This window comes from Ictidomys tridecemlineatus, chromosome 2 (genome assembly GCF_052094955.1).
Source record: "Ictidomys tridecemlineatus isolate mIctTri1 chromosome 2, mIctTri1.hap1, whole genome shotgun sequence".
Classification (NCBI taxonomy): domain Eukaryota; kingdom Metazoa; phylum Chordata; class Mammalia; order Rodentia; family Sciuridae; genus Ictidomys; species Ictidomys tridecemlineatus.
In genome coordinates this window covers 144861707-144918696 of record NC_135478.1, presented here as the reverse complement: position 1 = coordinate 144918696, position 56990 = coordinate 144861707, and the positions used below count along the sequence as shown (strand labels likewise).

The 56990-nt window shown below is 51.6% G+C and overlaps 1 protein-coding gene and 1 non-coding gene across 5 annotated transcripts; one reads left to right on the top strand and one right to left on the bottom strand.

The window, feature by feature from the left end:
* Positions 1-9552: 9552 nt before the first annotated feature.
* Crhr2 (corticotropin releasing hormone receptor 2) lies at positions 9553-55974 on the bottom strand. 4 transcript variants are annotated; one of them, XM_021722260.3, is made up of 13 exons: positions 55769-55974; positions 44177-44270; positions 38493-38618; positions 26920-27005; positions 25379-25488; positions 24901-25018; positions 23292-23445; positions 22588-22648; positions 19951-20023; positions 13580-13665; positions 13229-13364; positions 12763-12804; positions 9553-11088 (listed from the first exon to the last, which is right to left on the bottom strand). In XM_021722260.3, the coding sequence occupies exons 1-13, from the start codon at positions 55850-55852 to the stop codon at positions 10948-10950; spliced, it is 1311 nt and encodes a 436-aa protein (XP_021577935.1). In that variant the 5' UTR covers positions 55853-55974; the 3' UTR covers positions 9553-10947. The 4 variants fall into 4 exon arrangements, with proteins under 4 accessions (XP_021577935.1, XP_040147748.1, XP_005319222.1 ...); XM_040291814.2 differs by having other exon boundaries at positions 25379-25485; XM_005319165.5 differs by lacking the exons at positions 44177-44270; positions 55769-55974 and adding an exon at positions 38778-39104.
* On the top strand, positions 53804-53876 carry Trnaa-ugc (transfer RNA alanine (anticodon UGC)). Its single transcript has one exon. It is a non-coding gene; the product is annotated as a tRNA-Ala (tRNA).
* Positions 55975-56990: the final 1016 nt, after the last annotated feature.

Sequence of the window (56990 nt, the reverse complement as noted above, 5' to 3'; positions counted from 1 at the left end):
TGTTTTTGGCATTTGGCCAACACTAAAATGAAATTTAGTTGAAGATTCGGTAAGTGAATGCGTGAATGATATTGCTACTCCTCAAAATTCCCCTCTTGTTGCCTGTTCAATCAGTCTTGGTTATTGGGCTGCCCGTAAGTGGTAATCATGTTAAGACTATGTGGGTGGAATTAATTTCTTCTCCAGAACTTCAGATGTGATTTGAGGGCTTTGCCAGGGTTGGCCTTTGGCCTAACCCTGCTCCCTAAGGGTCTCTTTCTGAGCTAGTGTCATGGTCCTCTCATCTGGTTAGTTTATTATCTTCCTTGAATGTTGAAGGACACACCTTTTTAAACCTGTTAACCTCCTTAAAAGATGTTAGTTAGGTCTGTTTTTTCAACCTTGGCTCTGTGATAACTAACTTGAGCTTCTGTAATCCCAGCAGCTCAGAGGCTGAGGCGAGAGGATCACAAGTTCAAAACCAACATCAGCAACTTAACGAGGCCCTAAGCAACTTAGCAAGACCCTGTCTCAAAGTTTAAAAAAATATATACAAAAGGACTGGGGATGTGGCTCAGTGATTAAGAGCCCTTGAGTTCAATCCCTGGTACCAAAAAAAAAAAATCACCTGAGCTTTAAAAAATACTTGTGCCTGGGCTCCACCTCTACCCATGTCTCTCTGGGTGGATCCAAAGCATCTTTTTTTGTTTGTTTGTTTTTAAGTCCCTTAGGAGAGCCACTACTACCATTGTACTAAGGAACTTTCTTGCCGTGGGAAATGCTGGAATTTTCTCTCCTGGCAGAGGTCTTTGAGACTGCAAATTTATAAGAACCTTCTATCCAGTGAGACAGTAAAGCAGAGGGGGTGGGGATGATAAGCAGTGGGATTTCCCTGACTATTAGGGAGTCATGTTCTTGCTGGATGGGGTTTGTGGGGCTGAAGAGCAGAGAGGTACCCTGAGCTTCATGCTGCAAATAAAGCTAGCTGGACTCTAGTCCTGCCTTTCCTGTGTCCAGCTGGGGCGGCTACTCTTCATTCTCCATTCCCAAATGCTAGGCCAGGAGGAGGAGCCCTGTTCTCTTTGGGAGCCCAAGTGCTCTGCCCTACTTTTCTACCACCTAGAACCTAAAGCAGAAGGGAGCTTTGTAGCGTTATCTCAGCCAGTGCCAGCATTTGTTAGGTCTTAAACTCAACCACCAAAATAATTGCGCAAAAGCAGTTATGCTAACTAAAACAATTTAGACTGATTAAAACCTTTTTTGGCTCATCCAAACTCACTGTTCGGCATCTGAGTGTGAGTTAATTTACAGATTAAGTAGAATGAAATCATGAATAAGGAAAAAACTCAAAAGATTTAAAACATTAAGAAAAATTGAGCCCACACTTGCCATTTTCTGGAAAGGAATTGTGAAACAAGCTTGCCAACGACACACTCCTTCCCTGCTGCATCCAGGCCCTCAGCTCCCTCTGCACCCTGCATCCAGAATCAGGCTGCTTCTCCCCACCTTCTCCACCATCACCCTGGGCCCAGCCACCATCGTCACCCATCTGGTTTATTGTGAAAGACTTGTCTGTCTCCCGGCTTGTGCCCTTGCCCCTTGAAAATCAATCTTCCACACAGCAGTGAGTGAGGTAATCCCATTCTCCCCCCAAATTCGGCGGCTTTTATTTCAAAAATAACACCTCCAGGTTCTGCCCCTCTCCTAGACCCCACAAGGCTCACACAGTCCTCCTTCCTGCTGCTCCAGCACCACCACCCATCATTCCCTCATAACTGCTGATTCTTCGGGACCTCAAGGTTCACTGGGTGAGGCCTCCCCAGAGTTGGACCGTAAGTTTCCACAGAGCCCTGAATTTTCCCTCCCTCCATACACACCATGAAATGGGCTGCTTATCTCCTTCCTTTTCTTCTCTAGCACCTAACACTTCATAGCATATGGGATGTCTTTTTAAAACAGAATGTAAGTTGTGATGGATGCCATGGCGCACACCTGTAATCCCAGTGGTTTGGGAGGCTGAGGCAATAGGATCACGAGTTCAAAGCCAGCCTCAGCCAAAGCAAGATGCTAAGTAACTCAGTGAGACTCTGACTCTCAATAAAATACAAAGTGGGTCTGGGGATGTGGCTTAGTGAGCTAGTGCCTCTAAGTTCAATTCCTGGTACACCCCCCTCCAGAAAAAAAACAAAAAAGTGTAAGTTTCATGAGGACTGAGATTTAGGTCTGTTTTGTGGCTCATGTGACTTTATGAAAGAGATTTCTCCTGCAGGGCTGCTCCCCTACTTTAATGTCAGAGTTGGCTTAATTCTAAATACTCCCCCACACACATACTCCTGTGCATACACAATCCAACCCTGGGCTAAAAACCCAGTTCCCCACTTAGCAAAAGACCTGCGGCCACTGAATGGTTAGGTACCAAGGCAAGTTCTCAACACTTGGTGTAGTGGAGCCCTTTTTAAAGGAAACAAAAACTCAACCACCCCACCACCTCTCTCCACCAGGGTACATCAACGATCTTTGTCCCAGTAGCACTGCCACCTCATTCCTTAGGTATAAAGACCTTAACATTCAAGTCTGCCTTTTGATGGACACTGTGAAAAAAACGTTTTATAACTAGTAAACTATTTTTTAAGGTCATCCTAAAAGTGAAACTACAAAATTAATTTTTTTTAATGTACCTGGAATAGAACTTAGGGACATTTAACCACTGAGCCTCATCCCCAGCCCTACTGTATATTTTATTTAGAGACAGGATCTTACTGAGTTGCTTTGCGCCTCACTGGCTTTGAACTTGAGATCCTCCTGCCTCAGCCTCCTGAGCCGCTGGGATTACAGGAGTGTGCCACTGTGTCTGGCTAAATTTAAAAATCTTTATAAAACTCGTAGACTCTGAAGAGGTTCTAGGTGAAATAACTAAGACTTAAAGAGTTCCAGGGGCAAGAGTTCCGGGGTTGGGTGAGGCACCCAGAAGATAGCTGATTCCTGGTTATTGGGGCTAGTAGTTCAGGGCTGCACCAGAGGTGGCCCTGTCCCAAGCCCTTCACAGGGTGGTGGGGATTTAACATACAATGAGTGTGGCCAGGAGGAGTGCTTGGCCTGGCCTGGAAGGTGAGGCCATCTAGTGTAGTGGTGCCCCCGGGGAGATGAGCACAGTGGGAGACAGCCTAGGGAGCCACTTCTGCGCCTGTCACAGTGGAGTCCACACCTCCTGAGTGCCGCTGCAGGTCTGGGATGGGACTCAGAAACCTGCTTGAAGTTCCTTACTGCTTCTCAAACAGCAAGGCTTGAACACCAGCAAATTAGGAAATTCTTATTAGCCAAAAGAGAGCATTTAAATATTCTCTTGAGGCCAGAGACTTTTAAACTTGGGTCCATGGTTTCTTGGAGGATGTCTGTAGAAATGGCATGCACTATTTTATGTAAGTCTGTATTTTTCTGGCTTCTGGCCATGGGAGGACCTCTTCCTCCAGACCTCTCCTTTATAGGAGTCCCAGTAGCACTACCACCTCATTCCTTAGGTATAATGACCTTAACATTCAAGTCTGCAATTTAGGGTTGGGAGGAGGGGTCACCCAGAGTCTGTTTCAATTTGAGGGATGAGATGGATTTGGAAGACACCAGGGCTGGGGTTGCTCATTTGGTTAGGAACTGGGGGAACAATCTCCATAGAGAACATTCTGGAAATTCCCAACTGGGCAAGTGGAAACATGGATTCTTATAAAAAGTATATTGGATTGAGAAGGAAAAATAAAAGGAATAGAGGCCACTGCAGAGGTGCTCATGCCCCCCCCCCACTGACCTTCCCCCGCAAACTGGAACTTGAGTTGTAAAAAAGAATGATGAGTCTGCACTTTTTCTGCCTTCCGGGGTCCAAGGGTATCTCCCTGGAGATTCATGATGCCAGGTTGTTTATTGAGGGTGGACCTCTGGGAACCAGAGGGGACCTTACTCAGCGCCCTGCAGAGATAATTAAGAAGCACAATTAATTACTTTGTTGCATTCACAGCAGAGGCTGAAGGACAGTTTTCTTCCCGGTTGAGAATCGTTAGTTCCTCCCTCCTTTGCTTCCTCAGTTGCACAATCAGAAGATATTAAGATGGGACTTGGCCTCAGAAGGTTCCTTCTACTTTAATTATCATCCCAAAGTGCAGTAGCTAACATTCAGAATTTCCTTTGGATATGGCCTCCATTTTCATTTATTCAAACAGCATTTGTGACCCTTACCGTGGGCTCAGATAAATGTGGGGTTTAGGTAGGATGGTCATAAAATGTGTCATGCAAATCAGGACACCTGAGAGTAAAAGGCGTGCTAGTACCTGCACCAGGACCACAGATATAAACCCAGGCTAGCTGGAGCCACCCATGTCTGGTCCCACCTTTAAGAACTGTGAGGGACAGCATGTATCCTTTGCCCACAGGAAGTCGGGCTCCAACCAGGCCTGGGGCTCCTCAGGTGAGGTTGGTCTGGGGACACCTGCAGGGGAGTCTGGAGGGTAGGTGGAGGTTCTCATGCTCCCAGATTGTTGTGTGTGTGAAGTGAAGAAGAGGGGACACTGGCAACCCAGTGGAGTGGAGGGTGGGGAGGGCGTGGGGGCCAGGTATGGAGCCCGACAATGCGTTTTCCCGCATGCGGAGCTAGTAGTCTGTCTTTCTGACTAGCACTAGAGTCCAGCTTATGGGTTCGTCTAGGTCTGGGTGGGACAATAGGAAGGCCAGTTTATTCAAAGAGCGTATCTAGAGTTCCAGTGGGGGTAGAGCTTTTGCTGTGGGCATAAATGATGGCATGTGTCCCCAGGAATAATTCCCAGCCTGGTATTGGAGCTTGAAAAGATTGCTAGAGAAGCCCTCAGAGGGTCCAGGTCTGCTTGGCGCTGTTAGGAAAGCTCCCTGTAAAGAGCCATTTGGCAGAAGTTCCTGGTGGATCCCAAGGCCACCCAGATGATGGGCTCTCCCATCAAACTACAGCCTCTGAGGGCAGGGCCTTAAGGCTTGACTGAAGAAACCCAGAGCAGGGTAGGTGCATGCTTGTAATCCCAGGGACTCCGGGGGCTGAGGCAGAAGGATTGCAAGTTCTGGCCAGCCTGGGCCTGGTTAACAAGACCCTGTCTCAGTGGTAGAATGGTAGAGTTATAGTGGGTTCAATAATCCCCAGTACCCAGAAAATTAAAGAAATTTTAAAAAAAAAGAAAAGAAAAGAAAAGAAAGAAAGAAAGAAAATAAAGGAAAAGGAATTCCCAGCAGGAAATCTGAAGGAAACTCATCTCTGCTGAGCGCAGGGCAGCAATGTCAGCCCGCCTTCCGCCCATTCCACCTGCTACACCTGCTAATTAACATCTCTAAGTGGCACAGCCCCCTCTGGAGATTTAGTGGTGTCTTAGGGGCAGAGCCTGGAAACCCTCCTAGGCATATTGATGAGTAAATTTACATGTTTTAAACATGTCTCCTCCTCTCCTGCTACCCTTAGATGTTTCCAAAAAGGTCTCACCTTCACACTCTGCAGTACACAAGCGTGAGTGTATAATGTAGTGGGAAGAAGAGACAGGGCTGGTGTCCTTGTGTGCTGCCTCCCACACAGATGGCAATTGGAACTGGCGAAGGGCTTGAGAAACTTGCAGAGTACTAGCTGCCACTGAGCCTGGAAAGACCAACTTCCAAAACCTGTAGCCACCACCACCGTGTTGGCTGCAAGGCAGGTCCAGCAGCCCCCTCAGGAGGCTCTGTGGCTGGAGGGGTCTGGCTTCTTTAGTTCTCTCCTGCACTCCTTCCCCTCAGCCACCAGTTCCACCACGGCATACCTCTTAACCACAGGACTCTCCTGCAGCTGGCTGAAATGTCACTCAAGGACAGGATTCTCCCCAGTGCCTCAGGGACCTGCAGCTGCTCTCAGGTGCCCCATGACATGTGAATGGATGGCCTGAGCATGCCCTTCACCAGTCCCTGCACCTGTCCCTCCTGGGACAGCCCCTCCAGCACCTCCTTGCACCTGCTCTCCACCTGCCTGTGGGCCCTGAAGATGCTCAAGATGCAAGAGCAGTCTGTGTGGTGTCCAGGAGCCCCAGGGCCTGGGAGGTAAGTGGTGGGAAGTGGGAGGGCAGTGGAGGACAGTGGAGGGCAGTGGAGGGCAGTACAGGCTGTTGTGCCCAGGAGCCCCATCTGGCTTAGCCGCCTTGGGTGAGGGCCAGGCAACTCAGACAAAGCAGAGGTCCAAGGACAGGTGCAGGCTGCTGTCTCTGCCTGCACTGTGTCATGTGGAAGTGGACACCAGAGTCTCACCCAGTAAGAGCAGAGGCCCAGGTCTCTTTCCTGTTTTCACTTCGTGCTGGTTTCTGAGCCATTTCTTCCCAAGGTTTCTGAGTGTCTTGAAAGAGTGACCTGCCCTATGCCCATCATTTCCATTGCTGGACCACATGGATGCCAAATTAATGGACAGTGAATGACAGATGGCTGTGTGTCCATCTGTCTTGGGGTTGATTTGCATGTTTCTGGGAGTCTCCATGCTTTCATTTCATGCACACAGCTCACAGTCACCTGGGCCTTCCTCTGCAGCCGCAGGAGTGTTTGCCTCCACACCAGAGAGCTGGGTGTGTCCATCTCTATGCAGCCTGCATGTTGGGGTCACTTTCTGTCAATGTCTTGGATCCATCTTACATCCATCTTCTATGATGCTGGCCAGCCATCCTCCATAGAGAACCAGGGCTCTTCTGGCCTAAAGTAGCACCTCCTTCATGGACCCTCCAGGCTCACCTTCCAGTTCTGGCCCCACAGATGCTCATCACTCACCACTCCTGAAGCCATATCTGTGATTTAGTGGCTAACCCAGCAGACACTTTTTGGCCCCACTTTGATGATTGGGGCTGGGGTCAGGGCTCTGTGTGTGTCACTGGGCATGGGACTTGGCTGGAGTGAGGAAGCCTCTCATGAATGCAAGTCTTCCCCAGCTTCCTAAACCTGGGTGTGTGGAAGGGTTAACCAAGGAGTCCAAGGGCCCTCAGGGTCTGGTTGCTGGAAGTTCCATGCTACAAAGGAGCGTCTGCTAATGAGGCTACTTTCCAGGAAGGCCATTCAGCAAGTGACTGCCAGCTCCGAAGCAGACACTAATGAGAACTGGCGTGGCTGCAAGGAGCAGACCCCTAATGAGGATAACCAGTGGGGACCCAGTGAGATGGCCTAATGGCTCCCATGAATATCAAGGGCAGAGCTCTGTGGGGGCTGTGACCAGGAGTCCAGGTAACAAGGGGGTGCCGTGCTAGGGTGGAATCTCTACCCAACCAGAAAGAGCGCAGGACAGAAACTGCTAGAAAAAAGTCTGGAAAATTTAATGCTCTTCATGGTGATGGACTGGGCAGGTCTAGCCTCCTAGCAGAGATCACGACAGGAGGGATAACAAGCCAATGACTGTGTTGAGGAGCACTGATGAGTGACAGGGGATTGGCACTGAGGCTGACAGTGTCTACTCTGATGAGCATCCAGCTCAGTCTCTTCTTCTGAACAGAGCTTTCCAAGCAGCCTTTTGGGCTGAACCATTTGCACCTCTTTTCAAGAGCATCTGTGATGCTAATAGATGTGGTCATCACTGCACCTCAGGGGAGTCGAGGAGTCTGTCCAAGAGGTGCTTGAGCTCTGTGTCCTGAGAAAGCAAGGTGGGCACCCTAGCTACCTCTCCCACCTGACAAGAGAAGCAGGGCTTGTGCCCAGCCTGTCTTACATTAAAACCCTTCACCAGTCGCCCCCAGCCAACACAACCTGAGACACCAGGGTGCGTGGTGAGACACTGAAAGAGCCGGGACCAGGGAAACAAAGGCCACTGTAAGCCTGATCATTTCATGGTTTTTTTTTTTTTTTTCAGTCAAATGTAAAAAGGACTTAAGTGGTCGACTGAGAGATCATTTTTGCTGACAAGCTGACATGCAATTGGGGCAAACATCTCAGAAAGATTATAGAAAATGGAGTGGCATTGCTATAGTGTCTGCTTATTTATTTGAAAAGCCTCCTCAGCACACATAGCTAGCAAAAATGAAAAACAGAAAAAAAAATGATCTTGAGTTCTAATTCATTCTTGCAGTAAAATTATCCATAGAATCATGAGCAATTGAACTATGGATTTCATTAAGGTGTGTTTTCAATAAATGTTTCTTTTTAGGCTTAACAGTTACTTATAAAAATGTTCAGTAATTAATGTTGCCCTAATCAATTGTTAGTACATTTTATATATACAAAAAAAGTTGTAATAGTTATTCTAGAATACTTTCAAAAACAGAACATTTGATCACAGGAGATTAAGTACTTTATCTTCAATTCAAAAACATATTTTGTGGCAGATAAGTTTGAGAATGTGAGCTACAAGACTTTCGATCATCTGAGAGCAATGGTACAGCCCATAATCCCCACTGCCTTGGAGGCTAAGGCAAGAGGATCACAAGTTCCAGGCTAGCCTTTCATTATTATTTTAAATTTTATTTTGAGACAAGACCCTGTCTCAAAATAAAATTTAAAATAATAATGAAAAGAAGGTATAAAAGAAAGAAAGAAGTAAGGAAAAGAAGGAATGAAGAAGGATGAAAGAAAGGGCTTCAAGATGTAGCTCGATGGCAGAATCCTTGCTTAGCATGTATGAGTAATGCAAAAAAGAAAGGATTGTTATCCCAGCAGCTCAGGAGGCGGAGGCAGGAGGATCAAGAGTTCAAAGCCAGCCTCAGCAACTTAGTGAGACCCTGTCTGTAGAACATAGGCTGGAGATGTGGCTTAGTGGTTAACAGTACTTTCAACCATGAAAAGTATTGTATCACTATAAAATTCTGTAGGAGCAGTAGGATGAAGATATGAGATATAGAAGAAATAATGCAGACTGGGTGGTGGCTCAGTGGTAGAGCGCTTGCCTAGCATATGTGAGACACTGGGTTTGAACCTCAGCACCACATAAAAATAAACTTATTTTAAATCATTTAAATATACTTATTTAAATATATTTATTATAAATCAGGGAGGGCTGGGGTTATAGCTCAGTGGCAGAGCGCTTGCCTAGCACATGTGCAGCACTGAGTTCGATCCTCAGCACCACATATACATAAACAAAATAAAGGTATGCTGTTCATCTACAACCACAAAAAAATTTAAAAATAAAGGGGGGGGGAATAATGTAATTTTTTATCTTTTTTTGTGACACTGGGGATTGAACCCAGGGTCTCACATGCCCTGGGTAAATACTGTATCACTGGGCTACCCTACCAGCCCTTTGTGACCTATCTCCTTTAGTCAACGAATAGCCAGGATTACAGGTGTGTCACTGTCTCAGGCTGACATCTGTCGCCAGCCATCTGTCCCACTGCAGCCAACCAATTTCCACTTGTTAATGAAGAGCTGGTTCAACTTTCTTTTTTAATGACAGATGAGTTAAAGTTAGAGTTAATGATAGATGGGTGTTAAGTCACTGTGTTGTTAGGTTCCATTTATTGTATTATAAAGTGTTGTGGTAGTTTGATTTTAAAATGTAAATATTTACCAGATGCCAGAAATCACATCCTTTGGATGTTTGAAAACTTACTAAATGCCAAATTAAGAATGTACAAGATGGGATACATACTTTTTCAAAATTTATTTTTGTGAGGGTACCTAGAGCAAAAGCTCTTTCATACCAATGGCTCGGCAACTTTTCCCTCCCCTTGATGTCTGCCACCCTCCCAGAGTGGCCCAGGGATGGAGGCCAACCTGGAAACTGTCCTGTGGGCTGTCACTCATGGGGTCTGAGGGGCCGTGGCCACCCTTCCTTGTGGATTCCAGAACCCTTGCCCTTGGACTGGCCCTGCTATGGTGGCCGAGTTGTGTACCTCCTCTTTCTGAATTGGGGCTGGGGACAGATGTCAGCCTGAGAGAGTGACAGGGAAGGATTGGACCTGTAGGCACTTTGACCATGAAGACACCACTCCCACCACAGGCCAGAGAGGCAGGACTACCTGGCCCAGGGCCAGCATCTCCACTACTGAGGGTGGGCATGGCTGTGCCCTGCAGACTCAGCCCCCATCCTTGACCACACCACCTCTCCCATGCCTTCTCATTTGACCTGAAGGAGGCCATTTTCACAGAGTCACGGTTTATTTCACAGAGAGTAGAAATGTTGTATCAGGGGAGGCTGAAGCCCAGTCTGAGAAGGGGCTGGGGGATTAGTTCCAACCACCAAAGACACAACTTTGGTTTTGACTCTCTCCACCCTGCTCTTTTCCTCCTGCCTCCTACACTCCTGTTCCCCATTCTGTCCTCCACTGTGTGTCTGGTTGGCCTTTGCGCATGGCTGCCCTGGTTGCCTATCCCTCTCACCTGCCCCTCCACCCTCAACAATGAGATGAGAAAAGGTCTCTCCAGGGGGGACATCAGGCTCAGAAGCTTCCTAAAGCCCCAGGGGCAGGGCGGCTGGGGAGGGAGTAGATGATAGCATGGATAGGGGCAGGGCAAAGGGGAGGCTTTCCTAGTTGACAGCCCCTGGGATGGGGCCAGGTGAATTGATCTTTAACTCCTCCGACAGCAGAGGGCACCCCTGAGTGTGGCGGCAGAGGGCGGCGAGTAGAGGCAGCCCATCAACCAGCTGCGGGTACCATGAGTGGGGTAACCAGCTGTGTGACTTGGGTGCAGACCCTTGCCTTCTCTGAGCCTCAGTTTCTTCATCTGTGAATGGAGCTACAGTGTGGATCCTGCAAGAGAGGCTGGTGGGCAAATGTTGAATGACATCTGATCCGCTCTTCTCTTCTTTCTTCTCCCTCCTGTGGGAGGCTTGTGGCTTCAGAGGCCCTGGTCCCTTGGAGCCTCTTCTGCGGCTGCACCCTCTCTTTCCTGCCCGGCTGGAGGGCTGGCCTCTTCCCTCCCTTCTCCTATGCCACCAGTGCCTGCACGGCCAGAGGGTCCAGGGAAGAAGACAGAGGAGGGTGGGGAAGCTGCCTCGAGGGTGGAGGAGTGATGGACAGGTGGGTGACAGAGGAGTCACACGGCAGCTGTCTGCTTGATGCTATGGAAACTGATCCTTGTGGGTGACGTGGGAATGGACATGGCCCGGGCCACAGGCACTCGGAGAGAGTGATGGTCCTGCCAGCGGTGCCATCTCTTCCTCACAGCTGAGCGCACCTGCAGGGAGAGGAGACTCAGTGGCCCACCAGGCTGCCATGTCCCCTACCCCTTGCCCCTTCACAGAGCTGTTAAAGAGGGGGGCAAAACTGAGGTCCTTCCCTGACCCCATTGCCTCCTTGCTGCAGGCTCTCTCTGGGGACTCCCCTGTAACTCTTCTGGAGGAGCCTGGTTCCCACACTTCCTTTGTTCCACATTACCCTTCTGAAGTGTCCAGTTTCCTTTGGACACTCTGCCACCCCACACTCCTGCTCCCCACACTCCTGCTCCCTGGCGACTGGAAGGGCTGGGGCTGGGGCTCAGTGGTAGAGCGCTCGCCTAGCATTGTGAGGCACTGGGTTCACTCCTCAGCAACACATAAAAATAAATACATAAAATAAAGGTACTGTGTTCATCTATAACAAAAAAAAAATGCAACCAGAGGCTTTGTAGATCAGCCCCTTCAGCCCCCTGGGGCTCTATTCCCTCAGGCCTGGGAGGTAACCCTAGTGCACAAGTCCCTGGCTCCCTTCTCCTTAGGAAGGACTGTCACTCCCTCCTCTGCACCCCTCACCTTCCCTGTGCAGCACAAACTGCCCAAAACAGAAAGAGAACACCTCCATCACCTCCATTTATTTTTAAGCCTGGTGGGACCTGTTCTCGTTTGTACTGTAAGGGAAGAATTCTGTCAAATGGATCATCTCTTGCATTCTAGTCCAGCACGTGGCTGGAACAGAATCGATGTTACATAAATATCCATTGTTACGTGGGCACCGTGCCACAAGCTTGAAATCCTAGAGATTCAGGAGGCTGAGACAGGAGGCTCTTCTGTTTAAGGCTGGCCTCAGAAATTTAGTGAGACCCTGTCTCAAAAAAAAAAAAAAAAAAGGTGGGGCTGTAACTCAGTGGTAGAGTGCCCCTGAGTTCAATCTAGTACCAACAAACAAAAACGTCAGTTGCTTGCTTCAGCAGCTCCTTTCCCCCAGCCCTCCGGACTGTAGAGCCAGAGTGGTCTCTGGCCTGGAGCTGGGTTTCTAGCCTTCACTGCAGCAGCTCTGCATCCAGGCCCATCTTTAATGGACAGGCACAGCCTACATAGGTGCCCATCATTCACTGCAGTTGAAGGCCACGTGGCCTCAGGAGGGCGCTTGTGTCCATCTGGGGTATCTGGAAGCTCTCAGGCCTTAGAGTGTGTCTGCAAATCCTCACCCACCACTGCCTGGGTTTGCATCTCCCTGGTGACTCACTTGGATTCTGGATCTCCTTAGCTAGCCAGGTTTTACCTGCTGCCAGGCACCCCCAGAGTCTACCCAGGTCATGTGTTCTTTTCTGTGGAGGGTGAAGGTTATGTGCTGGTCTCTTTTCATCTGAGTCCATAAAGAAGTGATTGCATAGCAAAGCCTCACCTCTTTCTGGAAGCTTCCTGTCACCACCTTTGCTTTGGCATCGGTCTCCCATGAAACCCTGCAGCCTGGGCTCCCTACTCACCTGGCTCCCCAAGGGCATGTATGGGGCCCTGGCATGCTATTCTGGCCCTACAGGAGGAGTCCCTTTCCCCTCCTTCCTCCAGGGCAGAACCGAGCAGAGCCAAGGACCAGGCCTTCCTAAAAGGCTGGGCAGCTTGACTGAAAACACCCCAAAGTGGAGTCTGAGGACCCCGAGAGCCCAGGCTACCCAGAGGGTCCCACTTCGTACCTCTCCATTGAAGAAGCAGTAGAAGACAGACACGAAGAAACCCTAGGAAGGAAGGCGGGAGTGGTCAGGACCTGGCGAAGAGGCACTCTGCCTGGAGGATGGGGTGGGGGACAGGTTGGGGGGGCACCGACCCAGGACCCCAGGGGACAGAGCTGGAGGGGCTGCAGCCCTCCAGGTACAGTATACCAGGTCCAGGCTGAGTGAGGGGTGCTCTCTGGCCCAGAGCTGGGTTTCTAGCCTCCTCAACATTTTGTGGCCCGTCCCAGGGTGTCAGGGTTGGAGCCACCCTGAATCCTCAGAGGAATGAGGAATGCTGGGATGCCTGAGCCCTGAGGCAGAGATAATGAGTAAGGCCAGGACTCAGGTCCAAGCTGGCGCCTGGGGCCAGGCGGGTTCTGAGTGTGCGCGCCAATCCCTGTCTCTGAGCATCCAGGTCAGGAGAGCTCCCTGCGGCCGGGGTGCCCACCTGGAAGGACTGCAGGAAGGAGTTGAAGTAGATGAACACAATCTGTGACAGGTCGTCCTCACCAGGATTGACGAAGAAGAGCATGTAGGTGATGCCCAGCAGAGGCAGGAGGACCAGGGTGGCCTTCACTGCCTTCCTGGGGGTGAGAGGGTGATGAGAGTCCTGAGTCCGCGCTGTAGGCAGGACCCCACTCAGACAGAAGATGGGGCCGCTCTGCCCCCCATGCTGCTTCTGGGAGACTGGGCAACTCCCTGGGTGAGCACAGAGGGCTCTGCATGGAGCAGGGGGATGGCCCAGATGACCTCTTCATTTCCCCCCTGCCAGGGTCAAGACACCCAGGTATTCACATACCTGTACTGAATCGTCTCTGATGTGGTAGAGGCTCGTAATTTTGTCATTAGGATTCTGACAATGTTGAACAAAAATACAAAATTGATCTGGAAGGAAGAAGGCAGAGAGAGAGAAACAAAGGACCCTGAGTGGGGGCTGAGCTGAGAGGCTCCATCTCCCCCTGGCACCTGCTGAACCCCTGCCTCCTCCCAGGCACACACCCCTGTCGCCCAGCACCTGCCCAGGTCCCGTAGCCTTTGCTTCTCCCTGGACAGGACAAGGAGGAGCCTCATGGGCCTGTTCTTTGCCCCAAGCCCCAAGGGAGGAGCATCTAAAGGTGGTGAGCCAGAGAACAGCAGCTGCTCCTCTGGGGACACTTCAGAAAGCTCCCAGCTCCTGCCCCACTCAGGAACCCCACAACAGTCAGGCCTTGCAGTCTGCTTCAGTCCTTGCCTCTCTTGGCCACAGGGTCCCCACTTGTTGACTGGGGGTCTCTGAGTCCCTTGCACTGTCACTGTTCCAGGCTGGCCTGAAGTCTTATCAGCCCTCCTGGGCGGGGGTGCACTGGCCGGATGAAGCGATTCATAACTCTGTGGCCCAGTAGAGGACTGATCTGTCACCACCCTGCACCCTGATCTGCAGAGCCTTCTTGGCAACCCCAGGTGAGGAAGATGAATGAGCTGCCCGGCAGACTCCGAGGCTTCTGGAAGGGCCTCATTCATCTTCATTTTTAGCCCTCCCTCAGCATCAGAGCTACGCCAACCTCTGGCTCCAACTGGCCCACTGGGCTCCTGAGTCAGCTTCCTGCCACGTGAGTCTCCTGTTGGCTGCTCCCCGGGGCTGTGTACTGTCCCTCTGTGTGTTCTGCTGTGGGTGAATAGGTCTGTTCGCTCTGTGCTTGCGTGTGTTTGTCTCAGAGTGTGCCTATGTATGTGGGGACACGGGTGCCCCCGTGTTTCTCTTCATCTGACTCCAGGTGCCAGCAGGTAGGAACAAGTGTGAGCAGCCCCAACCTTGGACCCTTCAGAAAATGCTCCCAGGCCAGAGGGAGATGCATATCAGCCCCACCCACCACGTGTATGCAGAGTCTCCATCAGGACCATCCATTGCTTCTTGGGCTGGGTCCTTCTAATCTCCCTAGAGTTCAGATCCCACGGGAAGACACCATGGGACTGTTAACTCTGTGGCCTCAAAGTGTTCCCTAAGTTGGAGGGTGGCTCAGGGACAGGAGGGTTAGACCTTCCCTCAGTCCTGGCCAGCTGTTCTCATATCAGTGTGTGGCCTGGTGAGCCCTGGGGAAGGGATCTTGGGGAGGCCTTCCACGAAGGTGCCCATGGCCGGCTGCCTGCTTTTGCCTAAGGAGCACCTAACTTCCAGCTCCTAGGTTTCTGACCCATTCCCTTGGATAATGGGGCATATGTCACCTTAACAGACAGGTCATTCCTATGTGATACAAAGAAGTTGTTCTTTTATGATTCTTCCTGACTTCTCTAGAATAGACTGTTGGGATCAAAATATATTCTCATTTTTATCGCATTTCCTTGCATTAAATAGTATTGGACTCACTAACTTCATTATCCATACACTCTGGTCCATCCATCTGTTCATTCGTCTGTCTATCCAGTCATTTAGTCAACGAGTGGTCACTGAGTACCTCTTTCCTACAGGGTCCTATTCCTTGTACTGAGGCAAGGGCAGGGCAGAGGTCTAGTGTGGAGCCTCTGGGAGGCAGGACCTGGCCCCTCCTCTCGATAGGCAGGCAGTCAGTGAAGCTGGCCCCAACCCTTCTCACCCAGGTACATGCAACCTGAGTCCTTCTTTCCTCATGAGCTCGTTCCTCAGCCTCCCCCTTTGCAATATCTGCATCAGCCTTCTTCCCTCTCTAGGAAGCCCTCTGACCCCAGCCCCTGCCCAGCTCTCTTGATATCCATTTTTGGATGCCATCTTGCCCTACCTCCACCCCAAAAGAAAACTATTCTAGCTCTTCAGTGAGCACCAACAATTGCATCCTAACTTTGTTTAGCTTGGATCCAGTATGATTTGATCATGATTTAATTCAGTAAACCAACCCACCACCTGCGAGGTTCTGTGCTGGGCACCAGCAGGGAGAGAGAGTCATATCAGGAAGTAGATAGGTAGACATGGCTCCTGTGGCATCGGGCTTGTGGACTAGCTGGGGGTGGGAGAGGGTGGGGTGCATCTTTCCTAAAGGCTCTGAAAAGCCTGGAGAAGTGGCCCATGAGCTGAGAAGTGAAGGCAAGGCAGTGTTAGCCAGTGAAGGCGGGGAGAGCATTCCAGGAAGACAAGGCCAGGAGAGAGCAGCCCGGGGTGGGAGGAGCCAGGACCCTCAATGGGGGCCAGTGTGGCTGCAGGTGCTGCTCTGCTGCAGTGGTCAAGAGACCAGCGCAGGAAGGGAGGTGGAATCACCTGGGAGCCAGACAGGAAAGGCTACCGTCTTTGGCAGTGAGTCCCTCCCTGGAGGGCCTCCTACCCAACATGCAGTGTTGAACCACAGCAGCGGTGGGGTGCGGGTGAGACCAGCCACCAGAAGAAGCTTCCCCCGAGAAGCTCTACTTTGCACAAACTGCCATCTATCCTGACTCTGCCTTGGTGGGTCAGCCCCGACTGGCACCTCTGTTGTCCCTGGGGGACCCACCTGTGCTCCCATGAGGCTCAGTGGGGGTGTGTGCTGGGCTTAGCAGTTGGTGTTGATCATCAGGCTGCCATGTGATCTTCTGATTGGGGGCCTGGACATTTTAGTCCCTATCCTCCTGAGCCAGGACAGGCCTGCAGAGGCCTAGCACTCACTAATGTAGGCCTAACACCATTCAAGGTACTCTGCCAAGCGCTGCATGACTATTCCTCAATGAGTAACTTTTATAGACAAGTACAATCATTAACTCCAAGATGCATGAACTGAGGTTCAGAAGGCTAAATAATTCAGCTCTGCCACAGTACTAGCAGGGGATGCTGTCAGGATTTGAGCAGAGGCAATAGGCTTTGGTGGCCTTCTCCTTATACCTACGTCACCGCAAGAAAATGTAGGGCTAAACAGAAGGAACCAGAGACAAGGCGCTGGTACTGCCAGGCTCTGGGACAGGGAATTTCTAATAGGTCCCCACTACAGATCCGAGCTCAGGAAGGCCCTGGGGGTCATTGGCACAGGGTCTTGAACCCCTGGCTCAGGTGCTGGCAGGAGCTGAGGCAGAGCCCCAAGGGCAGCAGTAGGTGTCTGGAGCCCACTAGTCCTCACAGTGATCCTGTGTGGCAGGAACTAGCATGCCTGTGTTACAAGTGGGGATCTGAGGCACCAAGAAGAGATCCCTCTGGATCACATCACAACCTCCAGGGGTGCTCCTGCCCACCTACCACCACCAAGGGCAGATACAGCTTACTGGTGTCTGAGCCACTGCTGGAAGGTGAAGGCACTGTCAAGTCGCCATGCTTGCAGGAACCCCTCTTTGTTCTAAACCTCTGTGTGCAGAGGCAGGGAGGGAGGAAGGCAAAGAGGGAGGAAGGAGGCAGACACATAGACCCGGTGCCTTGGCTCATCTGTCCTTATGTGGTTTCAGGCTCAATTCCTGCTGTCTTTAAACCCAGGTCAGGAGAGGAGGGCCCAGGGCTTGGGCAAGTCCTCTGCTTGATTCCGTCCTGGTCTCCTGACTTCCTGTGGCTCTGTACCACCTCTCAGGCCTCCCTGCTCACGCTTGCCAAGCTCACAACTCCCTGTATCAGGCATTCACCAGGAACACACCTGTCTGCCCCCTGTGGCTCTGCAGAGCCTGGTGAATGATTGCAGGGAGTCCCTCAGGATGGAACTTGGAATGCCTCATTAGTCTAGTTCCCCGTCAGTGTTATAGGCCTCAGGAGACTGGTCCTCATTGATGTCTCGAGTTTTGCCTTCCTATTGGAATTTTCTAAGCAGGTGGGACCTGGCTGATCCGTGGAGAAATCCCAGACAATCAACTTCCCTTCTCAGCAATTTGACTATGCCTGGGATCCAGGGTGTACACTGCAAAAATACCCGGGTGCTTGTTACAAATACAGATAGCCAGTGGCAGGTTGGACCTGGAGTCTGCATTTGGGACAGGGGCAGCAGGGGTGCAGGTGGGAAGTGAGCTGAGCTAGGAGCCATAAGCCACCATCCATGCAGAGCCCAGGCATCAACCAGAACGAACCAGTTGTACCACACACTGTAGAAGGCTAGCCTGGACTCTTGGTCACTTGCAGGGGTCAGTACCTAGTTTGAGGCTTTCTCTAGTGTCATAGGAGATAACTCAGAATGAAAACAGGATGGCCTGGAAATGTGGAGTTTTAGCCGGGCACAATGGCGCATGCCTGTAATCCCAATGGCTCTGGAGACTGAGACAGGAGGATCATGAATTCAAAGCCAGCATCAGCAACAGAGCAAGGCACTAAACAATTCAGTGAGACCCTGTCTGTAAATAAAATATGAAAAAGGGCTGGGGATGTGGCTCAGTGCTTAAGTGCCCCTGTGTTCAATCTCTGGTACCAAAACAACAACAACAAAAAAGAAATGCGAGGTGGGGTGTTAATTTCCCAGGGGGAACCTCCATTGAATGAACACTGTTCCAATTTGCATTTATGTGTCCTTAGGCAAGTTGCTTAACCTCTCTGAGCTTCTGCTTCCTCATCTGTCCAGTCAGGATAAGCCACTGTCTTGAGAGTCAGCATGCATGGAATACTCATGGAAGGCTTTATGCCCTGGACTGACCTGATGAATGCCACATCCCTTTCCCATGACAACAACCAGCCAGAGTCAGGCTTCCTGCAAATCAAACACCCAATTCACTTCCCAGAACCCAGAAATAAATGAGTGTGTCTTAGCAGCAGAAATGTAGCCAGTGAAGAGGCAGGAATGCCAGGCATATCTCCAACCAAGAGACAGCAGGCAGGAGGTGCATGACAAGAGGACAGACCTGCCCCAGCCGCACATAACTCTACCAGCTACGGGTGCAGACTTTGGGCAAATCATTCCACCTCTCTGTGATTTTGCCTATAAAAAGGGGAGCCTAATTCCTACTTCTCTCCTGCATCAAGGATGTGAGGAATGGAGGTTGTGCAGACAGGGCTCAGCTTGGAACCTAGAAGCACCCATCGGTGGGCAAGAAGCCACAGAAGGGGGCGTGTTTAGGGAGGCAGGGAGCTGGGTCTTGACACAGCTCACTTCCCTTTGCTTGTGTTTCCTTGTTACCTGGCCAATAGTCCTACAGCAGGGCACTACCATTGGCCCCGGTCCAGACCAGCCTTTCTTGGCTGGGTCCCAGTTCATCAAAAGCTCTATCTCTGCGCAATGGGTCCTCAGCAGCTGGCAGGGAGGAAACAGATCTTGTGGGGTTTCCATTCACACTGAGGGGTGAGTGACTCACGGCATCACTGCATCTGGGAGTCCAAGGACCATCCCCGCCCCCCACTTCTGACAAGGACTGGCTTCCGCCTCTGACGTGAGTGAAGCCCTGACGGTGGAATTTCAGGCAGTGGGTGAGAAAACTTCCTAGTCATCATCAGTTGACAGACATCAAGGACAATCCAAAGGAGGGGTCCAATGAATCCCGGAAGTCATAACAAGGAGGAGAGTAAGGAAATAGAGATAAACAGTAATCGTCTCCATGGTAGACAAAAGAAAACCCCACTGGGCACCTGCTGTGTACGAGAGGGTGCAGTGGCCCTTTAAGGAAGCCAGTACATACCAGAGCCTGAAATTATCGAGCCTGAAATAAGTCTTACGTAAATGCCAATTTCTTATGGGGCTTTTTTATATGTTTTTTTTAAATGTATGATATATAATGGGTCCTTTTTGCTGCAGCAGCCTCTGCTTAAACTCTATCTTAATTAAAGCTCGTTGTGGATTAAAGATGTGGTGGCAATTATACCTGAGATGCGAATACATTGGCAGAGGGCGGGGAGCTGGACAAGGAACAATTGCTCATTATGCTGCATTTGGGATCTGCTGCTCCATGTTGGGGTGGTGGGCGGCACCCCAGAGGGGGTGGCTGGGGGCAGAGAAGAATGCAGGTCTGGGCTGAACAGAAGCTGCACACCCTACTCTTGCCCCCAGCTGCCTGCTCACCTGGCTGTCTCAGCATTGTACCCGGCAAGGGGAAGTCAGATGGGGGGAAGGTACTAGAACTCCACCAACCAGTCCCCGCCTCCACCCAGAGAAAGAGCTTGAGGTCCAGAGAGGAGCAGAGGGCTCCCCAGAGCCTGAAGAAGGGAGAATTGGGTGGTTCTGGGAAGTGCCGTGGTGCGTAGCAGGTACAGGGTTGCCAGGGGCTGCCCAGGTGACATCTTTCCATGCATTTCTGCTTGAGTGGATCCTCTGCTGCCCTCCCAGTGCCCCAGCCCCATCCCAGTTCCCACCGAGGACCTACCAGGAGCACGAGGATGATGGGGCCCTGGTAGATGTAGTCCACCAGGTCGCCAGGCTCCTTGCCAAACCAGCACCTGCAAAGATGGGGTGGCTGTGGATGGCCTGCTGAGCTGGGCCAGAGGGACCACTCCCAACTTGGAACCAGCTCATCTTCCAGCTTGACCCTTCCTGAGCCCCATCTTCAGGGCTGCTCTTTCCCAGAAAGCCTTGGTGGACAGCCCCAGCCCACTGACCACCCTGGCCCAGAGCTGTCTTTTCCTCCATGGGGTGGGTCTGATCTTCCCAGCCAGACCAAGGGAAAGTCTCCTCCTCAGTCCCCCACTCCATTGCAGACAGCGGGACACAGGGCTGGGCATGCAGGAGCACGGGAATGGGGAGCTGGGCTCCCCTCAGTGGCCTAGGACCTATCTGCCCTGTGCCACCTGTTCCCACATTGCTCAGAACCTGCTGCTCTGTGTCCAGACACTCAGCTACACAAAGCAACAGATGTGGAGGTGGAGCCTCCTCCTGCCTGAGCTGAGTCTTTCAGGCTTTGAGCTGAGCCTTCCGTACCCAGTGGAAGGAGCCTGCTGCCTGGTTGGCCTCACTGGCTGCCAAGGGCTTGGTTTGTTCTCCAGGGATGCTGGGTCAGGGAGAGGCTTGAGAGTCCAGAGGAAAGACTGGGCCAGGTCTCAATCTGGCACTGCCTCAGGGAGGGTCCATTGACTTTAGGAAACTATGTCTGTCACCACTTCAGAGGTTACCCTGTGTACACCAGCCTCAGACAGGAACCTGCCCCGCTGCCTGAATTTCAGGTCTCTTTTTGAACACCCCCTTTGACAGGAAGCTCACAACCTACCAAGTCAGACCTTCTAGTCTTGGGCATCTTTTACCTTGATGAGCCTTTCCTAATGTTAAGCTCCTAGAATTCCACCCCATCCTTACCCCAACCCCTAAATACTCTCCAGCCCCTGAAATGCTATGGAGACCTGCACACAGAGATTGATGGTCCCCAGGGACCCCTTTCTCAGCTGTTGACAGCTAACCTCTTGGTTGTTCCTTGGCTAGCCTGTGGCAGAGCTATTATCTGGGCCATGGCTCAGTGTACCAGACTCTGATGCAGAGAAGACCCTAGGATGGGTCACTGCACTTAGGCAGAGACTGTGGTGTCAAAAAGCAAGCTCTTCTGAACACCTATAGAATGGAAGAAAATCTTTGCTAGCTACATTGATAGAAGGTTAATATCCAGAATACATAAAGAACTCAAAAAACAAAAAAAAAAACCCAATCAATAAATGGGAAAATGATCTAAACAGAAATTTCCCCAAAGAAGAAATGAAAATGGACAAGTATATGAAATAATATTTAACATCCTTAGCAATCAGGGAAATACAAATCAAACTACACTGGGATTTTATATCACCCTAGTTAGAATGGAAATCATCAAGAAAACAAATAATAATCATTGTAAATAAGGATGTGGAAGAAAGGTGCACTCACATATTGTTGGTGGGACTGAAAATTGGTATAACCATTTTGGAAAGCAGTGTGGAGATTTCATGAAAGACCAGCAATGGAACCACCATGTGACCCAGCTATTCTGTTCCTTGGTATATATCCAAAAGAACTAAAATTCAGCATACTATAGCAATACATGCATTGCAATATTGATAGCAGCACAACTCACAATAGCCAAGTTATGGAACCAGCTTAGGTGCCCGTCATCAGACAAATGGATAAAGGAAATGTGGTATAGATACACGGTAAAGTTTTACTTGGCCATAAATAAAAATGAAATTATGTCATGTAATGGATGGAACTGGAGACCATCATGCTAAGTGAAATAAGCCAGACTCAAAAAGTCCAAGTTCAAATGTTTTCTCTCATATGCAGAAGCTAGAGAGAAATAAAGAATTAAAAAGTGGGGGGTGGGATCCCATGAAAATAGAAGGGAGAATAGTGGAGTAGAGAAAGGGGATAGAGAGGGAATGAAGAGGGATGGAAGGGGAGAAACTGTGGAATGACATTGACCAAATTATGCTATGGATGTGAATGAATGTATCATAGTGAATTTCGTTTTTATGTGTAACTATAATGCACCAATTGAAAAAACAACAAGTAAATAGAAGGAAGAACAGTAGAGGAAATGAATGGGATCAGGATCAAATTATGCTATAGGCATATGAATACATCAAAATGAACCCCACTACTAATAATGCACAAATAACAACATTAAAAAATCACACACACACACAAATAAGAGTGAAATAAATACAATTTAAGATAAAACAAACAAACAAAAAAGCAAGCTCTTGGGGGACTCCATCAAATGCTCATTGATGCGGCCTTGGATAGAGAGCCCGGAGACCTCGGTCTCATCCACAGATTCTTGGCCAGATCTGCTGCATCCAACTCTGATGAAGAAGACATCTCTATGGCTGAAAGAGCCACACACACGGGGCACTTCAAGGAACCACAGCTCCTTATGGAATTCAACAAAGCTGCCTTGAAACCACCAAGTAAGCATTCTTGGGAATGAGGATATTTCTTCCAGTCTCAGGACAACAGGAAAGAAAACCTGCCATGGCTACAGCTTGGCCTGAGCCCCAGGCTGACCTGTGCTAACCCACAATCCAAACGGCCGGCCCATCCTACTTACTGTTCATTCTCATAGTAGAGTTTGCCAACTGCCCAGGCGATGATGATGGGGCAGGGGATGCCTGAAAGAAGGACAGACACATGCTGCAGGGGACACATAGATGGACAGGGACCCTCTTGTAGAATTCAGGGTAGGGGACCACAAGGTTCTGGGACTACATTTCTGTTTTCCCAACTGCAGGCCATCCATGGCCCAGGGATGCCCTATTCCTGGATTACCCCACCCTCTCTCTTTTCCAAGCAGGGAATGATGTGCTTTTGGAGATTTTGTGACAGGAAGGTACAACCATCTAGTTTCTCTCTCTCTTTTCCTTTTTTTCTTTGGAACTGGAAATTAAATCCAGGGGCGCTTTATTTGACTGAGATGCCCATAGTCTTTTTTTTTTTTTTTTTTTTTTTTTTGAGACAGGATCTTGCTAAGTTGCTAAGGTTGGCCTTGAACTTGAGATCCTCCTGTCTCAGCTTTCTGAGTAGCCTGGATTATAGGTGAGTGCTACTGGACCTGGCCAGTTTTTTTTTTTCTGAAGCCAGAGACAAGAGTCTTTAGACTGGTCACTCTGGACAAGGGACCAGGGCCAGGTGTGGACCATCTTTTGGAGGGACTCCTGGATTTTTCCTCTGTACTACTGGACCAGGGTGAGGGGAGAGGACCTTGTCAACAGTGCCCCCTCCCCCACGGGGCCCTGCCACTCCTGGGAGCCTCACACCATCCGATGAAGAGGAAGAGCCACTTGCGCAGACGCTCAGTGGAGTAGGTCATGACGATGGCGGTGTGGAGGTAGCAGCCTTCTACAAACATCCAGAAGAAGTTGGTGACCACAAAGTAGTTGAAGATGGTGGTGATGCAGCGGCACCAGACCTGTGCATGGGGCAGGGGTTGTCAGGGACTCCTGGGGCCCAGCAGGGCTGACCTGCCCAGGAAGGACAGTGAGGCGTGGGCCGCCCAAAGTGGGTGGATGGATGTGGCATCAAACCCCACTGAATCTCACTCCAAAAGGGTTAGCGCTTCCCCAACTCTTTCACCCTCCCGCTGAGACTGAGGGGCCATTCTCCTTGGTGCCCTTTAATAACTCCCCACTCCTCCTCAATGGCTTTTCTTAATAAAGGAAGAGGGGAGCTGGAAGGCTGGAACTGAACTATGCTGTGTTTTCACCGTCACGTTCCGGGTCACCTTCAATTCAGAGCAAGTCAGGCTGGCTCTCGTGTAGGAATGGGATATGAAATTTCATTTGGAAAAAAAAAAATGAAAACCAGTGAGAGAAGAGTCAAGGGAGTGTGGGGGGGAGCTGCAGCCTAGGAGGGTTTCTGCAGAGCCTGTGGCTTGGGAACCTTCTGGACTTGGAACCATCGGCACTGGCTCTGGAGGGGGCAAGTCGCGTACCTCCCTGAGCTGTAACTGACACTGCCTTAAGGGATGGTAAGAGGAAGTGAAGGGTGGCACAGACAGGCACCAAGGAGGAGTGTCATGGTTGAGTGTGGCTGCTGTTTTGATTTGCCTCCTTGGCAGAGGTGGATTTGTACCTGTCCTTCTGGGCAAGGTGACCCCCACCCCCAGCACCTTGCTGTGCCTAGAGCCACAGAGTAGACCAAACAGAGCCAAGGTCTAGGCCACAGACCTCCAAGCCTGGCAGCCCCCACCTGGTCCTCTTTCCTGTTGACTCAACCCCAGGGCAACTCAGAGCCAAGGCTGGGACATGGAGAACGGTGGGGACAGCAGGCTGGGGTGTGAGCCAGCCCTGGGTCAGGGGAGCCCTGGGAGCACTCAGCTCCTCCCTGTCTGGCTCTGAGCAGCTAGCTGCTCTGTAGCTTTGCCCCGTGGTCTCAGCCCTGATCTTTGGTCCATGTCTGTCTCCTTCATTCTAGAAAATTCTGCTTTCTAGGTGGGAGGGTAAAGATTCTCTACTCCAACCCTGGCCTTTTCTGTAAGTGAAGGATGTCTCACTGGTACAAAAGGCATCTGATTAAATTTGTTTGAACTTGACTCAGGGTGAGGTTAAGTTCAGGGTCAAACTGGGTGGTGTCTGCTGAGATTCAGGCCCTCCAAGGAAAAAGTGTGGAGAAGCCTCAAGGCTTCTCTCTCGTGGGTGTGCTGAGGAGCTGTATTGGCCCCAGTCTAGTCTACAGTTTTACATTTGACCTGGACACAGTTGACACCCTGGCCTGGCAGCCCTGGCCCCTGCCTCCCTGGCCCTGGGGGACAGTGACTAGGGTGGAAGTGAGCTCATGTTCAGTTTTGCACCTGAGTATCGAGCAGAGAGTGGACGTCCCCTAGAGCGGACCCCCAGCCCAGCCCCGGGTCTCCCCGAGAAGTGACCTCATTGCTTTCATGCACTTCGTGGTCGATGAGCTGTAGCAGGAACCACATGACGTTTCGCAGGATGAAGGTGGTGATGAGGTTCCAGTGAATCACGTTCCGTAGGCAGCGGATGCTCCTGTGGGAGGCCCCGGGCAGGGGTCAGCCAGCGTCAGCTGGGGTGAGTCCACCTGGGGTCAGAGCTCAGATGGGGCTGGGACCAGGGCTCAGTGGGGCTCAAGGGTCAGCTGAGACTGATGTCACCCTAAGGCCAGGTAAAGACCAAGTCTGGAGTGGGGATAGGGTTACCCCAGGAGCCAATTCCCACCCATGGAGGCCCTGGTTGGGCCTGCTTGGCATCCCGCAGGCCTGCTGATGGTCAGTGCCCAGGACCAGGTCCATCCCTCCTCTTTCAACTGGCTCTAAGGTCCTCAGAGCAGAGGTGAGATGTCCAGGAGAGATGAAGAGGAAGAGAAGGCAGGTTGGGAGGCCGACTTACCTCAGAGTCAGGAAAAGCAGGAAGGCGGCCACCAGGGCTGCCACGGAGACACAGTGGCCCAGGTAGTTGACAACGAGAGCAATGCGGTAGTGCAGGTCATATTTCCTCTGCTAGACAGACAGACAGACACGGGAGACGGGACGGCCATGAACATGTGGGGGTGGGCCTGGGTACTCCAGCCATGCCCATCCCTGTGTGTCTTGACCTTGGGGGCAGCAGACACTCCAAGTGTCACCACCATGCCTCCGTCTCTACAAGCTCACTCCTGTTGGTCTTGGTGGCTCTTGTTATAAATGGCTGTGGCCAGGCCTCCCAACATGCGGGGTTTTTTTTGGGGGGGGGGCACATTTGGATATGGTCTATTCTGAGATATCCCAGAAACATATGTACAGATGAATAAAGAAACATCTAGGCTCTATGATGCTACAGCTAGGTTGAGTCTCTGCCGAACCCCCAGCTGGCTGAGCACCTGAGGGTGAGCTAGTTCATGTCTGGGCCTCAGTTCTGACATCTGTGCATGAGTGTCAACCTGCCTTCCTACCTCAGAAGCAGCGACCTCTGGGGAGTCTGGAGATGCCTGGGGATGGGTTTGCCCTGGGTATAGCAAAGAGGGAGTGCAGCATCAACAGAGCATCAGACATTCAAACTGTCCGTCAGTCAGTTTGTTGTTATCGCCAGGTACTGGCAGTTCTAAACAAAGCCAGTGGACTCCCTCCAGCCAGGGTGAGTCAAGGCCCCACCGCACCCCCACTTCCAGTCACCACTGACTCTTGGCCTGTAAGAATGAAGAGGTGAGGACAGAGGGCTGGCCTTATGACCCCCTGCCTGCCCCTCTGTGGCCTCACTTCCACACGGGAGGCAAATGCTTCTGCCTCTGGAGTGGGACTTCATTTGGGGCAAAAGTTCCACCCCCACTGAGGGCTGTGTTGGGTGAGGGAGGAGAGGATGGCGCTGGGATCAGGAGGGGGGCACAGCTTGCTGGGGGTGTGGCTCAGTGGTAAAGTGCTTGCCTGTCACGTGGGCAGCCTGGGACCAATGGCAGCACTATAGTGACCATAGGGGGAAATAAAAAAACAAAAACTCTCTCTAGAGTGACAGTGGAGAGGAGCAGGAGAGGTCCCAGCATAAAGGACCCGGCTTCCTGGGGGATGGGCCTTGTGGGAGGCTGTACTTGTTTTCACATGGAGTCACAAAATCAGAATGCCAGATGAGGAAACCGAGGCTCAGGGGAGGAGGAGGGTGCACAGCCACAGCCTATTAGATGTTGGGGAGCACTGGTCATGTGGTCATTTCCTTTTTGTGTCCCATGCTGCCTTGGCCAAAGCTCTCCTGGAGATGGGACCCCTTGTCCCCCTTCCTGACTCCCACCACAGTGTTACTGAGACAGGGTAGGACAACAGGGATACGGGCATGAGGCACACAAATGAATGGTTGGGTGACACAGAACTGGTTCTGTCACCCTTGAGATCCTCTGTGCTCAACCCTAGTCCTAATACCTATATGAGGACCAGGGTCATGGCAGTTGTGGGGGGTATACTTACCTTGTCATCCAAAATGGGTTCGCACTGTGAATAGTTGATCTTTGAGGCCCAGGTCCCGTTGTCTAAGCATTCTCGGTAGGCATTCCCTACAAAAGATTTCAGTCACCAAGAGTCGGGTCACTTCCACGCCTCAAGAACCCTCCCTGGCTGCTTGGTGCCTACAGGATAAAGTCCACCTTCTTTAGTTTCCCTGGGTCCAGAAATACAAGGCACCTCTGAAAATCTAAGTAAAAGTCATTTACGTGTAAATTGTACCCGATTGTGAGCACTGGGTTTGTGTCTAAAGGTTGGATGCCTTTAGCAGAATAAATAATGGCCACCCTTCCCTTGGTCACTTTGTATTTATGAGTTCCATGGTTCTTTTCCCCCAGTATGAGCATTTGCATTTTAGCACCAGCTACCAAGGGCATAGTGGGCATAGCGTGTGTTTCCAGGTGCCAATTCTTCCTCTAAATGCTTCAGAGACGCTTGTCCATTCGATCCTCATGACAACCCTATGAAGTGGATACTAACACAGAATCCACCCATTCATAGGGAGGAAGCTGGAAACCGAAGCACAAAGAGATGAAGCTGCTGGCCAAGGACACTGAAAAAAGAAGCGCAACCCAGGTCTGCCTCTGGGCTTTGCATTCGTGACCTTTGGGCTTCTAAGTCAAGGTGAACAGGCCTGAGGGAGATTTGGGCTGTGTTCCTGCCCCTGCGCTGCCTCTGCCTGGGAGAGCACCGTGCCATGTCTCCAAGTGTTCGGGATCCAGCATCCTCCTTGAAGTTGGAATATGGTGCATGAAAAGGCAGCAACTTGTAACGTCCAACGTAGAAAAGTGCACTTGGATTGAAGGGGAAGGCACAAAGGAGGGAAGCTGCTGGTACCTGCCCTTCTCTGGGTCCTAGCTCTGACTGCTGTGGGTGGAGGTTTAATGCCTGCGCCACCCCCTGTGGACATCGTGCCCTTAACTTCCAACCAGGAGGGCCTCCTCCCCACTCCAGAGGACCCCCAGAGCCCTTTGTCTGCCTCCGCTCTGCATTACACCATGAGCTGCCTCGCCCCGCCGCCCCCCACTTGACTGCAGTTCTGAACAGTGCATCGTTTGGGGGTGATTTGTACCAGGGTTCTGCTCTGGCTAATGGGCAGTTTTTTTGTGTGTATTTTTTCTTTTTGGCTTATGTTCGATATACAATACAAAGCTAATGAAAATAAATAGCTCACAGAGCACCAAGTCACAGGGCTGGAGGGGGAACCTTAGATTGTATTTGGAAGAAGCAAGTTCTGAAATAATTAAGTTACTTAAAAACCCACTTCCGTTGGGCCGACCGTGAGTTAAAAGCAACGGAATTATTAAGGAGCACTTGCCAGAGAGCAAAAACAACGGGGAGATTCTATTAGCTTAATTATTCTTTAATTTGGTGCTCTGAGCTCTGATTTTTCAAACTCAGGGTTATGGCCAGCCTAGTCCTGCCTCTGGGGCCTGTCAGCATGAGGCCCGTCTCTGGCTGGTTGAAGGAGTCAGTCAGGGGATTGTCTTGGTCTTATCCTGACCCTTGAGGAGAGGAGACCTGTCCCTCACCCTTGTCCCTGGCAACTGGCTCCCAGGTGGTCTTGGACCTCTGATGCACACAACCATCTTTCTCACAAACATGCGTTCCACATTGTGATTCTGAGGTGGGCGGGGGATGGGGGGACTGCCTCGACATGTGAGCCAGTGACGTCCCTGAAGGAAAGAATCAAGGTATCCTGGCAGATAAGAATAAGGGCAGGTCCTTTGTAAGATTCATAGTGTCTTTCTCATGGGGGTTTAGAGTCCCTATGAGGTGCATGAGGGGTGAGGTGTAACAGACCCGAATTGGGGACAGAGCTGAAAGGGCAGAAATGATGATCTTCTTGGAAAGTGCTCATAGGTGTCCAGTTTTCCTGAAGTTTCAGGGAGAGGTCCCTTCCTTCAGGAAGGCCTCCCTGATGACTCCCATCCCGTTGCTTTCTCTCTCCTGAGCACCCCCAGTCCTGTTCACCCCAGCCCCACACTCCAGCCCTTGTCTTGTGACCAGTCAGAGTTGTCCAGGTGTGAATCTGGTCTTTCTGAGAAGTGTGGGGGATCTCTGAAGTCAGGGCTTCAAAATATCTGTTTCCCAAGCATGACATCTCATGGGGACACTGACTAGGAGTGGGCTTGTGGAAGGGAGTGGGGTCAGGATGGAGAGGCTGCAAAAGAAGGCTTTTCTGTCCTCCCACCAATGCTCCAAGGTCCCTGAGTGCCATGGATTCTGTCCCTTCCTTTCCTTGCTCTGGAATCCACCTCCTCCTGCCCCTCTCTCAGCACTTTCTCCAGTCCTTTTGCCTGGACAGTCTTTTCTCATCCCCCTGCTGCTTGTCCTGACCCCTCAACCATGCTGATTCCTGCTTAAAAGCCACAAATAGCTCTTTACTGCTTTAAGAATAAAGTCCAACCTTTTTGACATGATACTCAAGGCCCTCAACACCCGGGCCCACGTCTCCCACTCTCCCTTGCAGTTGATGCTGTGCTAACAGGCCTGGCACAACCCCGCTGTGTGCTGGCCCAGCCTTAAACACCCTCCTGAGTCCCACTCACTGCTCACAGCAAACTCCTCTCTCTTGAACCCCAGATCAAGTGCCACCTCCTCCATGGATCCTTCCCCAACACCCCAGGTCTCAAGCAATCTTTTCTTTTTTCTTCTAAGTACCTTCTATATATTCCTACCTCTTGGAGCATAGGCCTTCAACTACTTCCTTGTTCTTGAGCCACAATAACACATTTTTGTATCATGATCCAACATACACACACACAGACACCCACACTTGCCTGAAATCCAGTTTCACGGAGTGAAATGTATCTTGAAAACCGCTACAATGTTTTTCTTTCTATTCTGTTCTAATGCATTCTGTTCATTTCATATACAAATGCTGGTCATGACCCACTAAATTGATTTCACAGTCCACTATTGTCCCACAACCCATAGTATGAAAAGCAAAAATCTATTTCAGATAGATTGTCGTAATTCTATGGACTATGTCTCTTTGGACCTAATCCTTTTCTTTGCTCCCAGACTTGAGATCCCTAGGGACAGACAAATAGGCAGAGACCATACTGGAGTCATTGGATCCCTCATATTGGAGTCATTGGGTCCCCCCTTCCTCAGCAACAAGCCATTGAGTCCCTGTGGGTTGAATTGAACTGGTTTAAATTGGCTGAATCTTGAAAAGCAGGGTCTGAGATGTGGCATGTGGGATGGGAGGGACTTCCCTCTGGGGGCCCAGCCCTGTCTGGGGCTGAGGTTCTGGCTACAGACACTGGGATCCAGAGGACCGGAAGATAGACGTGTCTGCTGCAGCTAATGAGGGCACCGAGCCCTTAGGCACAGCTTTGGATAAAAGAGAGGAAGAGCCCCTCCCCTCAGGAACCACAGGAGGATGGCCATGGAGGGCAGGTGGCAACGTCAGAACCACGGGGCTGGAGATGAGGTGGGTACTCGTTACCATAACAACACAGGTGCCCCTGCTGAGGATCAATGCTGATGGTGTGCTATGTGGCCTGCCAGGGGCATTAGGTTCTGAATGGTGCAGGTGGGGTCTTCCACAGCAGGGCTCTGTGGTTCAAGGCTCTGTAGTTTAGGTAGCCTGTCCCTATCCCCAGAGTGGCCCTGACCTGTTAAAAGTCCCTGAAGCAACAGGTTCTCCCCCCTGTCAGTTGTTAACACTTTGATAGTAGTTCTTGGTTCAGCGACTCATCAAGGATAGTCCAAAGGCCTGGCGAGGAGATGGGGGTTATAATCTAGACACAGTGTTAACCCTGGCTGGCTAGATGACCATGGCTAAGTCATATCTCTCTTGGCCTCTGTTTCCTGTCTCAGGAAAAGTAAGTAAATTGGTTCCCAAGGATACTATTAGCATCTCAGGTGAGTCAAGTTTTTGGTTGTGTGAGGCTTCCCAATTTACTGAATGCCAGTAAACCACCAAGCCAGGGCAACTCCAAACATGCCTACATTACTTTCAAGTGCTCCCTAGATTGGCGCCTCTAGCTCTGGGACAGGGACCATGGAAGACAAGGGGCTGGGATGAAACAGTTTTGGTGGTAGTTACAGTGGAAACAGTGCAAAGACAGGTGAGGTAGGGAGGAAAGAACAAAGGAAACTGTGGGGAAAGCAGTATGGTCCTTGGCTAATGGAAAGAAAATGGCAAGAAGGGAGATAGAGAGAGAAGGTGATGGCAGAGAGGTGGGGAGGGCCCAAAGCAATATTTACCGAAAGAAAGAGATCAGCACAGAGGCCCAGAACTTTCAGCACCATGGACAGCAAAACTCTACTGCACCCTGCCCAGAGCAGCCCCAGTTCCTCCAGGTGGTTTCCAAGACTGCTCTAGCCCTCCTGAGGGTCCAGCTGCTCACTTCTGCTTGGCTCACACTGAGCTGCAGCTGTTCTCCTGATGGTCCCTGTAAAGAAGTCATGTTTCCCCATCTATCCCAGAGTCTCCCTGGAGCAAGACTTTACCTTTTTCTGCACAAGGTCAAGATCCCCTAAGAAGAAGGCTTGGGTGGCCTCTCTTTCTTTCTTTCTTTCTTTCTTTCTTTCTTTCTTTCTTTCTTTCTTTCTTTCTTTCTTTCTTTCTTTCTATCTTTCATATTCTCTTTCTTTCTTTCTTTCTTTCTTTCATATTCTCTTTCTCCCCCTCCCTCCTTCCCTCCCTCCCTCCCTCCCTCCTTCCCTCCTTCCTTCCTTCCTTCCTTCCTTCCTTCCTTCCTTCCTTCCTTCCTTCCTTCCTTCCTTTTTTCCTGGGGATGGAACTCAAGGCCTCATGCATGCTAGGCAAGTGCTCTACCACTGAACTACCTCTCCAGCCTATCTGGTCCTTAAGCACTAACCAGCTGATCATGCAGGGTCCTCAGGATAGATCATAGCTGATACTGTTGCCAAGTTTACTAGGGAATTCAATGAGGGCGAGAGGATCAAGGAAGGCCAAGAGGATAATCTGCCATCTTGGGTGTCCAGGCTCCACCAAAATGCATGGTGATGACAAAGCCATCACACATATCTCAGGAGGCATCTAGGTCTCCCACATGCCCCTAGAAGATAGGTCAACCTCACTGCCAGAACTCCAGTCACTGAGATATAAATCCATGTTGGGGAGGGAGTGTTCGTCTTAAATACAAAACTTACGGGCAGCATCTTCCAGATTTTGGGCATGGATACCTTGCCTGTTCCAAGGAAAGCACACTGGAAACTAAGTCAGTGGGCATCTCCTTGGGAATTTAAGAGGGGGAAAGCAACTTCTCCCTCATTTGGTCTGATGGGGCCCAAAGAGGGAAAGAAAGTGACATATGGGAACACCTAACAATGAAGAGACAGAACAAGAGCTCTCTCCCCTGGGACACACTTCCTCCTGCATCATCTTGGAGTCAGTATCTCTGGAGAGAGGAAACTCTTCCTGCTACACTGTTTTAGCACGTGCAGCTACTGTGCCGCCTCCGCAGGGTCTTGGCCACACAGTATCCATATCATCAGAAGAAAATGCTTTAGGATCCAGATAGCCCATGCTCAGTCCCATTACTGTCTGGAGTTGGAAGGTTCCAGATCTCACCATCTCCTTGTCTGGCTTGATCTTGACTTTGAGTCACTTTTCTTACCTTCGGTGAGAAAGATTCCCCTGCTAATATCTGCTCCCAGCCTGGCTACCACTGCCTCGACTGGGCAATGATGCTCTGGGGCATGACGAATTGCTTTTTGCCTCAACTTAAGAGACCACTGAGGAAGTGTGGCCAGAGTTTGATGGGGTGGGGGGTCAGGGGCAATGTCATGGTGCCAATATCACATTCCCCTGAGCTTCACAAACAAGGTGTATCTCCCTGAGTTGACATTCCTGCACAGCCCTCACACTACCACAGGCTGACTACAATTGGCTGGCTCGGGGGCCCACCTGGCACGGCTCCATCTTGATCCAATCCTAGCACATTGGAACAGGCAGCTGGTGACGCTCATCCAATCTCAGACTCAGTCTGACCTAGGAGGGGTGCTATGTTGAAAGAGACTGAGAATCTACCATTGCCAAGCCCAGACACTAAGTGGGAAAGGCCTCTCATCTGCCTAGGACACCTACAGTTAGGACATTTTTATGACATTTCTTCCTTATTATTTGGATACTCGTCTCTGAACTTGGATGGCCCACTTGGGGCTTCTAGAATGCCCAAATCTCTATTTTCACTGGACTTGTCACTCATGATGCCATCCTTGGGTGGGTACAGTGGGGACTGCAGTCCATACTTACAGGGGACAGGGGGGAAGCTGAGTCACAAAGGCACTGAGCAATTTAATAAAGACCAAGTTGGGTCCAAGAAAGAGGCCAGGGGGTGGGTGGAGCCCAGCTCACTGCTAGGGATGGCTGGAAGGAAGGAGCCCAGCACACCAGAGGCTAGAGCATGGGGTGGGCACCTCCTTCCATGAGTTCCTCTCCTGGGAAGGTGAACAGAGGATCCCTAAGACAGAGGTTTCTCTAAACCAAGAAATGTCATCAAACTCCACCTCTGCCTCACCTCGGACAGAGAAACCAAGGCCCACAGAAGGTGAAAATCCTTCCTATGGGTGACAAGCAGGCAGCAGCATGACCAGAATTAGAATCTTCTCCCAGCCCACAGCTCCTGTGAGATACTATAGAAGACTGGCTGGCAATAGCCCATGCTCTTCCCTCAACACTGGAAGCAGCCCTTAGAAGAGCTGAGAGGCTGTCTCCAGAGCCCTTTGGGGATGAGATCCTTTCAGTCCAGACAGAGAGATGGCTACCTCCCAAGACAAAACCCAGAGGCCACAGAGTTGTAGGGGCTCTCAGAGGTGACAGAAGGCCACACCACTCTTCCTTTCCAGGTCTGCACGGTTGCACACCAGTGCTTTGGCATGTCTCTAGAATGGGGTTCTGCAAAGCACTCCCCAGAGGTTAGGTTAGGTGGAGTGTGCTCTCCTTCCCTGTCCAGTAGATGCCTCATTACAGACGGGACCAGGGGTTCCCAGGAGGGAATGGTAGGAGCCTTAGGTCAAGGAGGCCAAGCCTGCACCTGGAAATTCTGCCAAGGAAAGTGGGCTTTGTCCTGGAAGGAGGCAGCAAGACCCTTATTTGCAGTCACAAAGACCATAGGCACAGGCAAAAGAAGGTTCCAGGGCAGAGCAGATAGAACGAGGGATAGAGCAGAGAGGGAGATGGAGGTGCAGTGGAAGAGAGAAGGAATAGGGAGGGATAGAGGGAAGGAGAGATCTGGAAAGGGACGATCAGGTGGGAAAGAACATAAGAGAGAAACCAAGAATAGATAGATACTCAGACACAGAGACGGGAAGAAAGAATGGCATACAGAAACAGAGGGAGACACGAGAGAGACACACACAGAGATGGGCTCAGAGGCATCTCTGTGGAATGGGGGAGGTCAGAGGAGAACAGAGCACCACTGCTGAGCTAACCCACTTCCCTTCTCCCTACAGACAAGGAGACAGAGGCCCAGGAAGGGGATGGGCTTGCCCCAGGTTATACCATGGTTGGACCTTCAGGATTGCTTTGGTGACCAGACATTAAAACTGGGCTCATGGAACCCAGGGTGAAGGCAGAGGCCACTGCCTGCCCCCGAACTGAAGTGCTAAGTCCTCACCTTCCCAGGCTCCCTTGCATCTAGGGCCTAGGCATGTGACCCAGAGCCCCCTTTTCCTCTACCCAAAACATGCACCTGCTAGATGGAGTTAGTGAACTGGCGTCTATAAGAGAGACAGAGAAAGTGTCTCCAGGAAGGGCTGCAGGCACTGAAGACCCCAGAGCAGTTATTCAGCAGGACTATGACCCAGATGGTAGGATGGGAGGTCAGGGGCAATGTCATGATGCTAATATTACGTTCCCCTGATCTTCACAAACAAGGTGTATCTCCCTGAGTTGACAGTGGCATGGGGGCACTGGCAGGGCCACCTGGGGAGAACAGGGATTCCCTCACTGGCTCTGCTCCATCCCATGTTCTTGGATGAGGGCCTCCAATCTGGTTCTTAACCCACTCTGTGATTCCATAAGCTCTTGAACAAATTCTTCTCTCTGCTTAACCCAGCAGAACTTCTGAGCCAGGGAAGCAGCAGAACCTTGGTTAAATCCTTGTTCTGTTCTGAGTTAGGTCACTTAACTTCCCCAAGTGTCCTATGAGGATAATACTATGTTCCCATCACTGGAGGGGCATAAGGGTTAGTGAGCTTGACAACAGTGCAGACACGGAAGCTCATGGTAGTGTGAGCACACTGCAGGGGCACACAGCTACTAACGTGGACTAGCATGGGTGACCTTGCAAGAGTCCCTTCCCTTCCCTGGGCCATTGCTGCACCCAGAAATGGTCTCTGGGTGAGACCAGTCAAGGCTCTGACCCAGCCTCCCAGACTCGCTCATGCACATCCTGAGAACCACCAGATGGCTTCCCTCCACCCGTGGTGCCCTCTGGGGCTGTTCTCCACCCAGCCAGCTGCTTCCTTGGCATCTCTGCTAAGGTGTCCCTTCAGCTTCTCAATGTCAGCACATCTCCCACTGTGCTCAGCAGTCTCCTGTGTGCCTGGGTCATCTGTGCCCCTCCACCTTTCCTTCTCCCACCTTGTCAATTCCAGTGCTTTCTGCTTGACCCCAGGGTGCAGCACCCCTGTCACTCCTTTCCTTCTTGAGGAATGGGTGTCCCCTCTGCTCCTGAGCTTGTCCAGGCTCCCTCCTGTACTGACAGTGATGCTGTGCATCATCAGCTCTCCATTCCCCTCTCTGGTCTGTTTCTTTCTCCACATGATGCTCACTAGTTCCCAGCCACAAAGCACAGTTCCATATCTGGGTCTTTAGTCACTTTCCCTGAACTAGATTGACTCTCCTACGCCTATTTGCATTGGCCCGATAAATCCAACCTGACCCTAGAGTTGCAGGTCAGAGGGCTGAGTTCCCCCACTTCTCCAGGCCTGGAGGCTTCCTTTGTCCCCTAAGCTTGCCTTCCAAATTCAACATGTCACTCTTGGAAGCAGACTTTCCCCCATGGTTGAAAGTGAGGGCTGTGGGTTCCCTGCTTGCACTGGTGCATAGGATTGGTTAGAAGCTTGAACAAATGACTCCATGTCTCCAGCCTCAGTGTTCTTGTCTGCCATGTGGACATACAAGCAGCGTGTGTCTCATGGGGAGTGGGATCACGGGTGCAAAACTCTGTTGGTGGAATCTGGCCCCTGGACAAGGAGCAGCCCTTCATAGTTTTGTGGCAGTTTCTCTGCACTCTGCTGAGTTGAAAGATTTCAGAGACCACCGCCTAAGCTACTCCCTGATCTGGGCGATTCCTGCCCTCCAAGCAATGAGGCTTCGGAGGGGTTTGGAATATGAAGACTGGGGAAGGAAGAGGAGCCCAGAATGCCCTGCAGGCTTCTGACAGGGCTGTTTTGTCTGCATCCTTCTTTCTAAAGGAAGACAATGAAGGCAAATGGAGAAGGAGGAGGCAGCAGCTGGCTGGCCAGGGCAGGCAGGAAATCAATCAATCACGCACTCGCATTGCCATTAGCTGCCTTGGCTCTTCCCACCTGGGCTGACTGTCTGCTGCCCTCCAGCCCCAGGTACCTGTTAATGGCAATGCCCCCCACCCCAACCCCATGCTCCTCTCATTCCCTGGGAGTTACAGTGCAGAAAGCTCTTTGGTCCAAGTGGAGAAAATTGTTCATTAGACACTAGGGGATAATTGCTACCACATTTATCAACCCCAGTGCCCCGGCCTTTTTTCAGTTTCAAGTTTGACTTGATGTGAATGATCTGGTATGTGCTGTCCCTATCCTCCTCCCCCTTCCCTCCCCCATCAGGGCTTGTCACTCTATATATTAGTTTTGTCTGCTGTAATTATGAATGAGGCCCTCAATACAGTGCCAATGCCTTGTGTCACATAGTAGGTGTTCAATAAATTGGTTGAATCCTATTGTGCTCATTTCTGCTCTGAAGAGACCAGACTCTGCCCTTGATACAGGGGGTGGTGTTTCCAGGATAACTGGGGAGAACAGGAAATAGGCCAGGCTAGGTGAAGAGCAGAGATGTAGGGTTCCCTCAGGCTCACAGGCTGTGGGTTGAGAAGTTTCATTTTCCTATTTGGCCCTGGATGACCCTTAGTTGCTGAGCACAGACTGAATCAGGCACAACGATCTCCATTGCCTTACTCCACAAAGCTCACAGAACACACACAAAAAAACAGTCTTGTAACATGAGAACTGGGAGGTCATTTCTCCAGCTTGCATATCTCCTGGGTTGGGGACCTCACTTCCTCCTAAAGAGTTCTGTTTTTAACGGATAGAAAGCAAGATCTCAGGTGATGCAGAAGCCTTCCTCAGAGGTCCCACTACTTCTACCAGTCCCTTCCATTAGGAGCATCTTGCCCTAGATTCCTCAGAGTAGGGATGCTCCCTGGGTCCACCAGAGCCCTCAGCTGGTGCAGCTAGGGGAGTGCAGCTTGGCACCAAAAGCAAGTCTGCTATCTTGCCTTCTAACCATCACTCACCATGAAGGACTTGGAATGCGTGGACAAGCATGTATGCATGCATGCACGCGTGCATATGTATATGTGTGGCAACAGAGGAGCTGGGCTACCATTCAGATGTGGACACTTGAGGAAGGGGCTTTAAACAAACAACCCCCACATCAAGTTGGGGGGGGCTCTATTGTTGGGGTAAGGCTGGAGATGTGAAGGGTGTTCATTGTGGGCCAGTGATCACTGCATTCACTGCATCTACAGCCGCATAGAGACCTCACATCTGGCTCCCGTTAGACCTTCCACAGGGCATAGACATAAGGCATTCATAGGCACTGATGCGCGTGCACCACACACACCCTTCGCCACAACCAGAACCCTCACTGAACACCTCATCTAGAGGTGTTCTTCTTCTGCCACCCTCTTCCTCAGTGTCCAGCCAGCAGTGATTTGCCAGGAGGAAGGAGGGGCAGGTTGTTCTCTCTGGAAGGTGGGGGTGGACCTGATTCAGACCCTACACATTACCTGGAGCTGCCACACAGGAGTAGTGCTGCCTACTATGCCTGACTCACAGACTTGTGGGCCAGCCTGGGGACATCTGGTTAGGAAAGAGGTGACACTTCGTACCTCTAGCTCCCCTGTCTATGCTCTGTATGATCTCCCCAACATATATGCTCACCCCATCTTTCTTGCCTCCTAACCTCCCCCTCTCTTCTCCAGTAGTGAAGAATCTAATTACCACGGGAGATGAGGGACACGGTAGGAGAGCAAGCATATATACGCCCACCGCACCGGCTCCAGGGTCAAGGGAGCATCCTGAAGGAAGAGATGAAGCCTTAATGGGGAAACTTCAGGTAGCAGTGCAGGAGAGACTTGACCTTAAAAAGGAGGAAATATTCCCTTCTCCCTTTCTTGACTTTTTCCACCCAGAGTCCAGGAATGGTTACTGCCCACAGTTACTGAGGTTGGAAGCTGTGCGATACTGCGCCTTCTGCAGGTTTCCACACAGGGTCCAGAACCCTCCCCTCTCCCTGAACTGCACTAAAGGGAGGCCGGCGCAGAGCCCGCAGCCAAGGGCCGATGGACACTCACGGGTCGTGTTGTACTTGATACCGTTGAAGTACTCAGGGCATGGCCTCTCCACGAGGGCTCCGGCCGCGCTCCGGGGCCAGCATGTACCGATCTGGTCCAAGGTCGTGTTGCAGTAGGAGTAGGGACCTGGCGACGGGAGAGAGCAGAGCGGTCACAGAAGGGTCGCTGGGGCGCAGGGTGCTGTGAGACTCAGGGCGCCAGGCGCTGAGAGCGCGTGGTCCTGGAGGCACCGAGGGCGCCGGGGAAGGAGCCCGCGCCGCCTTGGTCCTCTCGCCTCCCGCCTACCCTCGGGGTCCAGGGACGGTCCCCAGCCGTCCAAGAGCAGCTCTTCAGCCAGCGCCAGACTGCAGTTGGCCTCCAGCAGGTTGTGGAGCAGTGCCGCGTCCATTGCGTCCCGGAGCTGCGTGTGGAAAGGGAGTGGGAGTGCGCGCCCGGTGTGGCAGCCAAGAGTGGGTGTGAGGGCAAGCGGCCGAGAGAGCGCAGGGTCCAGGTCCCTGCCTGTCCAGCCCTGACTTGTCGGGCAGCCTCCCGCCGCCACGCCAGATTTCCCGGAGCTGCCAAGCCAGGACCTAACCGAAGAGGAGCCGCGGAGCGCGGAGCGGTGGGTCCACCCGCGGCTCCGCCGCGGCCAATGACGGCGCCGGGGGGCGGGGCCGGGGCCGGGACCGGGGCTGGGGCCGGGCGGTTCCTCTGGTGGTTCTCAGTCTGCAGCCCACTCCCCCGAGTTCGATTTCTCAGGTCTCGGCTCTCTTCCACCAGCAAAGTTCGGAGGAAGCCGGCGGGGCTGGCGAGCTTAGGCCTGGGGTGTGGAATGCTCCATCCGAGGAGAATCCCAGGTCCCAGTGCTGCAGCAGGGACAGCAAAAGACACCCGCCTGTCCAAGGAACCCACTGCAGCCTCCCTTACGGTGGGACAACTGCCAGCCAAAGTCTGCGACGCTTTGCCCGAGTTTCTTCTCCATGAGCAAGTACACTAGAACCGGGCGTGGGGCGCACCGTCCACCTGCAGATGTGCATCCTATCTAAGCCGCCATAGCCTCTGAGAAGGAAATGGACTGGAGGAACCTGAGGGAAATCGGGAGGCCACTAAAGAGAGTCTAATGAGATGGAGTGTCCTGAATGAATGAAGACCTGCACCAGTCCATGTGAGCTAGAGCTCAACCTGGGAAGGGGCCACTGGAGAGGGAAGGAGGCAGGTGACATTCAGCAGAAGTTGGAAGTCAAGGATACCACCAGGTCTCCCATTTGCTGACTGAGGGAACACTCTTGCCGTTTAATGAAAAGGGAAATTCTAGAGGAGAAATTGATTGACATTAAATGGAAGATTTCAAACACCAGGATATGAGTGACCCTGGCACCAAAGAATGAAGTGAGAAATGAGAATATATCTCTCTTCCTCCTGAATTGGACAGAACCACCTGACTGGTGTCTGTACTAGTAGAGGGGGTGGAAATCAGGTCCCACAGCAGATGTGGAGGAGCTAAAATCCTTCATGGGGAATTTGCCCAGGTTTCCTCAGGAGTTGCCTGCTCCTTTGTTGCATCTGCACCCCTAGAGTGCTCAAGATGGGCCTGTGGCTCATGCCTGCTCAGTGAACTCAGGCTTGGGAAACAGGGATGTGGGTGTGGCAAGCTCCAACTTAGCCTGGGCTCTGTGCCTCCTCTCACTGCCATGTTACCCCAGGTGGGAGTCTAGCCTGTTTTGAGGTTTTGTCCATCAGTGAAATCTTCTGAAGGATTTCTCTTACGAATCTCTGGTTCTGAGTTATGAGAGGAAAAGCCTGGGGAAAGTGTGTGTGTGTGTGTGTGTGTGTGTGTGTGTGTGTGTGTGCATTCACAATATGTACCCATGCATGTGTGCATGTGTGCTCTGTATTTCTATCTTTAGAAGGCAGGATAAACTAGGACCTAGTCCCAGCTGAGCTAGAGGTCCCAGGAACTGTCCTATCTCCCTATCTTCATCCTTGACTGGGAACCAAAGGTGCCAGAGAAGCCTGAAACCACCCTGAACCAGTGCCACACCCTGAGCAGGGGAAGTGGAGGGCAGGATAGGCTGCCTCCGGGTATCCACTCTCACCAGTCTCCTTACTAATGCCGCTGTCACTCCCAGGCAGAAGGAGAGAGGGAGAGGGCAAGTGAGCAGTGAGGTCAGGGCTGAGCCCTAGAATCTCTCCAGGGCCTGCCAACTGGCAGGGACAAGGTGCAGAGTATCCAGCCAGGTCTGTTCTCTCCTTAATGGATAGTTAGAGCCTTTGGCTCAGCTAGGAGCAGCTGCAGGGACAAAGGCCCTTGGTCTCCATAATAAGCAATGCCAGCAACAGGGGAGGATGGGTTATGTCCTAACTCTAACCTAAAACCTGATCCTAACCCTAGTGCTAGGCAGAGTCCTGTCCCCAGTTCCTGAACTGAGCCTTGCCTCCTGGGGTCCTGCAGAGGCCAGAGTGTGACTGGCTGGGTCAGCCTGTCTTATAGGTAAAGCCTCCTTCATGTACAAAGGAGGGCCACATCACAGCTTGGAGCAGGGACAAAATCAACCATGTTTAAGCAGTGAACTTTGATTTTCATCAGAATCCCTGCCCAGGGGACACATGTCACAGAAAGTTTTCTGCAGAATAGAGGGTTGGCCTGGGTGACTTGGATTATTCCAAACGGAAGGGCTCAGGCAGCAAGTTTCCTCTGGGAAGTGACCATTTCACTGGATGGGCAGTCAGGGTCTGAGTGCACCTCACAGTATCAAGCTCCTTGGGTTTCCAGGATATGGGGCCATTTCTTTATGGGTCTTATTATTAGAGGCACAATTGACTGTGATTCTAGATGAGATAAAGGGAAAACTGGTAGCAGTTTTTGGAATAAATTGAATTTACAGCTCACTTTAGCATCTGCAAATAGGCAGATGGAAGAAACTGGAAAAAAGTCAAAGTTTTCCTCAATTGGGTTAAATCCAACTACACATAAACAAAAACTGGGGACTTTTGACTTGCTAAGGAAGCAGAGGTGGATTGGAAGCCCCTGGGATGGAGGTGTGGATTCTTGGGGCTGTGGGCTGACCCGGTTGCAGACCCTGGCCAGGCATGCAGGGAGAGTATTTGGGAAGTCTGTGTGTCCCTAGGATGGTGGGGACAGGGAAAAGTGGCAAATAAACTCAAGGTGCTGCAGAAGTGCCTTGTGTGTCATGAACAGCTTGGGTGAAGCAGGTGCCTCTGGTGCCTGCAGCCCATGTCTTGGCCCACCTCTAATGTTATCTACTATGGTGATGGATGGATGGATGGTTCCAGGCCAACTTATACACATCTACTACACAGTCCAATACATGGCATCAAGTAAGCATGCAGAGCCCAACAGAATCCCACGTGACATCACTGTCCCCCATCTTGACCATATCACACCCATTCTCCTGTCCATCAAAAACGGGATTTAAGGGGATAGCATATACCCTTGCCTCTCTAGGGGGGCTGTTCTCAGTTAGACCACATAGACAGGAGTCTTTTCAGACAGAACTGGACAACGTTGTGGGTTTTCCTGGGAGTGACAACTGGGTGTGGAAACGCAGAAGGAGCCTGAAAGTGATCTGTGCTTGTCCTGTGGCACCAAGGACTGTGCTCCCAGGTCAGACATCTCCTCCCCATTCCACCTCACTCCACCTTGGGACACGAGATGGTGGACATGACATGGTGCCTTCATGCCCAACAAGAAGACCAGGATGTGGGACCAGGAAACCCCTCAGGGACCACCCAACCCCACATTTTCATTTTAAGGTGAGAAGCAGGCTCCCCAGAGAGGGAAAAGGAGTTCCCTGTCCCCTCTCACTAGGTCATCCTCATCTCTGAGCAACTCAACTGGGGTCCCTGTCTCCTCCATGTGGAAGTCGAGGAGCCTTTTTAAAAATTACGATCATATCACTCTTTCTCAGGCGTGGCTCCCCAAGGATGAGGAGTTCAATGCAAAGAAAAACAAACAAACAAAAACCCAACATGAGGATCTACGATTCCAGAATGTTCTATAAAAATTCCTGGGTCATGGGATCATGAGCACTTATCATCTTCTTTGATCCCTTCCTCCAATTTTATGTTACAGATGTCTTTTGTAAGATGAATGGTATTAGAAGGTGAGCAGGAGGGCCTTGTTTTGGGGAGAGGTCAGAACCCTCCTCACTTAACTCAAAGACAAGGAGGACGCGGTACCATCATCCAGGGCAACAGCAAAGGGTCTGTGCCACCTGCCCAAGAGAAGGAGAGGGACAGGCAGAGGGGAGGGGAGAAGGCGGTGTGCCTGCAGATATCCAGCATTGCTTGAGGGCAGAAGGTCTGGTGAGAGAGGTTGGGGCCATCCTGCAATGAGGGGCCTCCATTTCCTCTCTGATGGCTCCTGGATTTGACCCTGACTGGGTATGCCCATGGTCTTTCATTTAACCTTCATGGTAAACCTCTGAGGCAGACTTAGAACCTATTCTAACAGATGAGGAAACTGAGGTTCAGATAAGCTGAACTGTATCCCTCCTAAATTCATCTGTCAAAGTCTCAAGTCCCCATACCTCAGAATGTGGCCTTTCTGGATATAGGACCTTTAAAGAGATAAAGTAAAATGAACACAATTTGCTTAGTGCGTCCTAATCTAGTAGGATCAGGGTCCGTATAGGAAGAGGACATTGGGAACAGACATACACAAAGGGAGGTCTTATAAAGACACACAGGGAAGACAGTCACCTACAACCCAAGGAGAGGGCTTCACAAAGAACCAACCGAGGCCAGCACCTTAGACTGAGAGGTCCAGCTTCCAGAATTGTAAGAGAATGATTTTCTGTTAGTCAAGCTAGGCAGTCTGGGATACTTTGTTACATTAGCCCTAGGAAACTAATGCTGATGGGTGAGATGATATTCAAGGGTCACATCTCTGCTAGGTGGAGGAGCAAGGATCCAGCTGGGTCTGCCTGAGCTCAAAATTACCCCACCTCAAGGAAGCAGAAAGCCAGACTTTCTCCTTGGATGCCAGAGTCAGGCTGCATTTGGATGCGGGAACCCAGTGTTGGCCAGAACTTTTGATCTCGTGTTCTGGCAGCAGCTCCAAGCCAGAGGGCCACCTCCCCCTCCCCCCAGCCCTCCTCCTTCCCTCCACCTCCCCCTCTCCCCAGCTGCTCCTTGGGTATAGCCCTGGGAAGGCCAGGACACTGGGTGGGGCCCTAGAGAGAGCTCTCCGGAGTCTTGAGAGTCTAGCACACTTCTGAGCTCTGCAGCATCTATCCCTGACTCTGTGAATTAGCAGCTGTAAAACTCAGAGGTTAGAACTCAAGGCCCAGCGGCTATTTTCACAGGTCCTGTTGGGGTGACACCTGTAGCCACGGCAACAGGAGATAGTTTTACACCTTCTGCCAGCCTCGCCTCTCGCCTGAGTTTGAAAGTGAAGGGGTCATTTCCTCCCTGGGCTTCTGAAACCAGCCCAGCCTCCTTCCTTCGGGTGCCCATGGGGGAGCTGGAAGTGAGTCAGGGATGCTCAGCCCAGCCTTTGTCAGCAGCAAGAGGCCTGAGGCTCACAGGGGGAAGGGGGCCTCCTGAGAGACCCCCAGCAAGACAGAGAGCAGCCCAGGATTGGAAGCTGGGGCTCCATCCACCCCAGAGAACTTGCCTTCCTTAGGCCTGGGGGCCCACCCTCACCTGTGGGTCCACTACCAGGCAGCGGGGGGCACACATACCTGAGAGGTCAGTGAGGGTCTGGACCGCGAGGCAGTACCGCTCCAGCAGTGCCCACTGGGGTTGTTCTCTGGGCACCTGGCTTGGCCTGGCTGCCTGTTGGGGGGAAAAGGGATGAGGTCAGAGGCCAGGCACTGGCAGCCATTGATGGTTCTTGTCTGTCACTTGCCCTGATCAGCCACACATTCCTCATTGCTTTTATCTCTATTGTGCAGAGGGGGGAGCTGAGGAGGGGGACATTGAAGACCCCATAGCACAGCGGTTTCCTGGAAAGGCCTTAGAAGTGGTCTGGTGCAGGGTCACCTCTGAAGCAGAAGTCTGCTCTGTTCATCCCTCAGCCCTTGAGCCACCCTCCCCTCCATTGGAAGGGATGTGCCCCTGGGAGAGAAGAAAGGCCTTTTTGTCACAAAGCCAGGAGGGGGATGTCCCCTAGTTGTTTATTCCCCAACATTTGCAGACACCTACTATGTGTCAGGCCCTGGCTGAGGGACCTCAGGATCTCAGGATGTCCCAGGCCCTGTAGGAATCCCAGACTTAGAATTTGCAGAAAGGAAGTGCATAACTACTTTATTTTCCTGTCACACAGAAAAGCAGACAGTTACAAGGTCACATTAGGTCAATATGTGGGAAAGAGAAAGACATCTAACCTGGACTTGGGAAGGTTGCCTGCCTGGAAGAGGTGGCACTTCGAGGCTAGGGGCCACAATGTCAGTTCCTCTACTCACCAGGGAACAGACTTGATGGCAGCAACAATGGCAATCCTACCCCAGAGACCCAAACCACCCAGTGTCCCATCAGAGTGGGTGCTGAACATGGAGGGATGATGCAGATGTGGTCCTGACTGCCCTCGAGGGACCATCTGCTGGTGGGAAAGATGGATGGGTGACCAGCTTCACTGCATTTGAATTTATTGAGGATGGCTAGGGTGGCCTATGGAACAGGTCAGGCTGAGGTGGACTTTGAAGTGTGCATAGGAGTTCACCCACCTGATAAGGGAGGTACGAAGAGACAGCACAGAATAGCAAAGGCAGAGAGCTGGAGGATACGTGGCGAAGGACTGAACGAGAGTGAAATTCTAACCCCGCTCCCCACCCTCCCAAGATCAGGTGTCTACCCTGTGGCCGATGTGCCTGTGAGTCTGCGCACTTGGCTGTGTGACTTTCATGGCTTCTCCACCCGACATTTCTGCCTCTGGGATTCCAGAAGGCACTGCTCCGCCAGAAGGAGGCCCCTCCTCTTTCTCTTGCTGCTCAGATGTTCCCTCCCTGGCAGCTGGGCCCATGTTTGCCCCAGAATGTCCCCATGAGCCAGAGCCCTCAAACATCACGTTCCCCACATCAATCTCAGTCCATTTCCTGTGCTGGGGCTGGAGGCCACATGCTCAGCCTCACCCTGCTGGCCTAGAGCTTCTAATTAATGATCCCACCTGATCAGATGGCCAGCGCTGTCCACCCCCTCCTGGAGCCCAGGGCGGGGGCGCAGACTGCACCTGTGCTCTGTGGAACACTCGGCCACAATGCTGGGTGCAAAGGGAGGTGAAGGGAACTGGGGTGCGTAATGCTGTGTGTGCTTAGAAAGTGTGTGTGTGTGTGTGTGTGTGTGTGTGTGTGTTGGTGCTGTGAAGGGCTGCCTGAGCTATCATCTGGGAGCTCTGACCTCTTGGCTCACAGAACAAACCCTGAGGGGCTGTGCTCTTGCTGTTCTCAGGTTGCAGGGGCTGCTGGGAGCTCCTCAGCATCAGCTTCTGGGCATCAGAGAGGCCTGACTGGTCCAGTGGGCCACCTTCCTGGAGCTCAGCAGGCTAGGGAGTGGAGGGGAAGCTCTGAGCCATGGGACCTTCCAAGAGGACTTCTCAGGCACTACTCAGCTGGGTCTGGGGTGAGTGAGGGCCTTAGGGTTGACCCATCACCCGCTTCACAGCCCCATTGGAAAAGCTGCGGGTAATGCCTCTTTGGGTGGCACAGGTCCCCAGGGACTCCCAGCCTCTCAGGCAATGCTCAGCTCAGAAGTGAGGTGTCTGCTGTGGATGCTGGCCCCTAAGGCAGGCCCAGTCTCTGCATCTCGGGGGATAGCTCTCAAAGCCAGCTGCAACATTCCTGGCCCCACCACGCAGGTGCTCTCCTGCTTGACCTCTGTGGGTGGCCTGGCACCTTTTCTGAGCTCACAGGAACGGGGTCATGTTGAGACAGGGGTTTAGGATAGAAAGAGAGATCTACTGAACCTTAAAGGAAATGCCTGTGAGCCATTGAGATGCCAAAGACACAGCTATACATCTTCAGCAACATGCCTTTGGCCTGTGTCCTTGTGATATGAAAGAGGGCCAGGAAAACAGGCGAAAATTTGTATGGCTCCATCTCCAGACTGGACCTAATTACAGGGCCCTTCTATAAATACTGAACCCCAGTCCACAGAGGGGCTTCTCACTCTCGAGACTGCCCGCATTCTCCCCTGAATGTGTATCTACTTCCTAAATAAACCTCTGTCTAGGCCTCTGTCTGGCTCTGCTGACATTCTGCCATGTATGCCAAGAACCACCACCACAGGTCCTGAGTCGAGTCCCCCTCCCCTCCAGGAACTCTTCTGACCCTTCTTCTGTGATCACGGCCCCCTCCCCAGGACCTGGATGGTTTGGGATTATCTTGCCTCTGATGCTGGGGTCTCAAGTTGTGGCCGAGTCTCTTTGCTGACCAAAGCCCTTTGTGGGGAACATGTGCTTGGCGTCTGATGCCTGCAGTTCCAGCTCAGGCAAGTGGATGAGCATATCATAAAAGGATTCTGGAATGACTCCCGGATCTTGCTTCTGTCTCCTAGAACTTCTCCGCTGGTCCAAAAAGTTGGCACAGTCACAGATTTTTGTTCTCTTTCAGGGGATGGTTGGGTGGATTTGACTCAGTTCAAACCCACAGCATAACCTTCAGGTGACTATTTTGAGCAGAGTCCCTGGTGGTGGTGGAGATGGGTGGGCAGGGAGGAGAAGAGGCCCATTGGATCGTGTCCCCACAGAAAGCACATGATCTGGAGGATCAGGGAAGGCAGAGACATGTCGTGAATAGTTCTACTCCATGTCCTGTGAGTTAAGCTCTCAGAGGGTATAGAGTGCAGAGACCGTTCTGGGGATGCTGCTTCTTAGCTGGGTGGCCCTGGCAAATCTACTTAACTTCTCTGGGCCTTAGTCACCTCACCTTTAACACGGGGATAATACAAACACTGTGTGCATCACATTGCTGTATGTCAAGAAAGTGGCCCACAGACGGCCTGAGCTGAACAGTGGCTCTCATCAAGGTCTCATTGGAGAGCTCAGAGATGGGGGACACATGCCCCACAGCGGGGCACACCATGGCCTAGTTCAAATTCTTCTCCACTGGAAAGGCTTCCTAGAGACTCCATGCTCCTCCTTCCCAGTGCTCAGGCCAGTGTGGACCTACAGGGGTCCTCGGCACCCCTCTGTCCAGCAGGCCCCTGAAGACCCAGCTTCCACCCACTTACGAGCTCAGTCCTCAGCCCTGTGTGGTGGATGTGTGAGGAGGACCTGGCAGGCTCCCTGGACTGGGCATTGGAGCCGAGTCCAAAAGGAGGGAAAGACTCTGGGTGCAGGCAGGACGGAGGGTGGAGAGGAGAGAGTGACTTCAGGGCAGGAGCTGAGTGGGCACAGGAGGTGCCACAGGGGGAGGAGCAAGTGGGGAGGGAAGCCCTTCCCTTACCCCTTTATGTAGAGTCCCTTTACTGCATGCTGGACACAACTCTAAATGCTTTACAGAAGACAGCTTCTTTTTCGTTGGCACAGCCTCTGGGGTAGCTGTAAATAACTCCATTTTGACAATGAGGCAATGGAGGCCCAGAGAGGTGAAGCCATCTCCCAAGGCCACAGAGCAGGTAAGGGGCAGAGGCAGGCTTTGAGCCCCAGACAGAGCAGGGGATGGGCTGGTCTGATATAGATAGGAATTGCTAGTCTTGGGGGAGAAAGTGAAGGATGAAGCCTGAGAAGCTCTGCTGTTTTAGACAAGTGTCCCGCAAAGGCTCACATGTTGAAGGCTTGTTCCTCAGCCAGTGGCATGACCGGGAGGTGATGGGACCTTTAAGAGGTGGAGCCTAGTGGAAGGAAGTTAGGTCATTGGGGCATGCCTTGAAAGAGGAAGTGGATCCCAGTCCCTTCCTGTCTCTTGGCATCCTGATCACCGTCTGGTGAATAGTTCTCCTCTCTTACAAGATCCCACCATGATGTTCTCCCTCTATGTAGGCCCAAAGGCAATGGAACCAGTTAACCATGGACTAAAACCTCCAAAACCTTGAACCAAAAGAAACCTTTCTTCCTTATAAGTTGTTTATCTCAGGTAGTTTAACACAGTGAGGGAACACGAACACAGGACTCAGCCCCCAATGGGGTGGCAGTGGTACTCAGGAGGCCACAGTAATAAAGCCCCTCTCTACCCGGGGAGGACAGTGGGGTTGAGGGTGGGGAGCTTATAGGCAGATCTCTGGGACCCAGGATGCAGACCTAGCAAGCTAGGCAGGATCATGCACAGGGGAGATGAGAACTTTGGATTCTGTAGCCTCTCAGGTCCCAGTAAGTCCCATTATGATATTGGGATATAAGAAGAGATTCTATTTCTTAGTCGCCAGTTCCTGACACAGGGGTCCTGAAACGCTTGTCATTTCTTGAGTGACAGGTGCATCTTTCCTTCTAACGAGACAGCTCTTGGTGAGCTCCTGGATGGAGCTGTCACCAAGAAACCAAGCGGTAATTAGAAGCCTGGACCTTTCAGGCTCTGCCACTGAGGGAGCGGGAGGGGCCGGAGACTGAGTTAGGAATCCATCATGCCTGTGTAATAAAGCCTCCCTAGAAGATGACATTCCTCCTGGATGGGTGAGCACACAGAGATGGCATTCCCAGAAGAGGCAGTGTATCTCTTCATCTATATCCTTTGTCATGTCCTGTTTAATAAGCTGGGAAATGTAAGTAAATATTCCCCTCAGTTCTGTGAGCTGTTCTTCCCATTCCTGAAGACGGTGGTGGGAGCCTCTCATCTGCAGCCCAAAGGACTTGCAATGGGAGCCTGGGGAGGGAGCAGCCGTGGTGGACTGAGCCCTTGGCTGTGGGTCTGCGCTCGATAGTGCCAGGTCTAAGCTGGGTGGTAGGAAGCCACGGGTGCCCCAGGGAACTGGAGAACTGCGTGGTGTCAGAGTGTGAGAGTGCAGAGACGCCTCACAGGGCTTTCCTTTTGCCAATATCCTCTATTCTGATGGGAACATCTTGGACTTTGGTACTGAGTGGCTCTTCGCTGTGTGGGGGTCAGAGCCCAGCCTCCACCCCAGTATCTAGCCCAGGGTCCATGTCTGTGTCCATTCCCAGCCTGGAGCCTGGCACATATCAAGTGTTCAGCAAATGTTTGTTGACTGACTTGACTTGATGGATGAATGAGATGAATGTTCTGGTTTAGATATGAGGTGTCCCCCAAAGTTCATGTGCAGAAGGTTTAGAGGCAAACTAATTGGGTTGTGAAAGCCTTAACCTAATCAGCAGCTTGATCTACTGGTGTGGATTAACTAGGTGGCACCTGTAGGCAGGGTGTGGCTGGAGGAGATGGGTCACTGGGACCTGCCTTTGGGGTTTATATTTTGTTGTGGTGAGGAGAGCGCTCGCGCTCTCTCTCTCTCTCTCTCTCTCTCTCTCTCTCTCTCTCTCTCTCTCTCTCTCTCTCTCTCTCTTTCCTTCTCTGCTTCCTGGTTCTGGCCCCTGTGTACCTGCCATGGGAATCCCTGGCCTTACAAGAGGATAGAGGAGCCCCTGGAGAGAGCAGGGAAAAGGCCTGATTCTGGTTGCTCTTCCTCCACGTTGCGCCCTGTTCAGGCAGAACCTATGCCCCAGGGGCCAGACAGGAGGCCCCCAAGGTGCCACCTCACAGGAGCCAGTGGGTCTGGCCCAGCCTAGTGTTCCCTCCTGGCAACAAACCTCTGTCTAAATATAGCAGTTGGTCTAAGCTAGGGAGATTTACGGGACCACAGTCCTTGGACCAGGCTGCCCCTGACAGCGGGGAATGGGGATGAGCCCGCCCTACTCCTCCCTCTGTCCCCCAAGGTCAGGGAAGGACTCGTTGGAGGGAGAAGCTTCCTCATTCAGAGGTTTTCATTGAGCCCAAGCTCAGTGAGGGAGGGCTCAGTCAGGGGAAGGAGGAGCAGGTAGCAGGGGGGAGAGAGCGAGGAGTGGAGAAGAGAAGGGAGGAGGAGGAAAAGAGAGGGCAGGGAGGAGGGAGAGGAGAGGGGAGGAGGGAGGGGGAGAGAGGGCTGAGGAGAGGGTGGGCCGCGGAAGTCGTCTGAAGGGAAGAATTTATGTTCTAAAGCATCTGGGCTGGCTTCCAGGAAGGGGAGAATTTACACGTTCCATCTAACTTATAGGATGTGGAACCTGGAGTAAGGACCCCAGTTCCCCAGGAGCTTTCCACCCCTGTGTCACTGCTTGGGCAGGTCCCCGTTCCCAGGATGGCCCACCCCTCCTTCCAATCCCCTCAGCCTCCAAGTCTCCTGGGGAGGCTTGCAGCAGGTTCTCCTCATTCTGCTCTTCTCTTTCCCTCTGAAAGCCCAGGACTCTCCCTCTCCTCTCTGCCCCTCTCCCGTACCTGGGCCCAGGAGGGGAAGAAGGGTGGCACTGGCCATCGGGAGGTCCTCAACAAGTCACTTAGGCTAAAACCACCTCCTTTATGATCTGCTCATCTTTGCCTAATAGTTACTCTTTGGTTTGTTTTGGCTTCTGAATGTTCTAAAAATAGCCGAATATTAAAATTAAATTTTGGTTTTAAGGGAAGAGAATCTGGAGTGGGGCTGTCTGATTGGAGTCCTGGCCTTGCCCTTTACCAGCCCCCAGTGACATGGGGACCTCACCTCAGCTTCTTCTGAAAAATGGGGATAAGGATGGTCTTATCTCCTCGGTTGCTGTGAAGCTGTAGATAGGTGACCCATGTCAGTGACCTGCCGTGTCAGCCATTCAGTAAAATAGACAAAATAAGCTGATTCAAGCGAGCCAGCCTTCCCCCACCCTGCACGTTGGAAATGACATCTTAAAAAAAATTAGAATTTCTGAATAAAGTGACTTTAGACAATCCGGCTGAGGAGGCCTTAAAATGTTTGCAATTAGATAAAAGTACAAAACGTCAGTGAAGAGGATGCAGAATAGTCCCATTATTTGTAAACCTCTGCAAATTCGAGACTTCCGAGAATACAGAATAAAGTAGGCAGTGCCCTCAGACGAATTTAAAAAAAACAAAAACAAAAACCCAAAACAACAACAAAAAACTTAAACACCAACAAAATGGCAAAAACAGACCAAATTGGTTAATTAGGTTAGAAAACACTCAGGAGGGAGTTGAATTTTGGGAAAAAGTCATTAGATGGCTTCACTCTGGCCAAGGTCCCTGAGCACCAGGCCCTGCAGGTCTGCCCGTGTGCTAGGGGGAGGGGAGGGCTTGCAAGGCCGTGGACTTGGGGCTGAGCTGTCCTGAGCTTCCAGGTTCCCTTGGCTGGCGGCCACTGCCAGGACTTCCCTGAATTCTCTTCTTTCATCGCTGAGCCTTCTGGGGCAGGTGGCCCCAACAGAAGCAAGGCCCTGGGGGGGGGAAAGCAACCCTGGGGAGGGGATTCCTATCCAGAGGTGAGGGGCTGGATAAGAGGGATTGATAGGCTCCAGGGGAGTCTCCACAGAGAGATGAGCAAGTTGTTGGAAGGGTTAGACTCAGGGCTTTGTGTATCCAGGTTGAGTACCCCTTATCTGAAAAACTTGGGATCAGAAGTATTTCGGATTTTGGAGTTTTCCTGGATTTTGGAATATTTGGACTTTGAGCATCCCTAATCCGAAATCCCCAAAGCCATTTTGCTGAATACATTTTGGATTTGGAACGTTTCATCCGCATGGCAACCTCCGTTTCCGATCTGCAGATAACCTCTCCAGTGTTTGAGGAGGGCTTAGCACAGCGCTCAGCATACAGCACAGAGCACAGCTACAGTGCCCTCTCCCAAGCAGCACCCCGCACTCCAAAACCTCCAGGGAACCAGGAGCACCAGGGTCAAGGTTTGGTGGATTCCACCAGGCTGTGGGATTGTGAGCTGGACCATGGTGGCGTCTCTTCTCACAGCCACCAGCTGGCACTTGTACAGTGCCAATCAGACCAGGCGCCTCCTGGGTTTAGAGAGCTCTGCATGCCCCAGCGATACATTTCAGATCCCTTGCTCACTTCCCCAATCCCTCCTCTCCAACAGCTCCGCTCCACTCCAGCTGGACCTGTCGCCTCCCACCAGACTCCTGTCAGGGTTCTCACACCTTTATTCCCTTTTTCTTAGATCCAATTTCCAGTTTGTAAACACACACTATTTCCTTGTTATTCTTCCTGCCAGGTTTCCTTCTGAGCCAGAACTCCACCAGGGCAGGAGCCATGGGTGGGCTTTCACATCCTGTGTCCCTGAAGTGTGAAGTCCTTGTTAAATGCAGGTTGAATGGGTGAGAAGGCTGGGAGCCAGGCTCCCCTCCTGGGCTGCCCCTCCCTCCCTCCCCACTGCCTGTTCCTCTCGGGTTCTCATTTCCCAGCGAGCAGAAATCTCAGAATACTTGGCCAAGGACCCAGAAATAAATCCTATTACCACAAAGGCTCAGGGTGAGGAAGGCTGGGCTTTGGGCAGAGAAACTAAGGTGTAGTTTCTCTCCAGCTGGTTACATGCTGAGTAACTTTGGGCAAGGAAGTAGTCTCTAGCTCAGTCTGAGGTCATCAGGAGATGTGGGGACAGGGCCTGAGCTGACTTGGAAGTCACAGCAGCCTCTGAGGTCTTGGGTTCTGACATCTCCAGAACCCAGGGTACCCTCCCTCACACCCCCCACCAGATTCTGAAGCCGTGAACGGAAGCTCTCTTGCTCTAACAAGCTTGGGTAGCTGCCATTATGACCCTGTTCTCTGGACCTGGGCTCTTATGGTGATAGGGGACAGACAGATTAGGATGGTGGGAAAATGAGGTTAAGGGAATAATTCTATAAAATGGGCCCACTGTGCTGACCACCGCCCCCCCCACACACACACACTTGCTTCTTTTCCAAGAAGCAATTTACCTGGCTCAGCAAACTACCTGTTAACTGCAGGAGAAACAAAGGCCCAAAATAATGTCAATAAAAGGTCCCCAAGTTTCTCTGAGTGGGGAGACTTTTGTGACCCTTTTCAAAGATCAAGTCCTGAAACTCAGGGATATGAGAATAATGCCTCCTAACCATAAAATCTGTAAGAATTTCTGATTAGGAATCCAATTAGAACCACTCAGCAGGGGCCAAATTGGCCTAGAGTTGTCAAGGCAGTGGGGACTTGGAAGTCTGATGTCATCTTGCTATCAGTCGAGGTGGACCTGAACAGGACTCTATGGAAACTTCTTTAGGATCTCCAATAGAACAGGTCTCTATGGAAACTTCTTTAGGATCTCCAATAGAACTGGAGTGCAGGAGAGCCACATGGTCTCTGGCCTGTCTGAGAAGACTCACTCTCTCCCTTGAGCATGTCCCCTTTCTCTTTTCCTATCCCTTCATTAAACTTATGCTTGTTACTCTGAGCGATGTGTCTGTCTTGATCTTTTTGATTTGATCTCAAGAATCAGGTTAGAGGGCTGGGGATATAGCTCAGTTGGTAGAGTGCTTGCCTTGCATGCACAAGGCCCTGGGTTCAATCCCCAGCACCATCAAAAAAAAAAAAGAAAAAAAAGAATTGGGTTAGAAAGTGTGTGTGTGTGTGTGGGGGGGGTGTCTTGGCACTGCCTCGGTTTCTCTGAAGGTCCCAGCCCTATAATAGAGGAAGCCCTATCCTGAGAACACATGGAGGGGGTAGGGGACTTAAAGCCCAGTACCTCTGGGGGTAGAAGGATAAATGGTGAACCCCACTCTGCAAACTCCTCCTGCTCCAAATGCAGTCTGCAGTGTCATTCAGAGGGGCACATGCCTCTAATACCCGCTAGACCCTGTCTCTAAAGAAAATTTTAAAAAGGCTGGAGGTTAGCTCAGTGGTTGAGTACTTGCTTAGCATGTGTGAGGCCAAGGGTTCAATCCCTGGTAGCACTGTGGAGCCGGGCATGGTGGTGCACACCTATAATCCCAGCAGCTCAGGAGGCTGAGGCAGGAAGATGGCGAGTTCTAAGCCAGTCGCAGCAATTTAGTGAGGCCCTAAGCAACTTAGTGAGATCCTGTCTCTAAATAAAATGTGGAAAATAAAGGGTGGGGGAGGCGAGGGATGTGGGATGTAGCTCAGTCGTAAGCACCACTGAGTTCAATCCCAGGTACAAAAAAAAAAAAAAAAAAGTAATTCCCCTAGTAGCACTTTGGAAAGAAGAAGAAGAAAGGACAGTAGGCCTGTGTGGACACTGACCCACCTCAGCATGGTACACAACTCCCAGGTCCATGAGGGGACCCCATGAGGACAAGGCCTCTGGCGTTTTTCTGTCTGGCACAACACCCTAGCCCGTGTTTTCTGGGTGCCTGCGCCACACCAAGCTCAGTGCCAAACACTTCTCTTGCATTATCTCCACTATTTCTCAACTAACTTCAGGAAGCATCAATGTCATCGTAATTTTACTGATGAGAAAACTGAGGAGGGGAAAGTTTGAGTGGTTTGTCCAAGGTCACACACTCAGTGGAAATTTGAAAGGGCTCCTCTAGGCAAAGCCACTTTCCACAGTCAGTAGATGCTCACTACATGACTGTGGAATGAATAAATTCTCCTCATACATACAGGGACATTGAGAGCCAGGATACTGCCCCTGAGGCTGGTCCCCAGGAGAGCCGGGATAGGAAGAGGCCTCCTGACTTTCAGTCTGGCTCTGTCCCTCTTTGCCCTCTGCCCTATTTTAATGTTGTAGTTCTTCCTGAAAAGTGTGGCGGAGGATAGGTCGTCCTTCTTTCTGAGCCTTGGTTTCTGCATCTGTGAAATGGGAAGAGATTCTTCCTGCATGTTTCTGGGAATCCCTCCTTCCTAGTCTCAAGCCGGACTGGACTTGCTCAGCTCTTTGTTCTAGCTCCCTCCATCTTTTCACCCCAGCTCCCTTGGGCTGACCCTGACTCTAACCATAAGTTCTGGTGGGTGGGATGGGGGAAGCCCAGAGTCTTAAGAACCCCTCAGGCTGGATTTCTTCTGCCCCTCTGTCCCCTGGCTCATTTGGCATCAGAGGAGGGGTGGGGACAAGGCAGCTGTGGGTGGGTGGGAGGCAGCTCTCTGGTGGTCTGCTGGGGGAAAAGGATAGAACTAGGGTGGAGAAGGACATCAAGGGTCCTTCAGGGGAAGTGAAGGAAGGATCCATGGGGGAGCAAAGAGAATGGGTTGTGGACAGAGAATTTCTTGTCTTGAAGGACAGGTCCTGGTCACCAGAGTGTGGCCTCAGAACCCTCTCCTCATTCACATGGGCCTGTCTCCATCCTAGCTGGCTAGTTTTATTTGCCCTCCACCTGCCCCCTCACCCAGCCCGAGATCTCCATCCCATCTTGGGACACAGGGATCGCCAAGAACTCCCGGTCCCAATAGGGCGAGTGCGGAGCTCCGAGCTCCTGAGGCCACCGTTGTGCCCACCCGCTCCCTGCAAGCACTTACTTGGAGCAATGAGAGCAGGCAGAGCAGGTAGAGGAGGGGCTGTGGGGCATCAAGGAGACCTGGCAGCCCCGCGGGACGCCCCATGCCGCGCCGAAAGGGTAGGGTCCAGAGCCCGCACTCTCCAGGACAGCAAGTCCCGCTCCGGGCCGGCCCCTCCTAAGGCTTGTCCCTGGGCTCCTGCTCCCGGAGGATGAGGTAAGGCCCCGGGCACTGGGGGCATTCTCCAGCGCCTCCCCGAGGGTAGGGGTGGCCCCGCCCACGGCCCGCCCCCTCAGGGTTATTTATAGCAGGAGCTGGGCAGCGGTTCCAGCCCCGACAGCCAGGGGACCCAGCTCCCCAACCGCCCGCAGAGCAAGGTAATGCCTTTTGTCTGCCCGCCAGCACTGCCTGGGCAGTAGCTCCCCGCCAAGGGGCAGGGAAAGGGAGGAGGGGACCTCAGGCTAAAGTCCCTGCCTGAGAATCGAATGGGGGATTCTCCTGTATCCTCTGGATCAGCACTTCCCAATGCGGCACTCAGATTCCAAGTATCTAGGGAGCTCTGAGCGAGCCTAGGGACAAGGTGATTTGGACCTAGCTGCCAGGGTAAAGAATAGTCCTGTACAGGTGATGTAGGCGTCCTGATTTTGATAACTGCACCGTGGGTAAGAGCATCTTCTTATTATTAGAAACATACACACTGAGGGTATGAAAGGGGGGGGGGGTGCTAAGGATTGAACCTAGGTCCTCGTGCACGTGAGGCAAGCACTCTACCAACTGAGCTCTGTCTCCAGCCCCCACCTTCAATCATGTTTTTAACTTATTTTTTCAATGGTTCAGAAACACAGATGCAGAAACATCTGTGGAAGGATGATAAAGCAAATGGGGTCAAATCACTAGTAAATCTGGGCAAAAGGTATATGAATAGGATTTGGATCATTCTCCAACTTTTCTACACCTTTGAAACTATATCCAAATAAAATGCTAAACAACAATGAAACAAAAATCCAAAATATGACTGCAGAAACAATAATGCCAGGCCACCCCCAGAGATTCCCCAATCCCTTGCTTGGGATGACCAGGGGTAAGTGGCTTCTGGCACCATAAAGCAGACTCAGAACCTCAGGAAGGCTCCGGACAGGTGGCTGGTGCAGGGGTTTAAATGCTTAAGCATCAGTTGCTAGGACCAAGAGGCAAGCATTCCAGGAATGTGATTAGGTGTGGGGAGGTATCACCAGGGTGGTAG

What these genes read in the sequence shown, in the direction of transcription:
- Crhr2 (XM_021722260.3), bottom strand. Translation starts at nt 55,852, where the DNA reads ATGGGGCGTCCCGCGGGGCTGCCAGGTCTCCTTGATGCCCCACAGCCC. An exon ending in AAGTGCATGAAAGCAATGAG is followed by an intron (nt 23,446 to 24,900) that starts GTCACTTCTCGG and finishes CCCCATGCACAG; the next exon opens with GTCTGGTGCCGCTGCATCAC. An exon ending in TCAGAGACGATTCAGTACAG is followed by an intron (nt 13,365 to 13,579) that starts GTATGTGAATAC and finishes TCTCACCCCCAG; the next exon opens with GAAGGCAGTGAAGGCCACCC.